The 72,089-nt window shown below is 40.1% G+C and overlaps 1 long non-coding RNA gene across 1 annotated transcript; it reads left to right on the top strand.

The window, feature by feature from the left end:
- The first annotated feature begins 24,138 nt into the window (after positions 1–24,138).
- LOC122457731 lies at positions 24,139–68,844 on the top strand. The gene is made up of 3 exons (XR_006277406.1): positions 24,139–24,293; positions 58,674–58,751; positions 68,734–68,844. It is a non-coding gene; the product is annotated as an uncharacterized LOC122457731 (long non-coding RNA).
- Positions 68,845–72,089: the final 3,245 nt, after the last annotated feature.

The raw sequence follows: 72,089 nt of genomic DNA, 5'->3' as shown, positions 1-72,089 counted from the left end.
GTTATAAAGGTTTTCCTGAGATTTGATCTAAAACTGCTATAATGTGAACCCATTGCTTCTTGTCTGTGAGAACAACTTTTCTCCATCTTTTTTGTGGCAGCCTTGCAAGTAGCTGAAGTCTGCTATCATAGCCCCCTTTAATCTCCTCTTTTCCAAACTGAACATCCCAGTTCCTTCAGCCTTTGCTTGTATGGCTTGCATTCCATCCCTTTGATCATCTTTGTTGCTCGATTCTGGATCCTTTCCAATTTTTCTGCATCCTTTCTATACATTGGTGACCAAAATTGGACACAATATTCCAGTTGAATCCTAACCAGCGCCAAGTAGAATGGTACTATCACCTCCTGTGATTTGCATGCTATGCCTCTATTAATGCAACCTAAAATTGTATTAGCTTTTTTCGCAACAGCATTGCATTGCTGATTCATGTTGCGGCTGTGGTCCACCACAACTCCCAGGTTCTTCTCAGCAGTGCTACTGCCAAGCAAATTTTCCCCCATTCTATATTCATGCATTTGTTTTTTGTTCCCTAAGTGTAGCACCTTACATCTGTCTCTGTTGTCTATAGCCCAGTTCTCCACTTTATCAAAATCCCTTTGAATTTTAGCTTTATCCTCCAAAATATTGGCAACTCTCACAGCTTTGTCTCATCTGCAGAGTTGATCAGTATGCTCTTTCATATTCCCATACTTATCCCCATCTTTTCTTTTTTTTCTTTCCCGCCAAAATCCACCCACAAGATTTTAAACAAAAAACCCACCATGGAACTAACATGATATTTGCAAACCATTACTCTGCTTTTACATTAATTTCCTGTCTCCTGCCCTTTGGCTGTCCTGTCTAGTTAGACTAAGATCTTCAGGGCAGGGACTGTCCATTATTCTGTGTTTCATGGGGTGACTGTTCCCTTAAGGGTAGTTGGTAAACACCTGTTTTGTAGTATGTCCTTTTAACTTCTGGGAATTTTTAGAATGGATGACCACTAGGGAAGTCAGAGATAGGTGGTGAGAGAGTAAAATGGCCAGGACAATAGTTAAGACTTGAGGAAACCCCAGCCTACTGTTTCTTTAAGGACCTGGGATCTGGGAGACTTGTAGAGTGGCTGAGGCAGCACTCTTCAAGCCAACTGGGACAATTGCTGGGAAGAAGATAATATTCTATCTCTATTCTCAGAACATGAGTCACCAGAGGGTTAGGGTCTGCCTTCTGAACTTTCTTAGCCTGAAGGTGAAAGGATTGATTGGGGAAAAGGGCCAGCTGGAAAACAAGCTGGCTGATGCTCTACAGTTGGCCTACATTACAACACTAGCTCCAAGGAGGAGGGAACTGGGAGCTGGAGCAGAGCGCAAACTCCAGGGCGGTAGAAGACAACTCCAGCCATGAAAGGCTGGAATGATGAAATTTGAACTCGGGGGGTCTTGATTTTGATTGGAACAATCAAATATTATGGGAAAATAAAAACCTCTGTGGAGCCTTAAAAGAAAAACTGAGACAGGGCATGGCCAAAACTTGTTTACCCCCAGAATTGGGCATGAGAAGGCAGGTATACCCTGTGAGAGATGGTAAAGTCAGCAAGATCTGAAATCTTCTCCCCTCCCCATGAATGAGGGAGGAAAAAAGAACCAAAAGTCACATATGTCATCCTTGGCAGTGAGATGGCCACCCTCTCAAGTTGGAGTATAGAGCAAATCAATGACCATGGGTGTTCCAGGTTCAGTTCTTGGGCATGCCAGGCTTCCATGGCAACTAGATGAAAAAAATCAACAGCAGGAAGAAGGCCACTCCAGATGCTGAAATGGAGAGTGACATTGGGCCCACCTAACTGTATGTACAGATGGTGGGCCATGGGGGTACATAATGAGGATTTGCCCCATGTGAAACCATTGTTGTAAGGTCTGCCCCGTTGCACAGGATGCTGTGAAAATGAAAGAAGGCCAGATGCTTAAAGATACCATGTTATGGTGTGATGGGCCCCAACTATTATGGGTTTGAAACAAAGAACTGTGGGGATCCAGTTTGGGTGAAGGAATAGGGCGGTTCTAGTGTAGCATGTTTTGATTACAGGAAAATGGGACCCAAAAGGCATTGCCTCCCAAAAATCTCAAACTTTGGGAAGTGGTACTGTTAGTGTGGGGAAGCCAGGCTTCATGGTAATGTGAGAACTTGGACTAGCCAAGGAAACAGGTCTGGAGATCTCAATTTAAAAGTGAGAGGTTGTTCAGGGCTTTCAAATTTCCCTTTTGCTGAGGGACAGACCCAGATTCTAGTCTCAGCTGCAGGTAGAGAGAACTTGGGAATGTCCATATATGTATATATTTACATGAAGCAAACAGGATCTGGGGGACTGAAATGATTCCTTGGAAGAAGAACCCAAAGAGATACTCTGAGCAACAGCAGGATTCCCTGACTGGGGGCGTCAGACAGTGTGGAATTTGTTTCATAATATTTGGAAGCTCAGGGAACTGCTGATAATCAAAACCCTGATATGAGCAACCAACACCTCTGCCAACTATGAATCAGATGAAGGCTTTCTAGTACAAACTTGATGACAGGACAAATATCTCATGAAGCTCAGGTCCAGTAAATAAGGGAGAAGTGTTCCCAGGCTATTCACACATGGCAGCAACAGTGGACCAAGCAACTAGAGCTCATCCTTGGAAAGGAGAGGATATTTCTCTAAGCCAAAGATTTAAGACTCGTACTGCAGGAAGAAACACACCAGAAGCCAGTCCTAATGCTGCCAGTGGGCATAATTGGGTTGGGGTACTTTGTGCCACAAATACAGAGGAAAGTGCCATGCAGCAGCTGCACTTGGAGAAAGTGATCAGACCATGGGCGGGCTGAGTCTTGCTAAACGCAAGAACAAACACACAGCCTTGATCAAATGAGGAAGAAGACCAGTTAGAGTTGGGGATAACCTGCAGGAAGTTTGAGGAAGACTCCACCCATCTGAACCACTAGATTGTGAGCTGCAGGATCATGTTGCAGAATTATAAAGGCAGCTGGCAAAGAAGGGGGAGGAACAACAAACAGCCTTGGCTAAGGTGAAAGAAAAATCAAGCCAGGCCAAAAAGGCAATCAGTGAATTGGAATCTCAGAACACTGAACTTCAGGGACCCCTGTAGTCTGAGTGAGCCACCAGGAACAAAGTGGAAACCCAGAAGCAGTAGTTGAGTGAGGACCTAGAAGTCTCAAACAGATAACAGAGAGACTCTGGATTTCACTGCTGCACAGCAGAAACTCAGGTCAAAACAGGAACAAATATTCAGACTTCTCAAGAAAATGTGGTGATGAGGCAAAAACCCATGAGGCTCAAATCCGGGAGATGAGGCTGAAGCATTTTCAATCTGTTAAGGGGCTAAGAAAATAGCTGGAACAAACCAAGTGGGTGACAGAAAACCTTGAGAATGAAAGGGTTGCTCAGCGGTGCCCGATCTCTTGGACTCCTTAAAAACTCCATACAGGCTTTTCTCTTCTCATAAGACTCGGGTTATTTTAGTTAGAACAGTTTATAATAATGTCTCTGAATCTAAATTTCATCTTTCCCAGGAGAGTTGTCTTCTACGCCCCTGGAGTCTGCTCTTTGCTGCAGCCCACAGCTGTCCTCCTTTGAGCTGGAGGTGTAATTTAGGCCAGCTATTGAGCCTCAAACAGTTTCTCCTCCAGCTGGCCTTTTTCCTAAGCAGTCTTTTCCCCTTCAGGCAAGGAATATTCAGCAGGCATATTTTCTCTTGTTCTGATGGTAGAGACAGAATATATATAGTCTTTTTCCCATTGCTTGCCCTGATTGGCTGGGGGGAGAGGGGAGCCCTGCCTCAACACTCTACAAGGTTCCTGGTCCCAGGCCCTTTAAGGAAGCAGTAGCTTAGATTTTTCCCAAGTCTTAACTATTGCCTGGAGATCATCTTACTTTATTCCAACTTTATTAACTCCTTCCATAGGTCTTAATCCTCTCTAAAAAGTCCCAGGAGTTAAAAAGGTGTTGACTGACCACTAGACTTTATTACCCTTGAGGAGAATGTCACCCTGTTACAGGCCCTATTCTACCATAATACAAAATATAACAATAATGAACAAAGTGGAAAGGTTAACATTTGCTTCTGAATGTCTGTGAACTGTTACCTTGCATGTCCACTGATGCATCTCTTCGTGCTTGGATTGGATTTGTGAGAATGCAAGCCTCTAAGTGACCCAAAAGCTTTCCTGTCAACAATCTTCCTTTGTTTCATTGAAGATATCCCAGTTGGCCTGACTGTAATTACAATTAATTTACTTAGAGAAATCATTAAGAAGGTCAGACCCAAACCTTGCCAACATTTAAATTGTGCCAATTGAGTATTAAAGTATCCTGAAAATGCTATGTCTGTAAGTAAATATACACAAACACTTTATCAATGAGAGATTAAGAGAGAAATCTAAAAACTACTGTCTTTGTGAGATCAGATAATATTTTATTTCCTGTTACAAATTGTTTCTGATCAGTTCACAAAGAAATATACAAATGAAGTTTCCTGGTGGACTAGAACTGAGCAAATAATTTGGACAGAATGAGTTGTCTGAGAAGCATACAAATTTCTTGATTCTAATCATTATGAAAAATTGCTTTCAAAATTTTGCTGATTAACTCTTGGCTTGCAGATTGTTTACTAGGAGTATTCAATAGCCAAAATTTGAAATGTTAAATGTGTTCATTTTCATTGGACATACAATTCGCGCTTATATTATGTTTTTTGTTCCCTACGAGGAGGAGTGTAACTTAAATCTGCTTTCAACTGCAAATACTTGAGATTTACAAGTTCAGAATTCACTTTTTGTGTCTATTTTCCTATATTGAAAAATGTGGGTTTGTTTGGTCTGGATAAAAGAAAGCTGATAGGGGACATAACAGGTTATTACAAAGAGGAGCAAGGGAAATTGTTCTCAATAACCTCTGAGGATAGGGGAAGGAGCAATGGGCTTAAATTGCAGAACGGGAGTTTTATGTTAGACATTATGAAAAACTTCCTAACTGTCAGGGTCGTTAAGCACTGGAACAAATTGCCTAGGAAGGCTATGGAATTTCTGTCATTGGAGATTTTGAAGAACAGGTTAGACTATCACCTGTCAGGAATGGTCTAGTTATTATGTAGTCCTGCCTTGTGTACAGGGGACTGGACTTAGATGACCTCTTGAGGTCCCTTCCAGTCCTACCCTTTTATGATTCTATTAAATCCGGTTTTCATTTGAGCAAAGAAATAGTCTCTGGGGTAAATTTAAGGTATTCACCCAGCTCCACAATGGGCATATTTTCATCATCTTTGGTTTCTGGCAGTTTCTCAAGACATGATGGTCTTGAGGATGTTGAACTAGTACAATAGGAATAAAATTGCTGATGCAATAAACTTTTTAGTAAGTAGAACCACAGAGTACCTGATCTCCTCCGAACCCAGACTCCTTATGAAATTTTCAAGATCTTCCCTTCTTCCCACCCTCTTCTCCTGGAGTAGAAGCTAGAGTCTTCAAGGGAACTTTTATAGGAGAATAGACATCTTTGCTGTGGCACATTATTTTGGTGCTCTGGACTATCCCCCAAAAGAGAAGAGTTTTGGGAGGAGGCTTGGCTCAGAATATTGGGAGGAAGCAGTCCTGTAGCAACACTTTTGTCAATGCTGAACCACCTGATGGAGAGGTGGTATTCACAGAAGCAATTTGGTTAAGAGAAACTGCATAGATGAGCCATTCCTGCTATTGTCAGTGCTCTGAATTACCTTGTATTTCTGCTGTAACACCTTCTTTAGTGTTCTGCAGCCAATCTGAAGAACCGTGAAATATGTTGTTTCTAAATTAGTGCTTTTAAAGACATTTAAATAAGTTTAACAAATTCACGAAAGCTTATTCTCAAATAAATTTGTTAGTCTCTAAGGTAACACAAGTCCTCCTTTTCTTTTTGTGGATATAGACTGACATGACTGCTACTCTGAAACCTTAAATAAGTTTGTCATCACCCCCTTTTTCTTGCAAATAAAAGCTCATGGACTGTTCACTGGAAGCAATGCTATTAACTATCCAGCCCTTGCAAATATGGGCTGAGCAAGGTCAGCAACCAGTTTTTTGAAGTTCATCTCCACTTCACTGGCCATATAGTGCATGGGAAGAAAGATATATTTTTGTAATTAATTGTAATGCAGAATGTATAAGAATGCACAAAGGCTTTATTCCCAGAGGCAGTATACCTTCGCACCCCCTGTGTAATGAGAACATTACTAATATATATGTATGTGTGTGTTAGTAAGCTGCTCAACTGAATTATTTTGTCTTTGTCCGTGTTTCATGTGGCTGACTCCTGGGACACTTTGCAATGTTATCTGGCTATTATTAAGGCTAGATTTTAGTCAGGGGTATTTTTAGTAAAAGTCATGGACAGGTCAGGGGTAGTAAACAAAAATGCATGGCCCATGACCAATACATGACTTGTACTATATATCCCTGACTAAATCTTGGGATGGGGAGCAGCCCAGGGAGTGCTGTGGGTGCTCCGGAGGGAGCAGGCCATCATCCCTGCTAGTGCTTGGGGGGCAGGCAGCAGCGCAAAACCCGGGACCCCTGCTAGTGCTGGTGGGGCTGGCAGGCTCCCTACCTGGCTCCTCGTGGCTCCCCTCTAGGCTCCACATGCTGCCTCCACCCCAAGTACAGGCTCCGCAGCTCTCATTTGGCTGGGAACCACAACCAATGGGAGCTGTGGGAGTGGTGCCTGCGGGAGGAGACAGCATGCAAAGCCATCTGCTAGAAGCTGAGGGAGGGGGATGTAACCACTTTCAGGAAGCCCCCCAAGGTAAGACCCACCCATAGCCCTCATCCCCTCCTGCACCCCAACCCTCTGCCCTGAGCCCCTTCAAAACACCCAAACTCCTGATGCTGATGGGGGGAGCGCGGTGGTCCAAAACTGTCCCAGCAGTGGCCGGCGCAGCTGGCCCAGGGACTGCCCGACTTGCTCAGGCAGCCCCCCAGCCAGCCGCACCAGCCACTGCAGAAGTCATGGAGGTCCCAGAAAGTCACGGAATCCGTGACTTCCATGAGCTCCATGACAAACTCGCAGCCTTAGCTATTATTAATAATAAACATTTCTCTCATCTTATGCCTTTCTCTCTGTCCATGCTAACAATGCATTTTCTTTTTCCTGGATGATTGTAGGGGTACCATCATTTGCTCAGTCTATTCACTGTTCCTTATTAAAATTTAACTGTGGTGCAAGGATTTTTGGAGGATGTGTAATTGTGTTTTAAGTGTGCTCCATGAATAGAAGAAAACGATCTTATACTGTACTCCTTGTACATGATCTATTATGATGTTCAGGTGGGTGAACAGATTTACTTCAAATAGGTTAACACTGGGTGTATATTCTTAAACAGAAATGTTAAGATTATTACACTTCAATGTATGTTTCATAGAATATCAGAGTTGGAAGGGACCTCGGGAGGTCATCTAGTCCAACCCCCTGCTCAAAGCAGGGCCAATCCCCCATTTTTGCCCCAGATCCTTAAATGGCCCCTGTTGAGGTTCCTTCCCCACTCTGAACTGTAGGGTACAGATGTGGGGACCTGCATGAAAGACCCCCTAAGCTTATTCTTACCAGCTTAGGTTAAAAACTTCCTCAAGGTACAAACTTTGCCTTGTCCTTGAATCGTATGCTGCCACCACCAAGGGTGTTAAACAAAGAACAGGGAAAGATCCCACTTGGAGACGTCTTCTCCCAAAATATCCCCCCCAAGCCCTACACCCCCTTTCCTGGGGAAGGCTTGATAAAAATCCTCACCAATTGGTACAGGTGAACACAGACCCAAACCCTTGGATCTTAAGAACAATGAAAAAGCAATCAGGTTCTTAAAATAAGAATTTTAATTAAAGAAAAAGTAAAAGAATCACCTCTGTAAAATCAGGATGGTATATACCTTACAGGGTAATCAGATTCAAAACATAGAGAATCCCTCTAGGCAAAACCTTAAGTTACAAAAAGACACAGAAACAGGAATATACATTCCATTCAGCGCAGCTTATTTACCAGTCATTTAAACAAAAGGAGATATAATGCCTTTCTAGCTAGATTACTTACTAACAAGTTCTAATACTCCATTCCTGTTCTGTTCCTGACAAAAGCATCACATAGACAGACCCTTTGTTCCCCCCCTCCAGCTTGTCTCCTCATTGGTCATGTGCCATTGAGGTTATCTGAGCTTCTTAACCCTTTACAGGTGAAAGGGTTTTGCCCCTGGCCAGGGGGATTTTACAGTTCTGTATACAGAAAGGTGGTTACCCTTCCTTTTATATTTATGACAGCACTCTGAAGGATTGAACTCACAACCCTAGATTTAACAGGCCAATGCTCAAACCACTGAGCTATCCCTCCCATCAATGGATTTCAGCTAGCTACCTGTACCCTCACTCAATGGATTTCAGCTAGCTACCTGTACCCTCTGCCACCACTCAAATTTGATTTTACAAAATTATCTTTCTCACACTCGCACTCACTCACACAAATCCTAAAAGTTAGAAAGTCTGGAAATTAAGCTTCAAGGGGTCCATCCAGTTCCCCACTCACATATGATCCTTGATCATTCACCATCCACCCAATTGATTTACATTTCCTGCTTCTCCGCCCACTTCTGATGATAGTCAAAAAGAATGGCTTACTTTTCAAAATTTAGAAATTCTAACTGCACCAAAAGACCATGTGATCTTGGACTGACCAATAGATTTTTCTGCATGGTTCCAAATGATTGCTTATATTTTATGGTCATAACATTCCATGTACATGGCTGAGAAATGTTTTTTCAAAATATTTTAGGAATATCTACTTCCACCAAGTGATGTTGTTTTTTGAATGTTATTTATTTGTTTTTTTCCTCCCAAAGAAAGCCCTGCTCTCAAAAAGAACAAATAAGGTTTAAAAAAGTAATTTTCATCATGTCTTTAAAGCTTTCTTTGTACAGATCTGGTTTATTACTTACACAAAGGGAAAGGATGTGAGTCAGTTATAGAAAACCAAAAGAATTCTAGGGATGTCACATTTTTATCTACCCAGAAAATTTACTTTCCATAAGATTAGACAAGTAGCCGTGTTAGTCTATATCCACAAAAACAACTAGGAGTCTGGTGGCACCTTAAAGGCTAACAGATGTATTTGGGCATAAGCTTCCATGGACAAAAAAACCACTTCTTCAGATGCAACTGAAGTGGGTTTTTTACTCATGATAGCTTATGCCCCAAAAAATCTTAGTCTTTAAGGTGTCATCGGACTCCTCATTGTTTTTCCATAATATTGTTAACTTAGCAACAACTTATCTGGAAAAGTCTAGAAGAGAGTCTAATATTTACCTGAAGTCACCACCCTCAATGGCTCCCCCTTTATTTGCTGCAAGGGAAAAATGGATCATAATACAACAGGTTAGCTATATAGATACATAGATGCCACCCTTCTGTGAATCCAAGCAAACTCCATAAATGCCCAGGCCTTGCTTGGGCAAAATCATGGCAGATTTGCAGCCAATATAGGCTCCAAATTTTTTTTAAAAAACTAGAAAATGTTGCCTATGCACACCCATATACCTGGGTGCTTCTCACTATACTTAGGGATACATGGGTGGCTTTAAAATTTCTGGCCTCTGGTTCCAATATTGCAATGACTTCCATTTGAGAGTACCCCCATCCTATCTCTGGTACATATATGGGCCCCCAGTCCCATAGTATCTGAATGTCTCACACTCTTTAATGTGTTTTTGTCATAACATCTTGGTGAGATAGTGGATCACTATTATTCACATTTTATAGATGGAGAACTGTAAAACCGAGATAATCTACATGTCTTGTCCAAGATCACACAGGAAGTCTAAGGCTACATTTACCCATGAGCTAGAGGTGTGATTCCCCTGCTCATGTATACAAGCGTATGCCAGCTGTTATTGAGCTAGTGCAAGTATAAATAGTAGTGTAGTGATGATATCATGGATAACAGCAGAGCGGCTGAGCCATGCCAGGTATGTACCCACTGGTTTCAAGCAAGTTTGTACTTAGCATGGCTCAGCTGTGCCACTACCCATGCTATTGTGACTACGCTGATATTTATACTTGTACTATCTTAATGAGAGCTAGCACAAGAATGTGTATGTGAACAAAGGAATCACACCCTTATCTCATAGTGGACATACTAAGGTGGAGCAGTGGATTGAATCCATGTCTCCTACATCCAGGACTGGTGTCCTAACCATTGACTGACTCTTCCTCTCCATTGGCTCCTCATTGGGGAACAGGGATTTTATTGAGCATAATTTAAATACAGACTAATTATTAGTGCCTACTGTATATTCACACTTGGTTTTGTGTATAGTATCTTCAAAATGTGAGGAGTAGCCACTTGAACATTATGAAAAGGCACCTGTAGCAGTAACGTTCTTCTGGATGAACAGTTCTTAAAGTTTGTGAGTATTTCTGTTTTTTTTTTAATTTTGGAGGAAAAAAAAGAAGGAAGAAGTTAGGAGTATATTGAAAATGCCATCCTATCTGTAAAATTCCTTTCTTCATTTACACCAAACTTCCATGGCGGAAAAAATCTAGCCATGGATGAGAATGAGGTTTTGTGGTAATTTTGAGGATTGGAAGTCAGGTTTTGATCAGGAAGCTAGCTGAAGCCTTAACTTCAGTTCAGAGGAATTAGCCCCCCTCTATGATTGGTGATTCTCATGCTGTTCTAGATATGCCTGTAGGTCTTTGGACAGCACATGTGGTTCCTACAGAAAGTATTTCTAATGCGTAAGCCAGGATTTGGTAGAACAAACAGTGTGCTCCCATTTCTGTTTTGAATACATGTGGTATTGCTGAGTAAACAAATCAGCAAAGATGAGATCCCAACCAGCAGGACAGACAGCATATGAGAGAGGGAGAGGAAACATCTCCTAGCAGCCAGGATGTAGGAGGAGCAGATAAAGGAAACTGTGTGTCTAATGGTGACACACAAAGTCACAAAACGATATTTTTACATTCCCTGGATTAGTATTTATAATGTTAGATTTGTAGCACAGTGTTAGAGCGGGACAATTTTTTTTCTTTTTGGTTAATAGTAAAGTTGTCAAAAATATATTTTGGGGAGAACAAAAACTATTTGTAAATTCAGGTCCAATTCTGAGATTTTTTTTGGGGGGGGGAGATAATAAATTTTAAAAAGTCAAAACTTTTTTTTATAATACAGTTAATATTTTTTAAATGGTAGACACCCCAAAATGACCCAAAATTAAATGAAAAAATGGGGGAAAAATCAGTTTTGGTTGAACAAAACAGATTTTTTTTTGTTTTTTTTGTTCAACTCCTACATTTAACAAATGATTTTTCACTATGCTTTGTGCTGCATCAGTACATGATGATGTATCACAGTGATGCAAGGAACCAAAGCAAATATCATAACAGAATTTTAAGATATTGATTTAGCAACTTTGACCCTCTGAATCCATTCACTGAGGGCTAGATTCTACGTTAGCCCTTAGAAAGGTACACAGGGAGGGAGTAAGGACCTCTCATGCACCTGAGGCCTGTGTAAGTCCTGGGAAGAATTGATGTCCTTACACTCTGGGGAACACAAGCTTCTTAGATACTCCCCTATAGCGGGTAGAGAGTGGATGGGCCATGGCTTTATCACCTTCCATTCCCCCACAAACTGACTGGCTACCTTGTGGGAAGTGTAGCAGTTTGGGTATTGCCCCACACCCCCTTTAGTCCCTCTACCATTGAGATGTAATTTATCCAGCCTATTATTTTATACAGAAGAGAATTGGGTGTGGTTCAGCAGCCAGGGGATGGCATGTTCAGAAGCATAGCTGACCTCTAACTGATCAGAGAGGCAAAGTGCCTCCCAGGCCACGCATACCAGTGTCACATTGAGCCTCATGACTTATCCTCATGGATCTTCTTCTATTTGCTTTAACATGTTGATTTTGATACTTGGAAATCAAGCTTATGTTTTGTCTCATTCTTCCAGAAATGTAAGTGTTTCATTTTAAACCCGCAAGCACTGAGCAAGCACTTCCAGTCTCTCAAGGGCTTCTTCCCTTTATATAAGGAGATAATTTAAACTACCAATATACTAATTAACTAATCTCATTTTTACAGCTGCTGTCCTGTGTCTAAAAGATGGAGGAATTTGCCTGCATTCAGATTAATACATCCCTAAACAGAAACCTGCTTTCTCCTCCCCATTATCTGGATTTCAGCCAATGTGTTGAACAAAATCCATTCTTTTAAGAATAGTTAATGACACAAATTAAGTGATGTCTAAAGATGAAATGATTGGTGCAATTTTCATTGATTTAAGCAAAGCATTCAATCTGAAATCTCATTCACTTTTTGTGAGAAAATGATCTCACTCTGAAATTTCAGATCAGGCTGAAGAATGGATAAATGCCCATCTAATGAGACAAAAGAAGGGGGAGGAAGAAACTGATGGATATAGTGCCTTCTACCAATAGGATCAGGCATTGTTTCATGTGCCACATATTGAGCAATAATATGAGAGGATTCCATGTTTCTAAAACAAAACTGGTTCTTTATTAAGAGAATTATTTGCAGAGGTGCTGCAACTGCAGATAGCATTCCAGACACATGTATACAGACTGCATTCCTTGTGCTCCTCCAAACTCTTTCCTCCTACAAATTTTGCTCCTCCCTCCAACTTACATAGAAGTTACTATATCGTTCTTTTTAAAAAATGTTGTTGTTCATGTCTCTTCTGTAAGTGTTTGCTGAGTTTTTGGGGCCAAAGGTTACTAATCCATGTGTAATGGTACAAGTGAAACCCATGCAATGCCAGGCAAGCAAGGATTTGAAAGCCAGAAGTCCTGGAGCTGCTGCTACAGTTCACTAATTGTTGATGGCCCAGCTACACTCCTTGCAAGGCCATGAGAAAGTAATTTAGAGAAATATTATTCTTTGTTAAGATTTTGAGCTGCTGAAAGCTACTTACCGGAGCTAAATGGATAGTGGTAAGGGGAGGAATTACTCAGAAAGTAATAAGAAAAAATAGAATAAGAATAATGGTAACATTTTAACAAATTTTTGACAAGATTATTAGAATATATTTAGAAAATATTCAGTTTAGCTTCATGGAGCAGACAAATAAAGGGAAGAATATTTGTTGATGAATTTATTTATTTTTTTAAATTGCAAAAAATTTTGAAAGGGTAATTAGTCAAATAGCTCTTTTCCTTACTGCTTTTCTGGCTTTGAATAGGGGAAGCCATACAGCTCTCTGTCTGAATGTGAAATAATGTTTCTATTCCTGGTGTAACTGGCCACTCCATGATCTAGTCCAGTCACTCTCAACTTTTCCAGACTACTGTACCCCTTTTAGGAATCTTATTTGTCTTGCGTACCTCCAAATTACAGCTCACTAAAAACCTACTTTCTTACAAAATCAGACATAAAAATACAAAAGTGTCACAGCATACTATTATTGAAAAATTGTTTACTTTCTCATTTTTGTCATATAATTATAAAATAAATCAATTGGAATATAAATATTGTACTTACATTTCAGTGTGTAGTATAAAGGGCAGTATAAACAAGTCATTGTCTGTATGAAATTTTAGTTCATACTGACTTCGCTAGTACTTTTTATGTAGCCTGTAGATGAGTTAATGTACCCCCTGGAAGACCTCTGTGTACCCCCAGGGGTACACGTACCCCTGCTTTGAGAACCACTGAACCTGTCTCACCAGTTGTTGTTTATTGGTTACATAGAATTGTAAGCAAGACAGCTTTATAATTGTTGTTATAAACATATCAGCCAAGATTTTCAGACGTGATTAGTGAGTTTTATTGCCTTAATTTTTCTGGTGCCCAACATGACCCCTTAAAAGATAGACACTTTGGGGAAGGCGCTCAGCACTGTCTGAAAAACAGGCACCTTGGAGACATCTCAAGTTGAGAACTCTAAACAGAAACACCCAAAATCACAAATTATGTATGAAAATCTTAGTTGATGTCTTTATTAGGAAGATAATGACTCATTGCTATGGACTTCTGTGAACTGTATTAAATGTGTTAGATTCTTAAATTGTGTGTAAGAGAAGAAATGACTTGCAGTAAACTACATTGTATATGATTTTTAGACCAGTGATACTCAGACCCCAGTGGTTCAGGAGCCAAATTAGTGATCAGCATTACCCAAAAGAGCCACAGTAGTATGAATTCATTCTTTCATTTATATATAGTACATGAAACAATGAATTCACACTACTGTGTACACACACACATCTCACAGCAAAATGACTGACCAAGTATTATTTTATCAATTACAATTGGTTAATAACATAGTAAAAGCATCCTGATTGCTTAATAACTTAGATTGGTTAATAATTACATCACTCAGTGTTTTAATATCATGTGCTGCAGAGAGCCACAGGAGACCCATTAAAGAGGCATGGGTGGCTCACTGAGCCTCAGTCTAAGTATCACTGTTTTAGACAATAAGCCAGATAGCTGATACTAAAAAGGGGAGACAGGAATGTCAAAGCCTTCTACAGACACATGCACGCACAGTTACATGCCAGTTAACAACAATTTCTATTCTTTCCCACACTGAGCACTAGGACTTGGAGGCTGAAATCCAGGCCTCCTTGAAGTCAGTGGGAATTTTGACATTGACTTCTGTAAAGACAGTATTTCTCCCAGAGATTCTATAACTGTCCGTTATGTTTGACCTCCCCAAAAGAGTGGTGAAGGGAATGGGACTATGGTCCCCTTCTGCATCAGTGAACTGTAAGAGAACCACCATACAGGAAAGCACACTCAGTGAAGGGTGGTACAGCTCTCGATCTATCTTGGAATCCTCTAGCCTTTCTATTGAGGTATCCTGGCTGAATCAGGTTTATATTCTAAGTTAAAGAATCTTCATCCCTGCCTTCCTTCCCACATTTTGATAATGTGTATTTAATTTTCTATATATATGTAGTGAAAAGACTGAAATAGGTTCTACGCAAATTTTATGCAGTCAAGCAGAGAGAGAAAGAGAGGCAGAGGAGCTTTTGCAATTACAGTTTTCTATTACTTTCCATCCTGCACATGGAATTTTAACTGTTTCTGTAATTCTTTAACTATTGTGACTTATGTAACATAGCAAACACGCAGAGAAGCCGGATAAAAAATATTCTTGCTGGAAGGTTGACCACTGTCAGAGGACAGGAAACTGGGCTTGATGGACCTTTGGTCTGCCCCAGTATGGCCATTCTTATGTTCTTAAGGTTGCAATGTAACATTACTTTATTTCTGAGAATTCAGAATAACACACAAGAGCACCAAAAGAGAGAGAGAGAGAGATTTAAACCAGCCTGCTCCCTGAAACAGATACGCACAACTCACCACACCTTTCTGTAGGCTAGCTGACTGCAGATTTGACTTTGAGCACATGCTGTCCTACAGAACCCCTTGCCTGCAAATAGGTCCAGGAACCCCTTGAGAATTTAAAGCAATAGAACACAATTTAACATAGTTTTCAATACTCGATAGACCCAAGACACTCTATAGTCTCCAGTAGCTGTCTTTGATAGCAACTAATTTCTGTGCCAGACAACGTTCTCCGACACTTGATATATATGCTTAATTGTGGGGTTCCAGCCTTAACTCAATATTTATTTACTTCTTTATTAGACCCTTAATATCATGCCAGCATAGTTTTTGTGGTTCAGTGCTTTCCAGCTTAAGCAGTATATTTATTTCCTTAGAGATTCCTAAGGGTTCAGTACTAGACCTGATGCTGCTTTTTTATTTGATAGTCGATGTGAATATGACTTGTCAAATGTACATTATGTATAGAAGACATCGTCCTGTGTCAAAGCAGCATAACATTTAAGATACAGTTAATAATCTAACATTTGATACTGTATAAGGCTGTTTGTTCTTGTGTACTTAAGGTGGTGTCAGGTTTTCCATTATAAATAGCTCTCTCCAGAGGCTTTAAAAGTTAGCTGCAAATATTTGTTGGAGGGTGTGTGTAAAATGTTAATATATCATCTCCAGACATGACTTAAAATATTCAATTTTCATAGTCATTTTAACAATGTACCTGTATATATAGCATATAATTGAGTTGAGACCATTTAAAGGTACTTATTTAATATCAAAAGGCTTTGATTTCAGAGATACAATTTGGAAAGTGATTAATTCATGATAAGGTGTAATCCCTTTTGTTAGTTTGAGAAAATCAATCACCATAGATACTATATTTATCTTTAGAAGGTTTGTTGTACTGTAACTCTTTCCAATATGGAACTTTCATTTGCAGTTTTCACATAAACCTGGTATATTTTAAAAGTTGAGCATATGATGAAATTTTGTCAAATCATGAATTGTGTGGAGAAAGTGAATAAGGGAGTATTTACTCATTCACATAACACAAGAACAAGGGGTCATCCAATTAAATTAATTGGCAGTTAGTTTAAAGCAAACATAAGGAAGTCTTGTGGAACTCATTGTCGGGGATGTTTTGAAGGCCAAAACTATAACTAGGTTAAAAAAAGAATTAGATAAGTTAATGGAGGATAGGTCTATCATTGGCTATTAGCCAAGATTATCAGAGATGCAACCCCATGCTCTGGGTATCCCTAGCCTCTGTCTGTCAGAAGCTGAGAGGGGACAAAAGGTGAAGAATTACTTGATTATTGTCTGTTCTGTTCACTTCGTCTGAAGCACCTGTCATTGACAACTGTTGGAAGACAGGATACTGGTCTAGATAGACTAGTGGTCTGACCCAGGATGGCCATGCTTAAAAGTGTTCTACAAATACCTGTTTGAATTTTTAAATTAATACATGTTGATAGTGTTTGCATCCCATTCTTCCACAAATATTCTAGCAAACATATTTACTGGCAGGACTGCTCACAGAAAAAGCAAATAGTGGATAATATTTGTAGAAACTGTATTTTGAAGTTGCTCTCCAAGATAATTCGTACCAGAAATCTGATTCATAGATCTTTGCTCCCCCAATCAGGAAAAAAAAAATGTCATGTGACTTTGGTAAACCAATTATATGGATCTGAGTTCATGTATCAGTTACTTTTAATTTCCATAGTGGCCTGGAGAGCAGAACTCACCACTATACTTCACATTACAAAGCAATCCCCTGTTTCTGCTGTCCCACCACGTGGAAAAGGGTTTGAAATTATGGGAGGTCTTATGGGAGGCTTCAGAGAATTAGTGGAACACCCTGGCCAGCAGGGCTCAAGCAGGTGGACCAGGCTTATTGGCCTGGGTGCTTGGGCAATTGGTCTAAAAAAGTCACTCTAAAAACAAACCTGCTGCCAGAAAGTTCTTCAGTTGTTTTGGTTTATCTTGTCACTGCAAATGGTCTTGTTGGCCAAGACAGTGTGCAAGTTGGAGTACAACTGCTATTCCTCTTTAAATAAATTTATTGCGCAGCCTTTGACAATTCAACAAATGAGGGAATGGCAAAAGTGACATCTGATGGACATTCCTGGGAGTTATAGTTATGAACCTGCATGTGAGTAAGTCAGGACTTTGGTCTCTTTGCACTGACCTAGGGTGACACTGGAGTCCGGCAGCATCTTGATCAACTTGGCTCCTCTATTCAGGGACAGCACAGCCTACCTCAAACTGAAGAGAGGGATAGAAAAGATGTCCTAAAAATTGTTCATCCCAAACATCCCTGATCAGTTTACCATGACTAGAGGGTGTCCCATCATGTGGTCAAAATATAAAAAGGGCTCAAAAAGTTTCATTTTGTCTTAGTGTTGCAATGTGTAATGTTCCCAGATCTTCCAAACCAAATCAATTGTCCTGTCAGGTGGACTACATTTTTTTGCTCAAGAACGTGAAAGATATTGTATCAATATTGCAGCTCTGAGTGAGATGTGACTTGCTGAAAAGGACCAACTGACTGAAGAGAGTGCTAGGTACACTTTCTTCTGGAAAGGATGCCCACAAAACAAGCCAGGCAACAAAGGAGTTGTCTTTGAAATCAGAAATAACCTTGTGTCTTGTTTGGAGAGCCTACCCAACAGTATAAGTGACAGACTGATGAAGCTCTGACTGCCTGTGAGAAGTGGATGTTACACTTCACTGGTCAGTGTTTAGGCAGCAACAATGAGTAACTCTGATGAGGGTAAGTAGTAATTTTATTCTGAACTAAATTACCCTTTCTGATTCCCCATGAAGACAAGCTGATTATTTTAAGTAACTTTAAAGCTCATGTTGGCCATGATTATTGTACATGGCAAGGCATACTTTGCAAACATGGCATTGGCAACATGAACAGCAATGGACTACTTCTGCTGCTAACATATGTTGAGCACCATCTCGTTGTTAAAAACACTGTATTTGAAGTCCACAAAAAATACAAAATGACCTGGATGCACCCTCGCTCATGTCATTGGCATGTGATCGACTAGATGTTGGTCCAACAGTGGGACCTATGAGACATGCACATTACTCGGCTATTATGCAAATCTGATTGTTGGACTGACTGTCTTCTTGTTTGAGCACAGCTTTCCCTCTCTATTAAGCCAAAAAGGCATAAAAAACTACAGTTAAGCATGTAAATACTACCCATCTGAAAGATCTATCAATCACCAAACAATGTTCTACACAGGTAATTATTATTTTAGAAACTTTTCCAGTGATCACTGACGTATTTTCTGAATGGTGTATCCCTATATGACACAATTTATAACACTGTTGTGGATTGTGTTTGGGTGTACAAAAGGCCATCATGCAGTCAGGTTCAGCAATAAAGATCCTGAAATATCAAATCTTCTTAGGCCAGATTTAGGGCAACTGGCAGTGTGTCCCAATGAAAATTCTGCGCAATCCAAAATTTGTGATCTGAACATAAAGCATATGAACTACAGGCCCTTGCTGTCTCCAAAGGTATCTATGACCATTCAATAATTACAGGAAAAATGTCTCAAGCAGCATCAATATTGTGTTTCTCAATCTAACTAAGGCATTTGCCATGGTCAACTGCACTGTGTTCAGTACATCACCACAAGGCTCAAACATAGGGGATGCTGCTCCTCTGGCTGATTGATGTTTGGACCTGAAATTCTATCTTCTCCATCTGTAGATTTGTTTCCAAACGGAATGTTTTTCTGAGTATTCCCTACTGTCACCAGCAGTTTGAGCACTATCCATGCTCCCATATCAACACAAGGTAAAATAATATTTACATCAAACTTTCTCCTTTTAAACTAAATGACATCAAAAATATTACATTTTCAAAAATACAAGAAAAAAGAGAGCCATGCACTGTTGTGTATATTGAGAAGCATTTGTGTTGACTGCTTCAATGTTACAATACAAAGATAGACATTTATCACAAGCCATAAAATTGAAATCAAACCCCAGCCCAATGCATTGTGAAGGCAAAACAAAACATAGTAACAATATGAAATGGAATTAAATAGCTATGTTGTGAAATGCAACCAACACAATAAAAAGGGTGATATATATTGGTATTTTGGAGACATAAAGTCTACTCTTTTCATGTCAGTTTTTAATGTTTACTGTATACGGTTACAGCACTCTGTGGAATATATATTGGGGAAGAAATGGAAGGGTTTCAAGTGGACATGTGTTTTTTTTTATTTTGAACTGAGCCATTGTTGTTTTCTATCATACTAGTTTCTTTTTGAAATATAGCTCTTACATAAAGAAAGAAGCAATGTCCATTTTTCAGAAGCTAAGACATGGCCATTGGGTGACTGACTAGTAGTTTACATAAATTTTAAAATAATTGGACTTGTCCTGATTTAAAAATAAATAACACTCAGTAAAGAAGTACTCAGAATAAAGAGAGCTTTTATATTTGGGCCAGGAGGAAAAAAATAAAATAAAACTATGAGAAGTGAAAGATGTTTATTCAATGGGTCCTTTTCATCTTCCTTCAAACATTATTAAGGACTAGAGTATTTATCAAAAGTGTTGTTTGTTCAATTATTTATTATTATTATTATTTATTTATTGGTTTGGATTGTGCCTATTCAAAGTGTTTTCAAATTCAAATAAGAAAAAAAACATGTTACCATCGAGCCCTAACTAATGGCGAAAGTCAGAGTCCTAAGCTGGATGGAGTTCCACATTGTATCATTATAAAAGATCAACATAGTTAAAAAGAAAGTTAGAAGCTAAAATAAGAGTAAATAATAAGCTCTCAGAGCAAGTTGTAAGAGACCTTTGTATAGGACACTGGCGAAGTTTTAAATTCTAGAGTGAAGGTTTTACTTTTATTATATTCTGTAGGATACTCAGAAGAATATGGGATGCTGAAACAAAATAACTTAATACACTAGTTCAAATGTATGAGGCCCAGAGAAACCAACTGCTTAAATGACAATAACCAAAGAAAAGAGAAAAATGCAATATAATTACTCAATGTGATGTCAGAGTCTTTCATATTTTTGCTGTTAAGTGGGACAGTATTGAGATTTAAGTCTTCTCCAGCTAGATTGTATAGCTGTTTCATTATCCTCCTCCCCCACCCCTCCCCGGAAGCTTTTGTGCCATCACAACTATGTTTTTTGCCAGCTGCTTAACTGCACTTTAAGGAGTGCATTCTGGGACATCTCAGAGTTCCTCAGCAGCAGCTACCTCTGCTAAAGATGAGGGCTGGGTGTGTTTTGTTTTGGAGTTTGGGGCTTTTTTTTGCAATTTTTCCTTTCCAGCTAGGATTATGAGATTTCTTACTCAAAACCCATAATCTGCTTCCTCAGGAGGTGTGAAGACCTTCCTATCATTAAGGCTGCTGTATCCTCAAGCTTCTGGAGTGTGATGTTTAGAATCCTGGAAGTATCATCTCCCAGAGTACTCTAACTGCTTAAAGAAACCAAATCATTCTCCATATTAGGGTATAACCAGGAATTGGGCACATTTAACACTCACCAGTTATTAACCAATGATTAACGTGAACTCTATATTTGTCCAACTGGGCTTTTAACCAGCTTATTGCTTAGTAAGAAAAATTTCTCTGTGGATGAGCTCAAAGGGTCTTTGAAAGAGAAAAAGTTCCCTTGGGGAAGAAGGTGAGACTGTCCCAGAAAGAATCCTGAAATATTAATGGACATATTCCTCTGTAGCATGGGGCATGGTTGACTGGAGGGAGGCTTCTCTGCTCCTTGAAGTTTTGAACCATGATTTGAGGACTTCAATAGCTCAGACATGGGTGAGGTTTTTCATAGGAGTGGTGGGTGACATTCTGTGGCCTGCGCTGTGCAGGAGGTCAGACTAGATGATCAGAGTGGTCCCTTCTGACCTTAGTATCTATGAATCTATGAATCTATATTTCATTCTTGCTATCAGGCTGCAAAGAAAGCTCACTATAATCTCCGACAGGAAAAAACGGTTAGGAAACAGTGAGTCCTGGACAAGGGCAACTGAATAAGATCAGCCATCTGAGTAAATTAGAAATCCACTTGGACTAGGCAGTAGGACTCTATTCTGGGATTTAACTGTGGCAGTTAGGGAAAAAAGTGTTGGCTAATGAAGCCCGCACTAGTGTCAGATGAGTCAACCTTAGGAATACCTCATTAATGAATGAGCTTTACCTGTGATTCCAAGATTGGACTATTTTCTCCTGCCTAACAAGTTGCTTCCCTGAGGCTAAGACATTTGCTAGTGTAGTAAAGCCAAAGGTTGCAGTGTAATGGATGGGAATTGGGCTTTTAATGAAATGAACTCATTGTTGACATCAGTGGAGATGTTGACTGAGTAAGGATGAAGGATGAGAACTACAACATGTGTATGAGTGAGTATATACATCTGTAAATTTGAATTCCTATATACCTGTTTATTCACATAGCATGCGTGGCTAAACAAAACACACCCCTTTCTTGTGTCACATCTCTCATCTTGCCCCACTGAACCTGATGAAGACTACTTGGAGGCTGCACCTACAGTTTTCATTCATCAAATGTGTTGTAATTCTCACTATGTGGGCAGTCATTGAGCCAAATCTTGAAATCATTCATCCTTACTCAGGCAAAGTCTCCACTGACATCGGGAAGAGTTTTGCATGAATAAGGATTTAAAGATTTGACCCTAGAGGACTATTCATGTGAAAAAGTATTGCAGGATCTGAGCTTTGGTTTGGAAATGCTTCTGGGCAGGGACAGAATCTTATTTTATATTCTCTATCCATATGTATGGTCCTATGGGAAAATCAATAGCCTTTTATAATAGTGCTTTTATAATATTCAAACCACTTTCTGATCTGACTGCACTAAATCCTGAATTGTGCCAAACAGGAAACATATTACCAGTTTAAACCAGGAACTGCAGTATGTATGTTTTAATTTTTGCCAGTAATTGTGTAGTGTGATCATCACACATGCAGGGGAGCATTTGTTTTAACTGTATTTGATAAGCCCAGTGTGCTCCTTTTCCTTCATTAGTTGTGTGTTGGGATCCTAGTCTACTACAGTGATAAGTAATTTTAGAAAACTGTCAGACAGATAGGTCAACCAGCTAAATTACAGTGTTCTCTGCACATTTAGAGGTAGTGGTGTGTTTGCAGGCTGAGGGAATTTATTATGGTCCACAAGTTACTAGTATTTCATTTATCTTCAAGTCTAGCTCTTAACAATCCCAGCTCCTTGCTCTACTGCAAAATGAAACCCTCACTATAGCAGTGTTCCCCATCCTAGATTAAACTGATTACACCTAATCTGCAAAAATTGGTTCTTTTTGTTTCTGAAAGCTCTTACTAAATCTTTCCACCATTTCCTCAAAATGTTTTATTTGATTCTCACATTGCCACGCTCTCACCAATTTAGCATTTTCACTATCTTTAAAATGTCCTTCACCTTATTAATTGACTTATTTGCCTCTGCTGCTAAATTTGAACTATCAGGTAAAGCATTTTTAAAGCACTGTATTCAAATCCCTGAATGATAGCTAATGTTTTCATTATGGATGTATTCATGCTACTAATGAGGTGTGTTTTACAGCTGTAACAAATTAAACCATTGACATACAGCATGTAGATATTTGTTTGCTCTCTGACTAGTTACACAGAAACAGCATAAACTGGAAAAACAAAATATGCACTTTCAGTAACTGCAATAATATTAAGATAGAGATGTTACAATGTACTGTATTTTGTTCCCAGTAGTGAATGCTGTAGTTAAAGTTGTAACTCAGTTTATATTATAGCTCCTAATTTTCACTTATGTGTAAGTTTCTGAAAATGTTTCCCTTTGGACCCTTCAGTATTTGGTTTCAGTCCGTGTGAGTGTTCTGCTTTTACAGGGAAATTTTAATAACAATTCACTTGGGTGTACTTGAATTAGTGGATGTTTAAGTCCATTACATAATTTAAAGATTTTTTTTTGCTTTCAGAGAACCCAAAAATTGTTAAGCAAAACCTCTGAAAACTTGAGTATGGTTAATCCTCAATGAGGAGGAGTCACTTGACAAGAAATTTCCTCCTATATTCCTACTACATTATGCTTTCCTTCTTCTGGTTTCCTTTGTATCTCTCTCCCACACTAATATTCCCAGTTTTTTTGCTTTGCTGCCCCTTAAACTTGGAATTCCTTCCTGATCACTTATGGATGGTTATAGAAGTGAGCAAAGATGAAGAGGACAGGCCTCTCCTCCTCCTCCTCAGATGAAGTAGACGTTTGATATGGTAAAATTTCCAGCCTTTCGTTGCAAAGATGCAAAGGTGAATTTCCTAACAAGAAAGTAGGTATTATCCATGCTTTGTTGAGTCTTCTGTGGATGGAGCAAAGTGAGCTGGGGCAAGAAAGAAGCAGGATTGCCATTTCCAAATCACATTCTCCTTGGACCTATAATCTCATCGCCCTCCTTTTCACCCAGAAAAGATGACAGGTTGTGTCATCAAACAAACTTCTCTTTACAGGGATTTGTTCTGCCTCCCAAAGTATATTTGTTTATTGTTTGGTGGTGGTTGTTTTTTTGTTTGCACATCAGGGTTTTTTTATGTGCAGTTTCTAAAATGAAAAATGTTGTAGTTTTCCAAATATTTCCTTAATTTCAAAAGGGATATTTCTTGGAAACCTTGTCTTCCCACACATTTCTGTTGTTTTTTTTTCTATTTGTATAATCATGTAGGATCATAGAGGCTTTGCCAGGGTTTGTTTTTAAAAGGGAAACCACAGTTTTATAGAGTCTTCTATTTTAAAAAGAGCAGTATTTGCCAATGTGCTTTTTAAAAAGAAATTGAAAGTATTGTTTGTTTTAAGTGATTGTTGAATTAATGTTTTCCAGAGCCCCTGAGGTCTTCCTCCTAACAAGTGATTAAGGTAGGTAACACTGAATGTCACAAATAGGTTTTGTCTGCATTCACACAGCACACAAGCGCACACATGCTATGGAATTGCCATCCAAATGACCAGGCAAACATTTTCCCTATTGACAGCTGTTTCTGTTTCTGTTTCAGTGCATGTACCTCTTGAATTATCACTTTGCAGCTGCTTCATACCTCCCATCCACTCCTGCTCCAGAACCAGCGCTTTAACTGCTGTTGAACTTTCTGCAGTGTCCCTTATCTAAGCAATGTCTTCAAGGGACATTGGGCTGCTCTAGAACATCTGAATGAATGATATACTGTGTGGCACACATGAATTCTGGCTCATATCTATGTCATGCATCCTTTGTTTAAGAATGTTATACACTACAGAGAAATGGTATCTGGATCATGAATGTCTTCAAAACAATGATTGGAGCTTATTTCATTGGCTGGAAAGAGGTACTCTACGAGAACTGTGTGCTTTTTCAGCAACAAGAATGTGGTCAAGATTAACAAAAGTTGGGGATAATAGTGGAAAGGCCTGTAACAATTTTCAGTAAAGTGCAGGATATATTCTCAGATCACAACAAAATGGAATGTCCCAAATCCTTGAACTGGTGACTTTTCTGGTCTTTGCGTAGGAATCAACTTCCCTCTCACTGTCAAATCTATTTGTAAATTTCACTATTTCATAATGTTTCTCAAATGATAATACCCAAAACAGGTAATTATAAAAACTAACTGCACAGCTAGTACTTTAGAACATCAATCTGTGTTGTATGTATCTAAACTTTGTTGTCAAAGTCTGCTTTAGGCCCTGATCATCACACAGTCCTTTCACAGAGACAACTGTACTTGGACTCAATGGGTATTTTAATATTCCTTACTCATCATTCTTCACTGAAAGGTTCTATAGACATTACTTCCCTAGGAAAAGAAAGATTTTTGGCCAAAATACAAATTTGATGTCAATTTTTTAAAGTTTGCTTTAATAAGTCCTCATTGTGATTTGGCATTACTTTATGTAGTTGACTCAATTTCGACTTTAGTGTGTCCGTTTGAGTGCCCAGTTTTGCATTTAGGTGCTCAGACCAACATTAGATGGCCAATACATAATCACAGTGCCTAGATATAGAAAATTATTTCAGTACTCACATGTAGGTTTGGGTGCCAAACTTACATACCTGATTTGATAAAGTTGGTGCAAAGATACATAGAGATACAGAATAGGTTGGATAACTCAGTATGTTTTCTTAACAGAAAATTCACTAGTAATTTCTTTTGCTGGACTAAGCAGTGGTTTCTTATAATCAGGCATGATTGATGATAGAGTTGGATGATACTTTTTTGGGGAGAAATAATCAATGAAAAAAATGAAATGAAAATTTCAGTATTGTAGAAATCTTATTTTTCACAAAAAAACTTATCAAAATCTTTTTATCAAAAACATGTTTGTGAAAGTATTATCAAAATGGTGACAGAATTTTTTTTGTTTACCAAAAATGAAGGGTTTGGTAAATGAAAAGCTTTTCTTTATTGAAAACCCAAGTTTCAATATAACACAATGCAATAGCCATTTCAATAATATTTTCAATAAGGTTTATGATTAAAGATCCAATTAAAATGAAATGTTGGAGAAAAAATGAAAGGTCTATTTTGAACTCTTCCCAAATAAAACTTCAAAATTTAATTTTGTTTTTTCTGCAATACTATTTTTTTTCCATTTTCATCCAGCTCTGTTGGTTTTTTTCCTTATGAGCATTCTCAGTAACTAGTTTTCCCATGCTGGAAAAAGTTAACAGTTACTCTGCCAGTCTCAAAGGAGATATTTTTTGTTTTAATGAACAACACAATGGACCATGTAAAACTAAGGAGATTTTTATTGAAACAATACATGTTTCTAAGTCATTGGCCAGATCCTCAAATAGTGTAAATTAGTTAATGAAGCTATGCTGATTTACATCTGCTGAAGATCTGGCACAATAAATTTAAGTGTTTAAATCACAGCACAACATCCATGTTGCCACTCCTGGTTCCTAAGAGTCCTTATCAAAACAGTGGTCTTTGGTTCATACTGAACAAAGGAACATTGTTCTGCATATAAAACCAGTGATGCTGCCGGGAGTGAGAAGAAAATGAATGTTAGTCCCCCCACCTAGTACATGAAAACAAAACAAATGTACCTTGCTGCATGTAATAAAGAAAAAAGACAAACTGGGTCTTCGAAATTCTGGTGAGAAAGTTTCCTGTTGTTGCTGATTGATTATCTTAGGGTAGGTCTACACTGGCAGAGTTACAGTGCCAGCAGTTACAGCGCTGCTCAGAGGGTGCTGAAGGGAAACCACTGTTGTGCGTTCACACTGTCAGCTGCCTCACAATAGCGTGTTCACACTTGCAGCACTTGCAGCAGTATTCGGAGCGGTGCACTCTGAGCAGCTATCCTACAGAGCACCTCTTCCTCTTCTGCCGCTAAGAGTTGTGGGAACGTGGAGGAGTCGCAGGGCGTCCTGGGACCTGACCCAATGCCCGGTGATGCATTGCTTTGCATCCCAGCAATCCCTTTGCTTCCATCTGCATTTGGTGCCATCTTTCAACAGTTTGTGTACTGTGTGCTCTGCCTCTTCAGTGTGCAGGAATGGATCCCAAACTGTTGACCAGTATGCCACTCACTCTGACCAACAAGTCACAAGTGGCAGTGGACTTATTCCTTAAACTACAAAGGAAAGAGCAGTTTGACATTTATCTCACCACACGTAATGGCTATGACACAAGATTGCTTGTGGCATTCACGGAGGTGCTGATCACAATGTAATGCTGCTCTTGGACCCGGGAAACAAGCACTGAGTGGTGGGATCACATTGTAATGCATGTCTGGGATGAGGAGCAGCAGCTGCAGAACTTTTACATGAGGAAAGCCACTTTCCTGGGACAGGGTGAGCTCGCCCCAGCCCTGTGGCACAAGGACACGAGAATGAGAGCTGCTCTGCTATTGGAGAAGCGTATGGCAATTGCACTGTAGAAGCTGGTTACTCCAGACTGCTACCACACGGTCGCTAACCAGTTTGGAATGGGAAAGTCGACCGTTGGACTTGGGTTGACGGAAGTGTGCAGGGCCATTAATCGCATCCTGCTCCAAAAGACCGTGACTCTGGGCAACGTGTGTGACATTGTGGATGGCTTTGCACAAATGGGCTTCCCTAACTGCGGAGGGGCAAGACATGGCACGCATATTCCAATTCTGGCACCAGACCACCTAGCCACCGAGTACATTAATCGCAAGGGATATTTCTCTCTGGTTCTCCAAGGGCTTGTGGCTCGCCATGGGTGTTTCACGGACATGAACGCAGGCTGATCCGGAAAGGTACATGACGCATGCATCTTTTGGAACACTGGCCTGTTCCGGAAGCTGCAAGCAGGGACTTTCTTCGCAGACCAGAAGATCGCCATAGGCGAAGTTGAAATGCCCTTTGTGATCCTGGGAGATGCTGCCTGTACCTTAATGCCATACATGGGGCACCTTGACAGTAGCAAGGAGTGGTTCAACAGCAGGTTGAGCAAGAGAAGAATGACTGCTGAGTGTGCTTTTGATCATTTAAAGGCCCGCTGGCACTGCCTATATGGGAGACTGGACATGGCTGATGATAATATTCCTATGTTTATAGCCACGTGCTGTACGCTCCACAGTATTTGTGAAGGGAATGGTGAAAGCTTCCTTCAGGGCTAGACTGCTGAGGCTCAATGCCTGGAGGTTGAATTTGAACAGCCAGAGACCAGGGCTGTTAAAGGGATGCAGCCTGGGGCCATAATGATCAGGAATGCCTTGAGGAAGCAATTTGAAGCTGAAAGCCACAAATATGTTTGATGTGCTTGGGAGTGCAGTGTTTGTAATGCTAGAATGTGATTGTGATGAGTGTAGATGATGCACTATGAAGGTTTAAGAAAATTGCTTGTTGCTTTGCAGGGCTTTGTTGGCTTTTGATTAATAGAATAAAGATTGCTTTCAAACCAACACAATTCTTTTATTAAAAAAACGACTGGAGGAGATTGACAAACAAAACACATCAGCACTGAGAGGAATGGGGGAAGGGAGGTCCCGGGACAGTAAAAGATTTGTGTATGTCCAGCCTTCTCCTTTCAAGTACAGTGCAGCGGGCACTGTACTTCATCGGGGTAAACTGCAGGGGAGAGGTGTTGAGTGCAGTATGCAGTGGGAGTCCACACTGCTGGATGGTGGAATGCCACAGGTGCAAACTGGAGCCAGGAGGTTGATAAGAGTGTGTTGAGAGTGTCTGGGGGGCACATGGGAACGAGTTTTGTGGCAGTGGCTGCTGGGGAGGGCGGGCACAGAGCTGCTCTGTTTGCAGTGCTAGTAGCACCTAGAGTGTCCACTTGGTGCTCCATAAAGTTTAAGAGCCACTCCATGGCTTAGTTTTCGCATGCTGCATTCTCCTTTAGGTCCCTCTTCTCACTGTCCCATCACTCCTTCAATTCTTGGCTTTTTGGCCATGGAGTGCATCATGACCTCATGTAGAAAGTCCTCTTTAGTTCTTTGTGGCCACTTTCTAATTCTGCGCAGCCATTCAGCAAGCGATAACAAGAGGGAGACTGGGCTCCCAAGGCCATATCTGTGAAGCCAAAATACAACATTTTACAGAAGCAGTATTGTTGGCAATACACAGACCACTGATTAAGTGATTTAAAACACAGCCACTATTCACATACCTGTCACTAAATGACTAACCATAGGCAAGCACACATGAGCCACAAGACCCCCCGCAAATGGTGAGTAATCGCAGGGGCACGGAAAATCAGTGTTCCAGGACTATACTGGACACCTGCATCTTGGGGAGAGCCAGTACTGTTTGGAGGGGGGGGGGCTTATAATCATTCTTGTCCCCACATCTTCCACAGGATGTGTTCATTATGGAAGATATCTCGCTGGTGAGGGTGAGCGGGTAATCAAGGGAGCGTCTTCTCTAAGACTACAGTTTCTACCCTGGCCCTTATGCAGCTCGCCTGAGTGCAGCAATGGTTCCCCCAACCTCCTGTGATGGCAAGTGGTGCGGGAAAGTTACCCTTAATGGGGCAAGAAAGAAAGCAGCTCTACCAAAGAACCTGTGGCAGCGGATTGCCCAGTATCTCCATGAGAGTTTCCTGGAGATCTGAGGCAGATTCCCATGAAGTGAGAGAGTCAATCAACAGCCTATTCCACCACTCAGACTAGGCATGTGGTGGTATGTGCATCATATAGACACAACCCTGCTTTCTGAAACCCTCCTGCCTCTAATAACTCGATTCAGCATTTCCCAAAATCAAAGCCACTTACCAGGGCCCTCCTCTCCTGTTTGCTCTTCGCCAAGATCCAAGAGCTGTGACTGGCTAGCCTCCTCAAGGTAGAGAAGAGCTCCTGGCTGCATGGATCTCTGGCCTCCGAGTCATCCTCTGCCTCTGGGTGCCCCTCCACATCCTCGTCCAAGATTTCCTCCTGGTTCGGTGCACTCTCGACTGGCACACAAGCCACCAAATTATCTACAGTGGACTTTGCGGTGGAGGTGGGGTCACTGCCGAGTATTGTGTCCAGCTCTTTGTAGAACCAGCAGCTCATGGGCACAGCAACGGAGCAGTGGTTTGCCTCCTGAGCCTTGTGGTAGGCATTCTGCAGATCCTTCACTTTGACCCTGCACTGCAGTGTGTCCCAGTCCTGGCTCCTTTCTGTCATGCATTGTGAAATCTGTCCATAGGTATCATAATTCCTACATCTGGAGCACACCTGGGACTGGACAGCCTCCTCTCCCCAAATATCGATGAGGTCCAGAAGCTCCACGTGGGGGATCGCCTGGTGTGTGGAGCAGGCATGGTCACCTGGAAAGATGCGCTGGAAAGAGGGCAGGGCAATAGAGTTCAAACTGATGACCAGAGAGGCAAGAACAGGCATTGTGAGACACCTCCTGGGAGGCCAATCACAGCACTGTAATTGACCAGAGTGTCTACACTGGCACTGAGGTGCTGTACCCCCAGCACAGAAAGCTGTACACCTCTTGTGGTGGGTTTTTACAGCACTGCAACTGCACAGTTTCTGCGCACTAAGTGGCTTGGCAGTGTGTATACCTTGGGAGTTACAACGCAGAAAGCTGCTTTACTGCGCAGAAACTTGCCAGTGTACAAAAGGCCTTCGAAACAATTGGGGTCAGGAAAAAATATTCCCGATGTAAACTCTAGAAACAGTTGTCAAGATGTTGATTTAATATGAAACATCATTACACTTTGTAGGGTAAATGTGCTCCATGTGGAGCATGGTGAGTAATATGCACAAGTGTTGTTAGCACTACAATCAATTTATAGACCCAAGACAGTGTGTATTCAAGTAAATGAGAAAAGAACTTGTTCTATAGTTGCCATTTCTGCTTATCAATTATATAAAAAATATTGGTTGATCCCAGATAGCACCTAATTCCAGATAGACTATCCTCTTGGTTTAAACCTTGTATTGGATATGGTGAGATATTTAACTTCCTGGAATCACAAGGTGAAAGCCTCACAATAAAAATTTTGCCTTTCATTCTTTCAAAACAGACAAATTAGCTGCCATGCAGTTTGATTATGTGTGGATCTTTCAAATGAGACCTTAAGAATTAAGGTCCTGTCTGCTCAGCGTGAACACTAAAGCTCATTTGGCACTCCCCAAAAAAGGTCTTTTCCAGCATCTTTCTTTATTATTTCCCTTCCACTCATGGCTGTCCAGAGTACCCACTGGCTGATCCCTCCACCCCAACTGGTGACTGTGTTTCAGTGGTGTTATATAGTTTTCAGTGATCTGTGACCCTTGCAGAGCTATGTGTTTAAATGATTAACAATAGAAGTACCATAACTAAGTGGTATGGACACTTTCTGTTTACTACAGTTAAATTCCTCATTTAGAGAGAAAAGGTTACACTGATGTAACATCATTGTGTAGATATGCTCTAAAACAACCAGTTTTACTTTGGTATGAAGAGCTTTATATAAAAAAATATTTTTTTATTTTTTTTTATATACTGCTATATTTATGGCAGCCAACACTGTAACCTCTAACTGAAATCTGTCGGTGGATACCAAGATGAAAAGTCATTTTCAATAGGACCTTTTCCTTGTTAAATATATACATAATTCAAGTACAGAGATTGTAAGCGTAACAGAGGGTAATACAAGTAAGGCTACAGTTAATATATAGTCAGAGGTTACATTGGATCTGAAAGTACAGTATATACAAGCTTTTATGGAAAACATGCCTGCCTGGAATAATATTAACCAGTATAAAATCAATGCAGAATGTTGGGATGCTGAGAGAGAGATTATTTGTTCACTTAATTAAAATCTGTAACTGTAATATATGAACTTTCATTAACACTCATTTTGATTTTGAAATTGTCCTATATTGATTTCATTGTATTTAGATTTAAAATGAAATATATATTTCTTGGACAGTCTGTTTTATTGGGTGCTGGAATGGTAATGTATGATCGTTACAACTGCCATCTGCATAGAACTCCCTTGTAAATGATATGTTACATTACTCTGTGAGGAAAATATTAAATCTGTCAACACGCTTATCTATTGTCAGAGCAACATTTTAGCTAATGGTTTGGAGGTAGGAAGTGTCTTGGAAAAGATTTATGAACATGGGAAAGAGTTAACTGACAGATCCCCAGATATGTTCTAAATATTGTAGATTAATTCAGGGAGACTTGCACACATTATAATATAGGAATCTGGGATGTGTAGCTATAAATGCTCTTAACTTGAAGCCTGTTGCTTTATTTCACTGGGACTTGAGTTTTGTGAGATTACACAATATTGTGCAATGTTACTTGCTCAGTGCAAGGTGATGTAATCAGAAGCATCTTTAGGCAACACAGTGTAATGTTTTAAATGTAAACAATGTGTATTTGAAGTGTTTTTCTTTATTCTTGGTCAAAAGACTTTGAAACCAAGTTTCTTTTGAACAAGCATTATTGCCCCAAAACACTCTGGTCTGAAACAGTCTCCTTCCAAGTCTGCCCGCAATCTTCCCCCCAAAACTCCAAGCATCTGAATATCTAGTGCCCTCTTCTTGCAGATACTTAAGCACATGAATAACTTTATGCACATTAGTAATCATATTCTCTTTCTGTATTCATGTACTTAAAGTTACTCATGTACATATAATGTGTTTGTATTATATGGGGCCTAAATGTTGTTCATGTTCATTATCTAATTTGCTAATTTTCAACAGAATTTATGTTCCTATCAGATACATTTGAAAAACTTGCACTTCTGTTGTTTCACTACAAGAAATACATTATTGCAATATTAAGGTTAAGAAGTTGAATACAGAACAGTAAGAAAATTTCTATTCACAAAAGTGCTAGAATTCAAAGGTGTGATTCTCCTCGTGCATATACCATATTTTGTAATTTATTTTGTGTACTAGTACTGAGTGAATAATCTGAAACCACTAATATATGTGGTAAATGTTGTGTTTTCCTGTTCAGGGAATATCAATGAGAAGATAGTAACTGACTCAAATTTGCCATTCAAGATTATACAAAAATGGCTATGCCAGTAACATTTAAATGCATTAGTGTTCATAGCAGGTCAAATCCTGCTCCCATTGGAGTCAGTGACAAAACTCCCATTGACTTTACCTGACTCAGGATTTGGCTTAGGAAGCAAACAGAGAAGGGACACTCACAAAAGACTGTAGCAAACTTGTTTAAAAATTTGAGACAATATTCATGGGAAAATGTTTGCACTGTTCACTCAGCTCTAAAATAAATGTCCATTTATATGTGAAAGTCAGTTGCTTTGGGAACCATAATTTGTCATTTTCTGATTCTTGTTCATTTAAATTCACAATTAACTTGATGATGTCACATTAACTTAACTTTCTGCTGTGCTGCTGTGTTTCTTGGGAAAATAAACAGGCAGAAGCACGTCATAACATCCTGTGAACCATCCCACTATGCTTTCATTGCCTTCTTATACATTGACTACAATTATTTGCTTCTGTAACTTGTGCAATACTGGGTCCTATGGAGTCCAAATTTAAAATGTAAACTCCTTAATAGGATGCCAAGAGCCTAAATGTCCCAATTAACACTTGAGTACCCAAATACACAATTTATATGCCTATATACAAATGTGGACCCAAGTTCATGAATTATCATGAAGAGAGTTTATGAGATGAGTGAGTCTTACAAAAGAATTTGAAACAAAGAGTCAAAAGAAAAAACATAGCAGACTCCCCAGTAGCAGGAAAGGGTAGTAACCTATTTAAGCATCAAATCTCAGGTCTAAACTACTTCAGAGAATTTGCCTTTCCTCTCTCCTTCCTGACTCCTCCTACTTGCTTAGCACCAGCCTTTTTTTCAGACTCTTCCTATTGTTCCACCAGAGTTAGAGAGACCAGGTGAGTGAGTTAATATCTTTTTATTGGATCAAGTTCTATTGGTGAGAGAGACAAGCTGTCAAGCTACATAAAGCTCTTCCTCAGGACTGGGAAAGGTATTCAGAGTGTCAAAGCCAAATACAAGGTCAAACAGATAGTTTGGCATAAGTAGTTAGCAAATAGTCTAAGCGACTGTTCAAGGCACAGGACAAAAAGTGGAATAAGTGGGTTACAGATTGTTGTAAAACCCATACATCCAGTGTCTTTATGAAGATCATGATTTTTAGTTTTTAGCAAAGTTATGAATTTAAGCTCCCAGGCTCGTCTTTTGAAAGTGTTTGTGCAGGTTTCCTTTGAGGATAAGGACTGATAGGTCAGATATCGAGTGATTGCTTTTTGAAAAGTGTTCACCCACCAGTGATAGTTTTGTCTTTTATCCTTTTCCTGTGTGAGTCCATCTGAAAGAGTAGTGATTGTCTGGTTTTATCCACATAGTTGTTACTGGGGCATTTAGTGCCCTGGATGAGATACACTACATGTTGTTATAGGTATGTGTAGGAGCCATAGATGTTGAAAGGGTGTGTTGTGGGGGGTGTTAATCATTGTGGAGATATGTCTGCAGGTTTTGCATCTGTTGTTCAGGCAGGGTTTGGTGCCATTTTGAGTTGGTTTGTCCTGGTCTGTGGGTAGCTTGCTTCTGATGATGAGCTTGGGAGAGGTTGGGGGGGTTGTTTGAATGGCAGAAGAGAGGCTTCAGGAAAGATTTGTTTCAGGATGGGGTCGCCATTGAGAATGGGCTGTAGTTGTTTGATACCCCATATGGATTCCAGTATGGGTTAATAGGTGACAAGTAGTGTGTGGTTGGAGAGGTCACACTGACTGGATGTATTGTCCTGTTTAAATGCTGGTGGGTATCCAGGAATGCCCCTTTTTGACAACAGGCAGCAGTGAGTCACATACCTATTATAGAAACCATACCTCCCCAGACTTCCTCAGAGACTCCTATGCAGCTTCTGGACTAGTCTTCCTTCTTTGGAGAGCTGTCTGTCCAGTCCCATCTGTATAAGAATCACTGGAATGTGGGAGGCCCCCCCACCTTAATTTGCTCTCCCAGAGTGTGTCCCAGTGATAACTAAAAGTGAAGAAGCTTCAGATGAGTTACCCAAAGACAAGGAACCATAATAGGTCTTCTTGCTATGCTCACACTATCTGCACATCTTATGGCTAACTGTACTGCACTTATAAAAAGCAATGCCACACTGAACCCAAAGTTGCTGTGGTGCATAGTACAGCAAAGAACATGATAAACACCCAATAAATAAATCAGCAACTGCTCCCTGGAATCCTATGAATGCCATGGCATCCAACCAGGAGGAGAATTATCAGTGAGAAGAACATCTATATGACTTTGCAGATGTGAACAATACCTAAGAACTCCATTTAGAGAGCCATTTGACACAACTGTGGAAGAGAGCACCACCACAACTCTGCCCAAAGGTCATACAGAATGTCTGTGGTTCATCAGGGAACTGAAGCCAGGTGGTCTCCCAAATCCTAGGTTAGTGTCCTAATCATGTGGTGCTCTCTCTCTCTCTCTCTCTCTCTCTCTCTCTCTTAAAAAAAAAGTTAGGCACCTATAAAATCCCCCTCCTACCTATCTCTGTCCCCACCAAAAAAGAAAGAAATAATAATTACTGGGGGCCTAAAAATGTGAAAAACAAAGTTGGAAAACATCTTACTATCTTGAAGAGCAACACAAAATAGGAAAAGAAGATGGGAATGACAGTCCAAAATTGTGGGAAATAAATATTTTATCATTCTTGTCAAGGATTAGGGTTAGGGAAGAATGGGACAATAAGTAATTGTGGGGTTTTTTGTGATATCTTTAGCACCTATAGCTGCACAAAGAAAGGTGTTGTCACACACTGAAAGGTTCTCCGAACTAAGAAGTAAATCTAGGAACAATCTGTTTCATGAAATATGCAATTCATTACAATAGAGGGCCATGGAGTTATGGATGGAAGGTTTTTCTGGAATATTCTCCAGTGATCAAAATGGAATATATAGCCCTGGAGAGACACAATGAAGGCAAGGCATAGGCAAACAGCTATGATTTTGGACATTTTGATACAAAGGTACAACGTTGCAACCCAACAGACCACTATACAATAAAAAGGACCATCATTTTAATCAATCTGATTACAGGCTCTACCCATTACATTCAACCCCACAGGAGATGGAAAAGAACTCCTTTGAGCTGATCACATGAAGGAGTTTAAGCCCTCTTTAGTGCACCATGCACTGATACTGATACTTTCTTACATTTGCACTGTGTTCCTTGTTTGTTTGTTTTTTTAATTTTTATTGAAGAAGCGGAGTGAAAAGAGTAATCTTAACTTCATTAATGACAGGTTTCAGAGTAGCAGCCGTGTTAGTCTGTATTCCTAAAAAGAAAAGGAGTACTTGTGGCACCTTAGAGACTAACATCCAATGAAATGAGCTGTAGCTCACAAAAGCTCAAATAAATTTGTTAACTTAATTAATGTCCACGGTGTTCTGAGGAGCAAAAGTTTCCTTTTTCATTTCAGCAAAGTGTCTAAATATCCTTGCATCATGGACATTTCCCGACTACCCCACATTAGTAATGGTGAATCTGCCATGGTGATCAACCAGGAATACCACTTTCTGTTGATAAAGTCTTTGGCCTGATCTGGGGCACATAGAATAGGGATGTGGATCCCATCAATAGTCACAATATAGTTTGGCGGCCCTATTGGTGTGAAGCCATCCATAATCTCTTGTGCATTGCTAAACTGGGTGATCCTCCACAGCATCCTACTCTCTACAGCACTTCCAGTCTCTGACTACAACCCCAGCAGTTGCTCTTCCAACAACAAAGTGGTTGGTAGCAATCAGGGAGTGGTGAGCTTCCAGATGATGATGGCCACATTCAGTGACCAGGGCATGGGTGGTCAGGGCTAGTGGACGGAGACAGAGTCAGCTTCAGGTATCAACCCAAAGGTCAGAGCTGGAGACAGCAGCAGGGATAAGGTGTTGGAACAGGGGACCTAAATTAAGGCAGAAAAGCAGGAACTGGGAATAGATGGGGGTCTGGGATAAGGAGGACAGGAACCAGAAGCAGGCAGGAATATAGGGCTCAGGAGTCAAGTAAGCAGAAAGGGTCCATAGTAGCAGTCGACCAGAGATTATTCTTCTCAGGCAACTTCCTGATTTATATAGAACTCTTCACCTAACTGGGGGTGCTGGATATTTCCTCCAAATAGGAGCTTCAGGTGTGGAGTCCTCAGCGAGTTAGGACTTTGCTGGTTCCCTTCTCTAGTGGCTTAGGTGGTGTTCATGGCCTGGGGACCCATAGGCCTGCATTCAAGGCTTGTGATCCCTCACATAATACTGTTTTCTATGCTGAGGGAATCTCTCATGTGTTCTGCTTCTGCAGCTCTGAGATGAGCTCTGCACAGATTTCAAGGAAAGCCTTCCACACACTGAAGTTCTGCCACCACTGCTGGTCATCTCATCCAGTTCTTCATCACTAGCATGTCCCACCACTTCCTGATAGTTGGCCAACCCCAGAAGCAGCCCTCTATCAAGTAAAGGTGCTCCAAGTACATTTTCTGCAGAAGTAACTAATTTCATCCTCTTGCTCTTTCTCCTTTGTTAGCTATATAGCTGCCACATCAACAGGCCTGTGGAAATGCAGAAACAAATCCTTCTACCTGTGTGACTCAAAATACATATGCATTGTTCTGTTTGTATTAATGACTGTTGTAATCAAAAAGAAAAGGAGTACTTGTGGCACCTTAGAGACGAACAAATTTATAATTTTTTTTAACTTCAGTTCTTTCGGTATGATGTCCATCTGTTTGCATTTGGAGAGGAAGATGATGTCTGTCTGTATCTGTACAAGTTTTTTCATGAAGTTGACAGATTTCCACTCTATACGGCTAAATTCAGTGCCTTGCATAATGACAGGTTTCAGAGTAGCAGCCATGTTAGTCTGTATTCGCAAAAAGAAAAGGAGTACTTGTGGCACCTTAGAGACTAAGGGTGCCACAAGTACTCCTTTTCTTTTTGCGAATACAGACTAACACGGCTGCTACTCTGAAACCTGTTGTAATCAAGTGCTGCCTGACACCTGTTTGAAAATGGTGCTGGCAAAATGAATGGATGCAGTAGAGCAATTATGGGAATTTGTTCGTTTGACCCCAAGTCCCAGAATTCCTGTGGTTTTAAATATGCATCCCAAGGTGTATGTACAGCATGAAAAAACAAAGCATAGAGGAGGAACAGTGCACTATGGAATACTTGCTCAGAATGCTAATTGATTGATTCAAACTAATGCAGAGCTACGTGTATAAATGATTAACAATGGAAGTACCATAACTAAGTGGTGTGGACACATTCTGTTTACTACAGTTAAATTTCTCATTTAGAGAGAAAAGGCTACACTGATGTAACATCACTGTGTAAATATGCTCTAAAACAATCAGTTTCACCGTGTAATTCCAACAAATGCAATGAGTTGCATAGGTGTCACTGGGGCGTCTAAATTGGCCCGTTGAACCATTATTACTAGGAGTGATGTGTGAGAAAGAGAGAATCCAATTTTATTTTCAGATCCCTGATAGAGTTCACACGAATGGAAATTAGAAGCAATTGGGGAGCAGAGATTTATTGTAAAAAGAGCACATTTTCTCTGAAGATTTTTGAGAGACCAACAGTGAATATCACAATGGTATTTTTACAGAGTGTATTTTCAGAACAGAAATGTGCTTTAAGGCCAAACTTTCAGGCTCCTTATGAACACAGTGAATCTCTACCCTGTCCTCAATAAATGACACACACCTCCTTGAATTGGAGTCGAAACTTGCGTCTTTCCCAGGGTTTAAATTTAATGGTAACTCACAAATCAATAACACAATTTATATCTCAGACTGAGCTTGGTTGTCTCTTGGGTTTCCCTTTAGGACCTCATCTGTTCAAGTCCCATCTTCTCTGATAGACAAACCCACCCTCTGATAGCCTGGATAGAGTTAAGGAGCCACATCTGCTACAATAAGCCATCAGAATTTTAGCAGCTGTACTGAAGGTTCTGACTCTTGCTGATGGGTGGGTCAACAGAAAAGCCCTGCCACCTGGATACAGTTCTGCTTGGCAGACTTTGTATCTCTGTTTACACTTCACTCAGCTATAATTGGCAGTTCTGTCATCACTACTTCACCATCTTTGGCTGTACTGTTATAGCTGAATACATACTATACATGGGGAAGAAGTCTTAATCATCACAACTGTCACTTTCCTCTTCTCAGTCTTTAGTTCTACTTGTTACTTTTCCTATTCTTTTAGTATCTTAACTCATGCCCCTTATTGCATATGCATTGACAGATTTTTGACTGACATGCAAATTAAATCAGAGGACAAAAATCATTTTTGTCCTGACAGTTCTTTATTTTTATCTTTCTGTGCCATCTTTGACAGGCTTTAAAATCTTATTCATATTTAAAAAGTATATTTAAATAACGATCAATTTGCTGTATCAGCAGTGAGTTATGCTGCATTTTGCTTTCTAATTTGTTCATGGCTCCATTAAAAAGAAGCATCTCAGACAGACTGATAGGAATACAACATTTAGTAAATCCCTATTGTTTTAGTAAATATTCCTCATTCATCATGCTCAAGGGAAATACTCAGCCTTTGTTTATTGCCAAGGTAAGGAGTTGTCATCCAATGTCCTTTTTCCACACTTCTTCACGATTATGTGGTTACGGCCAGGCTGAAGTCTGGCCAATACTTACACTAAATTACATCACAAGGAATCCATAGGGATAGCCCATTTTATCCATAGTGATAAAATACAAAATTCAGATTCTCAATAAGGAATGATCACTGGCAAGGACAGCCAAACAGCAATTATAGTTTCAATGTCAGTGACAAATCCCTAATTGAAATGCCAGGTTTTTGTATGCATCTGAAGAAGTGGTTTTTTACCCACGAAAGCTTATGCCCAAATAAATCTGTTAGTCTTTAAGGTGCCACCGGACTCCTTGTTGTTTTTGTGGATACAGACTAACACGGCTACCCCCTGATACGTAAGGTTTTTGTGTTTATACATCTGTGGCTGGAGCTCTTCCTTTGCTGTACAGTTTAATTTGATGTAGATAATACCATCTTTCTACTACTGTACTGGGGATTTGCTTACTTTTAAGAAGTATACTCAGCCAGTCTTTTCCTATTAACATTTTCCATATCTACTTGCACCTAGGAATTAAAATCATTTGAACTTTTTCCTATGCTGGCATTTTTGACCTTAGAAAAATTTCATGAATTCCTGTGGAGTCAAAAAGACAAAAAATATAGAAAAAATTGCCTTCCCACTTACATTAGGTGACTTATAATTTTGTTTTTTTGAAAAAAGGATCATAATTTTCAAAAAAGTAATGAAACCAAATTGCATCTTCTGGTTTCATACATCAGTGGAAGGTTAGTATGTTCTCATATTTCCTTCTCTTCCAGTTGGCTAGCAATACAGTGCTAGCACTGTCCAAAGGTCTTTATCTGGAAGATCCAGTGAAGCAGTATGGCCTAGCGTTAGCTTAGTTTTGTTGGCAGTAGCTGCATTTAAGACAAATAATATAATCACATAAAATGCTTAGAGATGGTGTGTAGGTCTGGCTTGACACGAGTAATTGGATATGACTGAGGCCTCATTTTTTGGGAGACAGAATTAGGGAGGTAAATAGATCAGCAGGGTGGAAACAGAATGTCTGTATCAGCTAAAATAAGGGGGAACACCCATTTGCAATGGACAAGATAACAATGGATAAGATAAGCCTAGAATGTAAGATGAGGTAAAGAGTAAATCATGCATGGCCAGTGTGTGCTTTACAGGGATTGGTGCCTACAAAGTCACCAGGCCAGTCCCAAAACATGTAATACAATGTACAGTAAATGCCATGTAATGTGAAAATGTATATAAAGGAAGAAGTTTGCCGTGTAACTTGATGTGTGGTATGCCTTGTGCCCACAATCAACACTTGAGCCGAATCAACTCACATGAAGTTTCACTATATGCAACTAAAGAAACCTCAGTAATGAGTTCATAGTCAAGCTGAGTTCTTGGGAACTGAGTGGATAAGGTCTTGGAGGGTACTAGCTCCCAGTATGTTCAACAGGACCAAGATTTTTCCCCAAGTTTCTACAGCCAGGAGGAGTTTAAAAGGGCCAGGAACCACACTCAAAGATGTGAAATCCCTGACATCACATAGCATAGTGGTTATCAAAAATGGTAATTTACAGTCATACAACCATCCAATTGTGCTACATTTTATATTTCCTTGCATCATAGAAGCTAAGAGTATTATTTGGCATCCATTGTATTGGTCACTCTTTGCTCTCCTTTTTAATGGTGCTTTTAGAATAGTTTTGCAGTAGATTTCTCTCATGTCAGTAATGAGTATGGGCAGAGATAAATAGCTAACTGTATGTGTCTAGTCTTTCATGTTTACTCTCAACAGTTTACCTCATTTGATTTTGGAATAAAATAGTCAGTATTCCCTACTGAGTTTACTTTTATACTTGTATTGTCTTTTTAAGTAAAACCCAGGGTATCATAGCAGTTCTGTGAAATAACAAATCCACTTAGTTTTGCAAAAGAAGAAGCTAAAGGTATTTTAACATAATAGGGCTCATGGAGAGCAGGTAATAATTTTAATATAAAAAGGTTAATATGAAATGTATGGGTTAAATGTAGAGAGACTTAATCCAAACTCTAACATGCTGTAACTGAGTTTATGAATGTGGAATGGATCATCCACCTTGTTCTAAAAGATTTTTTTCACTTGATAAAGAGTTATTCAATTCATTACTATCTTATCTGTACAACAAAATGCTCAATTACGCACCAATTCCCCATTTTTTTATTATGGAGATTTCACACAACTCACATTTGCATATAGAAAAAGCTCCCCCCAGTGCATCATTGTTAACTTTATATGTCAAAATCCATAGAGGGGAATCCCTTAAGCTCTTCATTAAAAATGTGCCCTTTCTGCTCTTCTGTACTGAGTACTGTTGTCCTACTGTTATAATATGCATATTCCTTGAAAGCCTTCTCACTTGGAAACTGATTCTGTGCCTATTGAAGTCAATGACGATGCATCCACAGACATAGATCTTCTATTAAAAATAGAAAGTCACTACAGAGGGGAGAGAAGGGAATTAGACACTTGAAAGCTCCAGAATTGATCCCATCAGGCTTTCCATGCTCAAACTGCCATTTGCCTGTGATAATTTATCATTTCCTGCCACAACTATCTTAATTCAAACATTTTGGCTGATTTCTTGAAAAATAAGTATAGATTTGGAATGTGCATTATGTAAAGTATGTTGTTCTCTGAAAGGTGAAAGAGAGATGATAATGAGAAAAGATGCACAGCAAAGTGGTATGGTGGAAGTCTCCATTGTTTTTTTCAGGCTATGAAAGAGTGAAACAAATTAGCATTTCTATTTTTCATTGAAATATTTCTCTGATGCTTTGTTGACATTGCCATCAGCTATCCCCTGTCCTAAATCATTGTTTGACCTTTTCAGATCATACTTATCTCAATGATCATACTTCTGGTACACTGAAAGCTACTCAGTAGATGTGTCCATTGCATGAGCAGATTCCCATGACAGCTTTCTGAATGATCTAAGTAGGATACCAGTTTCACACACACAATACTGGGAGGGTCCAAGTTTTTCTCTTACAAAAAAAAGTCAAAGATTGCACAGTTCAAACCAAGATGACTGACAAATCATAATTTTTCTGAAACGCTGACCAAGAAAAAAAATAATTCCACCTTGGAATACCTATGCAATTCCTGCTTGACATTTACAGCTCCTTAAATGGCTTTCAAACTCATATTTCCTGTGTAAATCAGTCTTGTTTTGAGCCTTCCTGTACATCTGCACCAGAAAAATATCTAAATTACATTTTGCTAACCATAGTTCAGTATTATTCTGAACTCAACAGTGTCTTAGTATTAGTCACTGTTACAAATTAGTACAAATGTCCTTTCCTATTATACTTGTTTCTTGCAAGGTTACTGTTGACCATAGAGATACCTAAGCATTTTATTTTACTTAGTGTTACACAAGGAACCTACAGGCCCGTTCCTGTAAGAAACTGGCTTACACAGGTTAGCATAAGTGAAGCATAGGCCATTTTATCTATGCTAAGGGTCATAGGCCTATCTTATGAGGGGAGTCAGTATATAATACCAGGCAACCACAGGAATATTGAACTGATACTAGGCTTGAATATTTTAGGATAAAATTGTTGGCAGATGTTTAACCATGAACTTGCTTTAGCAATATTTGATGTATATTGTAATAAGTTAAAGGTTTTAATATATCAAACTATAGGATACATGCACCCCAATATTATTAGGGTGAGGAAGTTAGATATGGACATTGGAGGCTGGGCATCTGAATAAATATTCATGACCGTCTCCAGGCCCTATAATAGGCCAGACCACCGTATAGGGTAAGCGAGCTTTCCACCATTGCCCCTTCAGCTCTTCATTGTCATCATCTATCACCGACCTTCAGGCACTGCAGTTTGGACCATCAGACTCATTTGACTTGCCAAGGAGAGAGCTGGTCTTTTGTCTCTGATCACCAGATCTCCTGGAAAGGGTATGAGTATGTAAGTGTATTAGCATATGCAAGGAATAATATCAAAGATATCCCTAATACCATATTACTGCTATTTGTTTCTGTGGTTTGGAGCTTCTTTGTCATTATTGATTGTGTTAATAAAAGTGGCTGAGACTTTGCTTTGCCCTCAATCTGAATTTCTTTGCCATAGAAACCGAAGTTCCCCACAAGATACTGAACTTGTTAGTTTCAATTCTGTTGTGTCTGATTCTGTATTCTATCACCACCCAGCTCATTAAATTAGTATTGATTGGCAAGCAATACAACTAGTGTTGATTGGCAACCAAAACAGCAAGTCCCTGCTCTAAAGAGCAATTCCAGTGAAGTTTTATAGCTGTAAGTTTAGACAGCAGAGGGCAAAATCAGACCATACTCCAATATAATACATGAACAGATGTTACTCAGAAAAAAACACATTTATTTAGTGGCACATCCTTGAAGAGGAAAACAACTGGCAATTGAGCCTCTGAACCTTTTTTCCCTGTTCCCACTGTGACAAAGTTCCTCCTCTACCTTGGTGGGTCTTGCACTTATTGGTGGATTTGCTCGCCTTGGAGCTTCACAGCAGCCCTCAGTTTGGCCGTTTTCATGAACCCACAGTCCAGGTCAACTCCTCCTGTGTCTTACAAGGAGTTGGGAAGCGTGGGGGGAACCCGGGCCCGCCCTCTACTCTGGGTTCCAGCCCAGGGCCCTGTGGAATGCAGCTGTCTAGAGTGCCTCCTGGAACAGCTGTGTGACAGCTACAACTCCCTGGGCTATTTCCCCATGGCTTTCTCCCAACACCTTCTTTATCCTCACCATAGGACCTTCCTCCTGATGTCTGATAATGCTTGTACCCCTAAGGCCTCCAACAGTATGCATTCTCACTCTCAGCTCCTAGCCACTCTTGCTCCCAGCTCCTTACACGTGCACCACAAATTGAAGTGAGCTCCTTTTTAAACCCAGGTGCCCTGATTAGCCTGCCTTAATTGATTCTAGCAGCTTCTTGATTGGCTCCAGGTGTTCTAATCAGCCTGTCTGTCTTAATTGTCTCCAGAAGGTTCCTGATTGTTCTGGAACTTTCCCTGTTATCTACCCAGGGAAAAGGGACCCACTTAACCTGGGGCTAATATATCTTCTTCTATTACTCTCCTGTAGCCATCCAGCCCAACCCTGTCACACCACCCTTTCCCAGAAAATAAATAAATAAATAATGTATTAATCTTGACAGTCCAAGATTATTAAAAGGAGTAGAACCTGTAAAATACCTTTCAGGTGGCATTCTGTAATAAGTGTGTTATCTGCAGATCCAGGCATAGGACTTCCAGGTTGTCACTTAGCCCCATGTTAACTGAATAACCTCAGGAGGGATTTTGAAAAGTGCCTAAGGAAACTGGGAACCTTCAAGTAAGCACAATTTACAGGACACTGAAAATGTTTAGAAATACTTCCAGGAGTTGAAAGGTATCATTGCACTGCAATGCTGTGTTAAGATTAGAGCTGTGTGAATAATTAATTTTTCAGTTCTCTGGCAGTCCGAAAAAAAGTCAAACTGAAAACAAAATGTTATTTGGCTATTATTGCCCATTGTAATATAAATGTATTCTAATGCTCTATGATGTATGTACGTTAGAAATAGATAATATGAAAGAATCACAAGAACTGAGTATCTTGTTGCAAATAAGTCAACTTGGATATTATTTACTTTATAGATTTTCATCATATAATAATGATATTTTTACTGCATATTTTACCTTTTGGATTGTTCCAGAGAGGGGTTAAAGAGGTTGTGCAAATATCAGTTGTAGTTCTTGAATTTCAAATAACATACCTCAGGTGATCTAGGATTTTTAATGATCAGAGTACTTTTTCAACTAGGTCTTGAGGGACACAGTAACTCTTTCAAAATGAAACCATCTTTATGTGCAAGATTAAACAGAAGGCAATCCCATGTTTGTAGTAAACTCGGGTCTCATAAAGGTTCTTTTAGGAGAGATATGGTAATTTCTTAATCCATAAGTATTTTGTCCATGGTTTTAAACAGAAACAAATCCTGCCCAGTTGTAGTTTCCAGCCCTTTGTCACATAAAAAAATAACCCTGAAAACAGTGCGAAGCAATGTATACCAGTGAATAGTGAGCAAATAAGTGTTGAAAGGAACAAATAGCTGGGACCCATTTCTGCAGCAGGATCATGGGGGAAACTAGACCCTGTGACATGCACCATTTACTCAATCCACTCATCTCAATTGCTTCAGAATCATATAAGACTGGGGAAAGGAGGCAGAGACAAAGATGCTGATATGCACAGCCACAGCCCACCTTTCTCTTCACCAATGCTGACCACCTAAACTGAGTTGCAAGAGCCAGTAGTGGGAAGGAAAGTAGAGTCCCACTCCTTCCCTATCCATAACCTTCCACAACCACGCAGAAGAAACCAACTACCTCCAACCTCTATATCCAGTGGGGGAGACCTATTCTCCCAGCTGACCCCCTCCAATAGCTAGACATCAAGCACTAAGAGACCCATTCCCAACCATCCCATCACTGGAGGGGATCTACTTCCCACTCACTGAACTGACCAACCACCCATCCCACATTCAGAGGTGATAGGCCAATCCACCTGCAACCAATGCTACTCCATAAGATGAATATAGGGTAATAAACACTTGATGAGATAGAGGGGTGGGGAGATGAAGTGGGGATGGGTGAATTTGGGGGAAGAGAAGAGCACGGAAATCATGAATTCTTTGGGAGGGGATGACAGTCTGAAATTATTGAACTGTATGTGGGGATACAGAATTCTAATAATGGATTATGTTGGAGGAAATCTTATTTTATTCAGGGACTGTCACTGTCTGAAGTAGGACAGTTGTGAGATACTCCCTTGTGTAACCATATTTTTAAATCTCGGAAGTGGAGGAAGTAGCCAGTCTTTGAGAAATGTTCAGAAAAATGGATTTGCAATGGGCAATTAATAATGTATTCCACCAGGCTTCCTAGAATTGTTTATCAACACTGGAAATTGGGGAATTAAATGTATCGGGCTTTTTGCTAATTGGATAAAATCCTTTGCTTGTGCCATTTTTAATATTCTGCTTTTAATTGGAATGTCTTCTATTGATATGTGAAAAAGAGGTAGATGGAAACCTTTCCTTTTACTTCTTCCCAGTGCAAAAACAGCTAATTTGGCATTGCATGTGCTAGAATAAAATTTTTAAGTGTTGAGTGAACCTGATGAATGTAAAATCAAATCCAAAACTTTTAAAGATAGTAATTGATTAGAGACACTTGATCCTATTTGGAGGCTTTCTCTGAATGTACAAAGATGTTATTTGATGGAAATGAGGATGTCTATGGAGAATCAGTCAAATATTTGACAGTTTGCATGATCAATTTGTTTTCTTTTTTCTGTAACTTCATGAAACTGTTTTATAACACTGAAATAAAGGTCAGGAATGAGATTGTATTGTATTTTGGTGGAACAGAAGTATTTACATAGCATTCATCAAAGTATATACACACCCAAAGTGGCTTGGTATCTAACTAAAGGTATCTCTATAAGAAATCAACACAAAGTAAATATAAACATTTTAAGAAAAAATGGACCATTTCCTGGAGTGTAGGTGGTCTGCACTGGGTGTTAGTCAAGTGACTTGAAGCTCACCTTTGACTTCTTGATCTAGGTGCAGTCTTTGTGTATAGTCTGTCCCACAATACTAAGTTAGAGCAGCTTGAAGATTCATAGAATCATAGAATCATAGAATATCAGGGTTGGAAGGGACCCCAGAAGGTCATCTAGTCCAACCCCCTGCTCAAAGCAGGACCAAGTCCCAGTTAAATCATCCCAGCCAGGGCTTTGTCAAGCCTGACCTTAAAAACCTCTAAGGAAGGAGATTCTACCACCTCCCTAGGTAACGCATTCCAGTGTTTCACCACCCTCTTAGTGAAAAAGTTTTTCCTAATATCCAATCTAAACCTCCCCCATTGCAACTTGAGACCATTACTCCTCGTTCTGTCATCTGCTACCATTGAGAACAGTCTAGAGCCATCCTCTTTGAAACCCCCTTTCAGGTAGTTGAAAGCAGCTATCAAATCCCCCCTCATTCTTCTCTTCTGCAGACTAAACAATCCCAGCTCCCTCAGCCTCTCCTCATAAGTCATGTGCTCTAGACCCCTAATCATTTTTGTTGCCCTTCGTTGTACTCTTTCCAATTTATCCACATCCTTCCTGTAGTGTGGGGCCCAAAACTGGACACAGTACTCCAGATGAGGCCTCACCAGTGTCGAATAGAGGGGAACGATCACGTCCCTCGATCTGCTCGCTATGCCCCTACTTATACATCCCAAAATGCCATTGGCCTTCTTGGCAACAAGGGCACACTGCTGACTCATATCCAGCTTCTCGTCCACTGTCACCCCTAGGTCCTTTTCCGCAGAACTGCTGCCGAGCCATTCGGTCCCTAGTCTGTAGCGGTGCATTGGATTCTTCCATCCTAAGTGCAGGACCCTGCACTTATCCTTATTGAACCTCATTAGATTTCTTTTGGCCCAATCCTCCAATTTGTCTAGGTCCTTCTGTATCCTATCCCTCCCCTCCAGCGTATCTACCACTCCTCCCAGTTTAGTATCATCCGCAAATTTGCTGAGAGTGCAATCCACACCATCCTCCAGATCATTTATGAAGATATTGAACAAAACGGGCCCCAGGACCGACCCCTGGGGCACTCCACTTGACACCGGCTGCCAACTAGACATGGAGCCATTGATCACTACCCGTTGAGCCCGACAATCTAGCCAGCTTTCTACCCACCTTATAGTGCATTCATCCAGCCCATACTTCCTTAACTTGCTGACAAGAATGCTGTGGGAGACCGTGTCAAAAGCTTTGCTAAAGTCAAGAAACAATACATCCACTGCTTTCCCTTCATCCACAGAACCAGTAATCTCATCATAAAAGGCGATTAGATTAGTCAGGCATGACCTTCCCTTGGTGAATCCATGCTGACTGTTCCTGATCACTTTCCTCTCCTCTAAGTGCTTCAGGATTGATTCTTTGAGGACCTGCTCCATGATTTTTCCAGGGACTGAGGTGAGGCTGACCGGCCTGTAGTTCCCAGGATCCTCCTTCTTCCCTTTTTTAAAGATGGGCACTACATTAGCCTTTTTCCAGTCATCCGGGACTTCCCCCGTTCGCCACGAGTTTTCAAAGATAATGGCCAAGGGCTCTGCAATCACAGCCGCCAATTCCTTCAGCACTCTCGGATGCAATTCGTCCGGCCCCATGGACTTGTGCACGTCCAGCTTTTCTAAATAGTCCCTAACCACCTCTATCTCTACAGAGGGCTGGCCATCTCTTCCCCATTTTGTGTTGCCCAGCACAGCAGTCTGGGAGCTGACCTTGTTAGTGAAAACAGAGGCAAAAAAAGCATTGAGTACATTAGCTTTTTCCACATCCTCTGTCACTAGCTTGCCTCCCTCATTCAGTAAGGGGCCCACACTTTCCTTGGCTTTCTTCTTGTTGCCAACATACCTGAAGAAACCCTTCTTGTTACTCTTGACATCTCTTGCTAGCTGCAGCTCCAGGTGCGATTTGGCCCTCCTGATATCTTTCCTACATGCCCGAGCAATATTTTTATACTCTTCCCTGGTCATATGTCCAACCTTCCACTTCTTGTAAGCTTCTTTTTTATGTTTAAGATCCGCTAGGATTTCACCATTAAGCCAAGCTGGTCGCCTGCCATATTTACTATTCTTTCGACTCATCGGGATGGTTTGTCCCTGTAACCTCAACAGGGATTCCTTGAAATACAGCCAGCTCTCCTGGACTCCCTTCCCTTTCATGTTAGTCCCCCAGGGGATCCTGGCCATCTGTTCCCTGAGGGAGTCAAATTCCTCTACTAGGTCTAAGAAGCTGAAAAAGCGGCTGAGGACCAGTGTGGTTGCAATGGCATCCCACTTTTGCTGCCTTTCCTCCTGTCAAATCACCATCTCTCGGATAAGTCAGAAGCAGGGAAAAAAAGAGGTGTAAGAGTCCAGTACTGGCCCTACACCTCAGAGGATCATATTTCCAGTGAGGTGGTCTTTCCTGGGCCAGATAAACTGGCTTAAGAGCAATATTGTGCCAGAATTGAATAACAAAGCAGCAACAGCAAAATCAGGTAGACTGATGAAGTACTAGTAGTCCAATTTCCTTCTCCTTTTCTCATCTTAATGGCCAGTGCATTTTCATTGTCCTGGGCAGGCGGGAAGAACCACAAAATGCAAAGGATATGGTTTAACTAGGCTACTGATCTGGGAACTATCTGGCAATAATTCATCCTTCCCTAATTTGTTCCACCTAGTAGAGGTCTGCCATTAGCTCTTTATACAAGGTCCCAGTCTGTTGCTGGGACCCCATTGCCTTCCCCTTGTACGAGGGCTAAGGAATACTGAAAAGAGAGTTGTTTCCTCTTTGTACCAGATGTTAGGAGCCCAAACACCATTCCCCATCTCCTTTAGAGGATGCCTATTCCTAAATCATCTTCCAATTTCAGTTTATCGGGGAACCAGAACCTCTTTCAAAACAGTACATTCGCTGGATGCTTTACAAGTTGTGACAACTAAAACTTTATTTCTTAACCTAAGCACTGGCTCCCTGGGCTGCAGTGGGGGAAGCACAAAAAAACTACCCATTTTGCCAATCTGGTAAAAAGAAGTAAAAAGTTCTTACCAGTCCCAGAAAATGATTAGTATAAAACACAGAGCAGATTACAACAACAACAAAAAAAACACCACACCACCACAATCGAATCTGATCCTATGCTAATCCCAAAGGTGGGAGTTACTGTTCCAGGCGCATAATGGTACTCTGATCAGGGTAAAAAGGGCTTACATGCCATCCCCTATAGAGGCATGAGAGCCAATGGGCTTCTGCTGTGCCCCTTCTGGCTAGCCAATCAGCTAGGATGATGACTCCCCCGCCAACCCAGAAGGAGCTGAAATCCCATCGGGAAGGGAAGAAGACAAGAAGTGGGAGAGAGAAGAGACCCGAAAGGAGCCACAATCCTCTTCCCCCTATCATCCAGGTAATGCTCATTTACCGTTGAGGCTCTAGGGATGCAATTTAACTTCTTCACATTCTCAGAATTGGCTTTCTTTTGCATTTGGTCCCTATTTACTCTAGTTCTCATTTCCTCATTTTGTTTTCCTGTCTCTTCATATGTTACTACATATAAATCTTCCTCTTTATTCCTGTCCAGATTATCCCTTCTGCTACATCTTGGTATGTATCCATGCTTCTGCTCCATTTGTCATGGCTGACAAAACGTGTACATCAAAAATTTATTGTTTTACACAGAGGAGCTGGATCATCATAATACTGATCAGCAGCCTTCTTCATCCAGGTTTGAGTCTTCTCTTCCCCATGACTTCATTTTCCTTATTAGAAAGAGCACACTTTACTGACACCATATCAGCTTCTTATTTATTTTTCATTTATTGCCATCTTTTTTCTGCATTAATGTCCAACATATTCTGATTATTCCAATTAACATAATTCAAGATAACTGTAGGTATAGGCCTGAGACAAGTTATATTCCCTTTCCACATGAAAAAAAAAATTAAACTGTACTGCAGTACACAACCTTAACTCCTACCCTTGTGTTATTTAAAAATGGATTACAACAATAATCTTTAAAATTTGTGGCATGATTCTCTCCTGATTTACACTTCTGTAAGTCATTTGAAAGCAATAGAGTTACAATGGTATATAATTGGTGCCAGTGAACACAGAAATAGTTCAAAATCTTAATATCTTCACATACTATGCACTGGACAGAAATAATACAAAATAAATTATGTATGAAAAATCTCTGGTTTTATGAGAAACACAAACTTCTATATTACATTTAAAAATCTCCCCAAAACTACTTCTAAAATAACATTACCAAGGTTGCAAAGCCAAGCAGTGAATTTAGAAATACCAGCCTTATGATTTCCTGAAAAACCTGTATGTGGCCATTTTATGGGTGTGAGTCATGGTATAGTCTTCAATTGCATGATCACATACTATTTTTTCCACAAGATTATACTGGCTGGTATTGCATTGGGTGTGAATCTGTCCTTAAATTATATTTTTTGTTGTTAATGTTGACATTCTAATTAGGAAGACATGAGCAACTTTGAGTCGAAGGTTATTACATTTTATGTACAGGAATTTCATAGGTTTTTTTGGGAGGGAAGGGGATGTTATATCTAATGTATGGATATCTTCCTCAGAGTTAGAAACATTTTTTTTTTACTTAACCAAAAGCTTAGTTTCTGGAAAATCTATTCAATGCAAATATATTTGATGACTTCAATATTTGTTGATCATCATTGCAATTGATAAACAGCTGTGACTAATCATGACAATAAATTTAAAAATAACACATTAATAGGCATAAAAATTGCCTATGCCTTAGAGTTTGTTATAATCTAGATTTGCTAGATTGATGTGAAAAATAAAGGGGAGGGGGAGAGGAGGATGGAAGATACTCACTTTAAGAGTTTTATAGATTACTTCAAAACAATTAACTAATGTATTTAGAAATTAAAAGAAAATTCATTCTGTACTCTAAGAGTAAGTACTCAAAGTGTGGGAGTATAAATAATTTTTATACATTATATAACAAAGAAGTTTGAACTTTGATTTAAGTGGAAATTGCAACTCATCCTTAACTATGGAGCAGCTCTGAGATTGCCATAATTTTTTGTACTTCATACATAAGACATCACAAGATATCAAGAAATAATGAAGCATATCTCTATTAACTTAGTAGAGTTAACGAGCAAACTCATGGTACCGTCTGCGTAAGGCCAGCATTTCAGAAGATAGCGTGTGTCACCCTTATAGAAACAGTTGTCTGATATGTTTTAAAGCAGGAGTGTCTTAGTCCATGAGTTCATATTGCAAACATTCACAAAGTGCTAACATGACACTTCAATAGTACTGAAACCTGCTCAAGTTAACTTGGCAACTGTGCCCCATTTGCAAGTAAAATGTGCCTTCCTGCCTAATCATCTGCTGTTGTAACTGATCATTTCCCATTCATTTAATAATATATGCCAAGTGCCTTCCAGATGTTTTTGTCCTTAGATTCTCTAATTATTTTAGCCCATAGAGTGGCAGCACCAATTCTTAAAGAAATGAACAACCTGAGGGACCCAAAAGTTTGGATGGCAGGGCACCTTTCAGGAACATAGACAAATGAAGAAAATGGAAAGCAGATGAAGAAGCATTTGGGGAGTTTTGATCCACCAAAGGATTTTAAACAATATCTATTATTTATTAATTGAAGAATCCGAGTGTGTTGCCATAGTGATGACACTTAAAGAGGATCAGTTACTGAAATACTAATTGAAAGTAATGGTTTCAATTTCATACAGACACTTTTTGTTTTGTTACTGAAAAGAACGGAATATCTAGTTTTGATCAGAGTGCTAAAATGTATAGAAAAGCTATTCAGAAAAAGAGAGAGACGTATAAAACCTTTACAATGTGAGCCAACTACGTTATTATGGATGTAAAATATTCTCAGTTTAATTCAAATGCTGCTTAGATATTCTGGTAAAAGAAAACACGTTAACAGAGCTGGTAGAAAATATTTGGCTCACTAACAGCCTTCATTTCAAGCACCATAGGAAATGAAATAGAAATGCTCCCATATTGAACATAGTAATATGTATTGACTTTAATCTGCAATTAAATGTATATGGTATAAGCGAATTAAAATGTGATTAGTACAGTTTATCTTGTACCAAAAGCAGTAGGAATTGAGATTCAGTCTATACTTGGGCTTAGGCTATGCTTGGGAGAAGAGAAAATGATAGTATCCTATGGAATGTTCTAGTATGCTGAAGTCATATTACTCTAAAGGTTTCAGAGTAGCAGCCGTGTTAGTATGTATTCACAAAAAGAAAAGGAGTACTTGTGGCACCTTAGAGACTAAACAGATTTATTTGAGCATAAGCTTTCATGAGCTACAGCTCACTTCATTGGATGCATCCGATGAAGTGAGCTGTAGCTCACGAAAGCTTATGCTCAAATAAATCTGTTAGTCTCTAAGGTGCCACAAGTACTCCTTTTCTTTTTACTCTAAAGGTGTAATGTTTGGGACATTTCGGTAGAAGGCTACTATATTTTGTTACAAGGCAGAATAAAAGTTAACATGAAAATCAGCCCGTTAAAAAGTACTGTATTAAATCATCAGCAACTTCTAAGAGAAGCATTTGAATAACTTTGCAAGTGTCACTTCTATGCATTCTAAGACTGATTTTTTCATTAGTGTGTAAAATAAGATAATGCAAGTGTTTAAACCAGAATGCTTTGTTAAGTTTGCATATCTACAAACTTGCTCTGTCTTGAGTTTTGTCAATGTTCTATTGTGTGAAAGTCATGGCAGAGAAAACAGTGCTCAAACACCAATGAAAACACACACTGCTGCTATAATAGTTGCTGAGCCCAGGAAACATGATGAGCAGTGTCCACAATCAAGTCCAAAATGGATATCCCTTATGTATATCTTTAAAACTGCTCATGGTAGTGTGTGTGTGTGTGTGTGTGTGTGTGTAGCACACACATAAATAAAACTAACACCGTACGTAAGCATCAAGGTAGATCTTGACTTGGCATCCAAATATGCAAAAAGAAAAGGAGTATTTGTGGCACCTTAGAGACTAACAAATTTATTAGAGCATAAGCTTTCGTGAGCTACAGCTCACTTCATCGGATGGTGGTAGACACCCTAAAATATCTGAGACAGAATAAATGTTTAACATTTTATATAGTAATTTATATGTTCAGTAATTCTCACAACACCACTGTACAGTAGGCATGTATTTATAGGCTATTCCAAACAACTTTATTACTCAGATAGTATCAAGATTCATGAATGTGATGAATGCTGAGTCTAGATAAAACATTATTCATTCCAAGGTTATATGCAATATTTGAAAGATGGGGAGATACCATTTAAAAGAATTGCATGGGGGACAGTGACATTGGTATCAGTAAACCAAACAGTAACAACTTAGCATGTTCTGGGTTGTGTTTTAGTTGTGTTGATGTGTGACTCATATCAAACTGTTTATGACTGAATATCAGTAGGACAATTCTACAAAGCAACAATCTCTTTCATGGAGTCTGAAGAGACTTTGTATACTCTACCACCCTAAAAATGATGAGCTCAGATGTCATTGAACAAAATCTCTCAGACGTTCCTCATTTTAACACCGACATTACCATGTTCCACACGAATTTGCTGTGTTCTCACTTTTACTGCTGAAAAGTATTTACATCAGAGGTACACATGTAACTGAGTGATAATGTAATAGAAAGTGTTATTTACATGAAAAGAATGATTCCCTTGGCATTTTAACTACTTTGCCTGAATATTTGTATTTTTGTTTTGTTTTGGCCCCTCATTTTGGTTCTTTGTCACCCATTGCATCCTTGGATCTTGGCTTATTGAGGGACACGCACTGAACAGAAACATGTAACTCTAAAACATAATGGGTTTGAGTTTGTCCTGCATATAAGTTCTGTGCAGAACAGAAGCATGTGAGACTGTTATGACTCTCTGATTCTGTGAGCCATTCTGTGATTGTCCAGGCACTGGACCCAAATAAATTCCAAACAGCACCAAAGAGACCAAAAGGAATTTTAGATAAAACAGGGGAACACTGAGCACTGCAACAGCAGCTGAATGGAAACCTGCAACCACACAGAAGATGTTTCAGGAGCACTGAGAGCATACTCAGTACTCTGACCTACAAAGTATTCCTTATTAAAAGAATTTGTATTTTAAGAAATAGACTTAATTGTAGCCAACTTCAAACAAATTGAAAAATAACCAGAAGGTAAGTGAAAGATTTGTTGTGATACAGAGCTCTGAGCCACTGAAGGCCTTTAACAAGAGCTAATAATTGTACCTGAAAAAATAGCTGGTGCTGTTTATCATTATTAATTTTGGTGGAAGAGGGAGGAAATGAAATGAAGCTCATTTTGAGGAGAGTGTAAATCTAGAACTGGAAAAAATTATTCACATTTTTAAAATAACACCAGCAGCCCAAATTTCATCCATATTTTGGTTAAAGGTGACCCCACTGTCTTCCCTCTCCAATTCCCCAAGTGAGGTAGGTGGCTTTATCTATAGAACCTCCTCTCAAACTGTTGAAGTGCTCATTGTGGAGTCCCATATCTCTGACAGGCTATGGACCTTGCTTGCAGCTGAATAAAATTTTAAATGCTCCATAATCCATTCCAGTGTCAAGTTCTGGGTGCCACATTTCAGGAAAGACAAATTGGAGAAAGTCCAGAAAAGAACAACAAAAATGATTAAAGGTCTAGAAAACATGACCTAGGAGAGAAGATTGAAAAAACTGGGTTTGTTTAGTCTGGAAAAGAGAAGACAGAGGGGACATAATGGTTTTCAAGTACATAAAAGGTTGTTACAAGAAGGAGGGAGAAAATATGTTTTTCTTAACCTCTGAGGATAGGACAAGAAGCAATGGGTTTAAATTGCAGCAAGGGAGGTTCAGGTTGGACATTAGGAAAAACTTCCTAACTCTCAGGGTGGTCAAGCACTGGAATAAATTGCCTGGGGAAGTTGTGGAATCTCCATTATTGTAGATTTTTAAAAGCAGGTTAGACCAACACCTGTCAGGGATGGTCTAGATAATATTTAGTCCTGCCATGAGTGCAGGGGACTGGACTAGATGACCTCTCAAGGTTCCTTCCAGTCCTATGATTCTATGAATATTATAATTTAAAGACAACAGAAATCCAGTAGAGAGGCTGTCAGATCTGCCCGCTCCACCAAAATAGCTGGGTCCTGCTTCTATCATTTCTGGATGGAGATAAGGAGCCAAATACTGATAGTCTTTTCATTATAGATCCAGCAATCCTGGGAGGAGAGGGCAGGTAAGGGAGAGGGTCACTCTTCCAGTCCCTTAATAAGTAGAGTTGCTTTTAATCTAAAGTAAAGCCCATAGGTTATTATTTTCTGCCCAATTTGCTATACACTATCACCCTGAGGTGTGTTTTAGCATTCCACTGCATCAAAGCTTTTTCCAACAATAATGCATATCTGTTTTTGAGATTGTTTTCCTCAAACATATTAGTTTATATTATTGCAACTTGAACCTCATTTTGTAATTTTCTGCCTATTTCTCTCATCCTACTCTGTCCCATTTATATTATTCCTTTGTCCTCACCAGTGTTCACCTCACCTAATTTAGTATCATCTGCAAATTTCATTAACATGTTTTAACTTCCCACTTCCAGATTATTAATAAAGATGTTTAATAAAATGAATCTCTTCAGTATCCTGCTAAATATTCCCCCACTCCCAATTCAATACATTATGACCCTTTGTTCTACAGCCAGCTCTCAATCCACATGACATTGTTTTTATTCAAGTCAACTGGAAATACTTTTGAGTAAGATTTTGAGTCACCGTTTCAAATGCTTTACTAGACTTCAAATCTATTATATCTACTGTGTTCCCTTCATCCACTAATTATATCATTTTGTCACTAAAGTAAATAACAAAATTTATCACTAAGGAAAACCTGACATACTTTATTGCTTGTGGGAAGAAAAAAAATCTGGATTTTTGAGCTTTCCCTGATGCCAGAAGTATTGGATTAGAGTACCATTATATTCAGGAGGAGAGCGAGATGGGAAAGCAATTTGGTATGCAAGTAAAATAACTTTATTGAGTAAATTAGGGATTTATTTCTAGGTATAGGAGAACCAGTTGTGATATGAGGACCCTGCCCAAATGCTTGAGCCAAACCAATTGAATACTAATCTTTTCACAGCTTCAGCTCTGTTCTGATAAGGTTCTTTCTTCCACCAAGCTCCTACAACCTCCCTTTTTCCTATTCAGGTCCACAAACACCACCATTATTAATATAATTAATAAACTATTTGTAAATATGGAAGAGTTCCTATCGTGTGAGTGTTGCAGCTGTGCACATCGGGTTTCCCAACTATATAGTAATTTGAATAATACAGGGCCTAATCTTGGGACAAAAACTTGTTAACACTCCAAATGATAACTGGAAATTCTTAGATAATCAATATAATTAATAAATAATCTATAAATCAGGCTACAGACAGGTCTTCAAAAAGTGTATGATGTGAGTAATCTTCACACTATTTGCAAAAAAGTACTTCTTGTAGAATGGACCCCAGTAGTGGTTGTTTTTCAAGCAGAGTGCATTGGGCAGTATTTCTTGCTCCCTCTGATATCAGCAAGGTGACAGACCTGGTTCTCCCGTCTTGCCTCTTGTGCAGACACTTAGGTTCAGATCCTCAAAGGTATTTAGGTATCTAATTCCCATTGATTTCAATGGAAGTTAAGTGCCTAATACCTTACTCCTTTGCAAAGTTCATGCAAAACAAATATAAAATACCACCATTCTGATTTGATTACAAAGGGTGTAGGGCAGTGGAGAATTAACTTTGAGAAGGATTAGAGACCAGCCTTTGCGGCCTTCTCTCCTGGTCCACAAAGGTTTTGTCTCAGTTGAGGCATGAGTGCCTGAACTATTGATTTTTGCTTTGCCGTTTTCTTGTTTATGCCACATGACAAAGGGCACCCATTTTTCCTACACCTATACTATAAGTGACATCTGAGACAATGTTTCCACTGTTACAATTTTAATTACTGGCCTTCTGAAGAACAGGGAATTTTCACAAGACATCTATCACTGTGACCACCCTGTTTAATCAGCTCAACAATGCATTAACAGGGGGATGAGCACTAACAACTTGATAAGCTTCCTGTTTTGAATTAGAAGGCTCTGTTAGTAACATTTCCCAAGATCATTTTAATACCCATTCCAAATCTGTTTCTGTTCCTTGTTTCAGCCATGGCCCCTGCTCTCAGGGTAGCATAGCTGGGCAAAAATCATACTCCAAAACTGATCTCTCTGTTGAACTATGGCTAAACTCACAGCACATTTGGTTGTGCAATGCTATGATCAAGTACACTATTATATATCTCCCACAAAGTCACCTTTGTGCTGTTTGGAAAGCTTCCATCACATTTTCTTTTGGGAGAACAGCACCAACTCAACCTCTGAACCAGCTTCTAGAAAAGCTGCATATCCCCCTGCTATCCTGCTGTTTTGATTTGCAGTTTTCTGATGCTGATTCTTTTTAATGTTAAAGCATTCCCCTCCCTAGTAATTTTCTTTGAGCTTACTTGTTTTTTCTTCTAATCACAACAAGCAATTAACACAGCTCCACTTTCTTCTACAGGTTTTGGAGCTTGATAGGAGAATCCAGTCATGTCCAGACTCAACTATAGCTATGCCTTGTATGCCTGCTCTTAGTAAGGTAAGTGGGAGAACTGACCTATTAGCCTCTGGCAATTAAAGGAGAGACTATTTCATTAGGAAATGATGCAGCCATTGAGGGAGAAAGTTAACTTCTTTCATGCTTTACATATTTTAGACTTGTGTTAAAGCTGCATTTAAAATATTAATATATATATTTAGCCACAAGTTCTAGTTTATAACTGCCCCTTCAGAGGCACAGGCTGAGAAAAATCAATTTGGCTTACAGCGACTGTTGAAATAGCTGTATTTTAAGACCTACTAAACTATTTAGTTCCAAGGTGTATACTGTGACACCTAAACTATGTGTCCTGTTTCAAACCAAATACTAAATAAATTATTAAACTTGTAGAAACTGCTGGTTTCCATTTAAAATAAAAAAAAATCCTGTCAAATATGAGATTTAATGCCTACAAAGAGAGGTAGGATGTACTCAGACTTCCAAAAGGAGCTTTTTTTTAGCACTCACGGGACTGACCTATCAAGAGTGAAAGTCATTAAAAATACAAATCTTTTACATGATGATTCAGGAGAACATTTGTGGTTTAAATTTTTGAAAGGTTAATACTGATGATAAAGTTAATCGCTGAACGAAAAGCTTAATGGGTCAGTGCAGACATTTTGTGCCAAACCCCTAGAATAATCAGGTTAAAAAATTGTTTAACAGTTCCCCTGGTCACCCCCGGTGTAAGGGTCATCATCTGTTGGCGTATTGTCAGCATAGTGGCTTTTATGACATTCCCCTTCCCTGCTGCCAGAATAGCAGGGGAAATGATATGTGGCCAGAATGCTCTTTTGCTTCATCAGGCATTGGCTGTGGTTTTGGCCCTCTGTAGCTACTGCAGTTTGGCATAAGTTAAAGCAGCTCTAAGACTGCTCTAAGATGGGGCATAGAGTAGTACCAGAATAGGGGGCAGGCAAAGGGAAACTTTGAAGCCTCCTTTACACACCAGCCTCTGATTTTTACTCAGGCACATACATCTTTGGCATAGCTGTGGATATAGCTTGGAATGTTCAGGTCTCCAGAAGAAGACTTTCCTTTATAGTTTTTTCATTAAGAATTTTACAGGATGAGGAGTCTGACTACAGATGAGCTGATGTTGCTTTTTGAGGGTTTTTTATATAAAATATAAATATGAGCTATTAAATTGTTTATACACTATATATTTGAAACCAGGCAAAACATGGCAAGTATCTTTAACACAGATGATTTAGTTGAGGACTGGTCCTGCTTTGAGCAGGGGGTTGGACTAGATGACCTCCTGAGGTCCATTCCAACCCTGATATTCTATGATTCTATGAGATATGGCACATTTCTTTTTATATCAGAAAAGGCTATCAAATATAAGATTTACAGTGATTACTTTTTAGATGGGCCAAACTATGTGCTCTGTTCCTGTCATGATGTCTGGAGTGGCTCACCACTGTGAGTGACTATCTAAGGGCAAACTGTCAGAAAACAAGGGCAAACAACCCAAACTGGTGGTATGTTCTATAATTACATTTCACCAAGCTAGTAAGAAATGTGAACTCCTGGATCACGGAACCAGTCTCAGCATGGAGTCACAGACAGTCCCCTTAGCATCTCCAGCCTATCTTGTCACCCAGAAAAAACTTAAGTTTGTGATAAAAGGTTATTTAAAACCAAATATCACACCACATTAGGTTTCTCCCAGTCCCAAAAGACCAGTCACTTACACCAAATCTATTAGTACTCTAGATCTTACACCAAAGACAACACTGGCAATCAATTCTATAGTAAACTAACTATTGTTTTTTAGCTAAGAAAAAAGTATGAGAGTTATTGGGAGGCTAAGACAGGTAAAATATAATAGATAAATCTCAGTTTAACTCCAAATAATGGCATTGATATAATAGACTGCCAATTTCCCAAAAGTCTTTTAGGGCTACCCAGAATAACTCTGGGGAACTCAGTCTTCTCTTTCAGTTATTCTGTACTGTTAGAATCCAAACAGTCCAGAGATACAGGATCTTTCTTTGAATCCATATTTATATCTTCTTCTCATAGAAAACAAACTCTTTCTAATCACTTGGGCTTTTCCTTTTATTATTGAGAGTGAAGATTGCACTCAGTCCTTGACCTTCAATATCACACACAATGATCACTTGCTTTGAAAGTTGCATTTCCTATTAAAGTACTTAAGCCCTTCATTAGCATTTCACAATATTTCTTTGATGGATAATTTAGTTGCAAGGGTATTTACAATGTGACTAGGAGTACTTGTGGCACCTTAGAGACTAACAAATTTATTTGAGCATAAGCTTTCGTGAGCTACAGCTCAAATAAAGCTTATGCTCAAATCAATTTGTTAGTCTCTAAGGTGCCACAAGTACACTTTTTCTTTTTGCGAATACAGACTAACACAGCTGCTACTCTGAAACCTACAATGTGACTGTTTGCTATCACATTATGACAGGAATAGATAACTGAAAACAATACAAGTAAACTTTCATTAGTTTTATGAATTTTAAACACTCAATACAATTATACACTTACAATTGCTTTGATCTAATACAGAAGTAAATTGACCTGAATACACTTTACCATAATCTGGTAAGCCAGAATCACAGTTACATACAAATGAGGCCAATGGGAAATATGCACATGTAATAAAGGCAGAATATCACTTAATGAGTTATTTAGTTTTCAATGTTACCATATTCAATAGGTAACATCCCTACCTCCAGTTTTGCATTAGATTTTCTGAAATAAGTAAAAAATACTTGTTCTGTTCAAACACTTGTACACATACTACAGTCAAACCACTACTCCAGTCCCACCTGGGCACTTTAACACACCAATCCAGGGGAGCATATGACTGAAACAGGATGGCATAGAAAACATTCATGGATGAAATCCTGGCCCCATTGAAGTCAATGGTAAAACTCGTATTGATGTCAGCGCAGACAGGATTCCACTCTATTTTTGTTCCAGGTTTGTCATGTTCCTTTCATATCTTTCTTTTTAAATGCACTCCATATCCCATCTAGATTAATGTAATACAAACACCACTTAAAAAAAACTCTCCCACAACCAAACCTTTAAAAAAAAATAACCTGGAACCTTTCTCACTTAACTTCCACCCACTCAGGAAAATGCAGAGAGAATAGAAGCTCTTGGATCAATTTGCCCAATGGAAGAAAAGAAAGAGCTCTCTACTGTGAAAGTCCTTTCCCAAGATACGCTAGACCAGGGTCCTACAACTAGCACAAAGACTCCAGCTAAGTCACCAGCCTCAGACTATCAAGTTTTGAGTAAAAGCATGAGGAGAGAGAGAGTTGGTCTCTATGGGCAGGGCTCTATGTACATTAAAGAATTTTATAGGTGAAACCAACACTTTGCATCTCTGAAGGAATTATAATTCTTTGCAGACCATGGAACAGATATGTAATATGTTCCCTACATAAAACACTGAGTATGAAGTCATCTGTAAGCAGTCACTCAACATAACGTTTCTAAAAGGGTTTCAGAAATAGCCCTCTGTAGTTCACTTTGTAGCAATCCAATTTGGAGGTGGCTAAGATGTATGGTGAAGTCAACATCCAAAATTAAAGATCATAGTCACCTAGCTAAATGAAGCTGGAAAAAGCATTCACTGCTGTAGGCATTGTTACAATCTAAACATACAGAAGCAGTTGAAGATGCAACAGAATCCTTCTGTTATTAACCTGAGAAGTAGGACTGGTCAAAAATGGTTAGGCAGTAGTTAAACGGTGCAGAAACCTGAAGCAGAGTTCTTCTATCTTGTTCACTTCTGGCACTCATGAAGGTTCATCTTCATCTCTTTTCCCTCAGTTCCAAGTCTAGAGAATGTCATCTTCAGACCTTTAGCCTTCCTTTTAAACTTGAACAGACATTGGTATTTTCTTTCCTTCCTTCTAGTCTGTGCCTCAATGACTGGGATTGACAATTTTGACTCCTTTGTCTTCTCTCCATGGCTTTTTTTTCAGTATGTTCATTTTGATATTCCTCAGACATATGTTTCAAAATTAACCAGAATTCCTTTAATAATATTGCTTTTTGTGCTAGGCTCAGATTTGTATCCGCATTAGCATTGTTGGGTTACAACTGAGAATATCCTGAGTTTGATTTTTAGTGATATTCCTTCATTCAAATGTTTAGAAGCTGTTTGCATAAAGCAAATATAGTAGGTAGGGCAAAGGGCATTCACTGGGGATTAGATGCTATCTTTCTGTTGACTTCTTCTTAATGTATACCAGGCATTCAGGTAATACTCTCTATTTGCTCTGTATCATCTTTTCTCATCCACACGGCTTCGTTTTCAGCTACCTTTCAACATCATTCAGGTTCATCTTCCTCCTTAGGTTTTTTTTTTCGTCATTGGTGTTCTAGGTTGCTGATCTAATGACTGTACTTTCTACACTCTCTATTTATTCTCACAACCATTTTTAGTATCATCTTAACACTCCTGTCACCATTCTGTCATTTCCACACCCATTTTCATTGTCTTCGCAACACTGTGCCAGGCCTTGTACTTATTCAGGATTTCAGATCCTTGATCTAGATGCTTCACTTAATTAAACTTAGCAACGATGATATTTTCTCTCTCCAGCTCCTCAATTATGGCTCACATCTTATCAGCCATACTTGTGTTGTGTCTCATTACAGTGTGCTGTGCTGGTGTCCTCCTTTTTTTTGTTCATTACAGATCTTCTAGTGTCACAATTGAAAAGCATCAAATCAATTGCACAACAAGGTCTTGATCCAAAGACACCTCCCCACCCCCCCATTGATTTCAATGGGTTTTGAATCAGACTCTAAGTAGGGTTTCTTTAAAGCATACCTCTTGTAATAGAAATGGACCCCGTGAAACTTTTTTATTTTCCTGAATCCCTCCTGCTTTGTTAATTCAGTCAACAGCTAAACTGACATGATATTCCCTTCTCTCAATTTCTATGGCATGATGCCATCCACTGTCCAGTCAGATTCCTGGTCCATGTCCAGTCATTTCTGAGTTCCCAGAATCAAGCCATACTCAGAGTATTATTTATCTCCCCATTTCTGAAGGGCATAACAGATTCAAAGTTAAAACTTTTCTTGAAGCATACGGCTTGTGAATTTAATGTGGGATTATGTCGCAGCTCTAATAAGTAAACATCTGAATTTAGAGAAGAAAAAGCAAAGAAAAGGTTTTTATAATTGTTTACTGCAGATTGGAAAGTCTTCAGGCATCCAACAGAGAATGATAGATTTAGAAGATATTTAGAGCATATCCTTCTTACACCTGCTAAGAGTTCTAATTGTTTCATTATTGGGATAAACAATATGTCATCTCTATGTGAGCACAGGCAGAGCTTATGAAATATTTCTCATTAAAACCATGCTGTACTAATAGCTATAAAATAACCATGGAGCTGCATGTTTGGGAATGAGGCTGGCTTGGATCACCACAGGAGACACATTGATATTAGCCAGTCTGCCAATGCTCGCAACATTGCACAATTTATTGATTCTGAGTTGAAAAGAAAAAGGCCTATTTATCTGTTTTTCAACATAAAAATCAAAGAACTGCATGAAAAAGCTCTCTTTCTCTGTTACTACATCTATGACACGCTTTGCTTCTCTAGCACCTTTAATGACAATCTCGAGTATGGTTTGATGGCTACAAACCAAGCTAATTACACAATCTAAGATCTAAGGTTTCTGTAAGTCAATATTCAGAACATTTTTGAATATATTTGAACAATGTAGACATAAAGATCAAGTTACAGCATTCATTCTCTTTAGGCCCCAAAAACTAACATATATTTCCTTTCCTGTTTAAAAAGTGGAAGTATTGCATAATTCAAACCCTCTCAGGATGTTTTTGTCAATTATCCATCTACACCAATGACAAAAAAGGAGCTTTGTGCTTTCAGTACTTCCTTGTATTTTAATGATGTGAATTGCTTTCCATGAGGCATAAGGAATTCAGAGAAATGACCTCTCAACAGCTTCTTTAAGTAGTTCTGAGTAATACATAATTTATCCAGAAGAATAAGGATTTGCAGACACTCAGCATAGAAGTTTAATAAATAATATGGCTGAATACTTTTATATTATATTGTCATATCTGGTCTAAATGCACAGGCTCATGTTTTTTATAAAATTCTAAATTTGGGCAAGCATTATTCTTCCTTTGCTCCATAAAACTTTGGATACTTATCTGTTTATTGAACAGGAGGTAAAAGTTCCTCTTCCTGGAACTTAATACAGGTACATAGCATCTGTAACATAATTCATAGGTTTCTCATACCAAATAATTCTTTCCCCCAGCTCTAAAGAATAATACCTGTGTAATTCCATGTGTCATTGTTCTGATTTGACAGCATAGACAAGCTTAATGTTTGTGTTTGTCAGTTTTAGTACCAAAGTAAATGTTGCTTAGATGCTCCAAATTGATTATGTTCACCCTCAGGCAATTTCACAATAACCTGTTGCAGATTTAATTCACAAAATGGTATGTCATCTCCAGTCCTTATTAAGATAATTGACCCTACTACTGAATTAATAATCTATAATCTGGTTGTTTAAATGTGCTTCCTACTAAATAGATCTCCTAATGTCTAAATGGCAACATATTTTGATGAGATAATTCAGCATGTTGCTCTTCTTACTCACTTAAACTATCCTGAATTAATGAGATGGTATTGTTTACATTTATCCAAAGAGCAAAGAGTAGACGCCCCAAAATGTCACAGATAATTTTAATAATTTCTAACCTATTTTATTTATTTTCCCTGTGCCATTCAAACATGAAACTATAGGTGAAAAAGCCAATTTATTCAAACTCAAAACACTCAGTATATCTAATCTGACATTATAGGTTTGTTGCCTCTGAAACAAAATTGAACAGTAAAGCTTTTCCATGGTAGTAATGTCCCTTTCCCTTATATTTTCCAATGAATTGTACAGGTTTCCTCCAAATTTTAAACAGAAAATATACATTTAAATAAGATTTAAAATATAATTATTTTTTTAGGTATGTTTGTAGCTCCTCATAGAGATAAGTCTGCCTACTGCAGACTACTTTGGGTACCTCTGAATGCTGAGGTTCCCACATACATATAGCCAGATATGTGGGAGTATATATTTTACTACTAATCACTACCTACCCTATACTGTTGGGTGTAACATAATACATTCCAAAAGAAGCATTGATGGAACTAACAGAGAAAGAAACCTAGGTGAAGGCTTTCTTTCCCCATTAATGTGGTAATTTTGAATCTGTCTGCTGCGTCTTTCTCCAAATGTGACGCCTGATATTCCTTCTCTACTCTTACCCCATTAGCATTTCTTTTCTTATTTCTATGCTTCCCCCCAGTCCGAGCACCTCAAGGAACTATATACTTCCTCAAGATACCACAAACTATTACACCAGGGCAGTAAGCTAATTTGAAAACTTGGTGCAGTTTTAACTATTCAGATAAAATAGGAGTTCTTCTATTTCAGGGGTCGGCAACCTTTCATAGAATCATAGAATCATAGAATATCAGGGTTGGAAGGGACCCCAGAAGGTCATCTAGTCCAACCCCCTGCTCAAAGCAGGACCAAGTCCCAGTTAAATCATCCCAGCCAGGGCTTTGTCAAGCCTGACCTTAAAAACCTCTAAGGAAGGAGATTCTACCACCTCCCTAGGTAACGCATTCCAGTGTTTCACCACCCTCTTAGTGAAAAAGTTTTTCCTAATATCCAATCTAAACCTCCCCCATTGCAACTTGAGACCATTACTCCTCGTTCTGTCATCTGCTACCATTGAGAACAGTCTAGAGCCATCCTCTTTGAAACCCCCTTTCAGGTAGTTGAAAGCAGCTATCAAATCCCCCCTCATTCTTCTCTTCTGCAGACTAAACAATCCCAGCTCCCTCAGCCTCTCCTCATAAGTCATGTGCTCTAGACCCCTAATCATTTTTGTTGCCCTTCGTTGTACTCTTTCCAATTTATCCACATCCTTCCTGTAGTGTGGGGCCCAAAACTGGACACAGTACTCCAGATGAGGCCTCACCAGTGTCGAATAGAGGGGAACGATCACGTCCCTCGATCTGCTCGCTATGCCCCTACTTATACAACCCAAAATGCCATTGGCCTTCTTGGCAACAAGGGCACACTGCTGACTCATATCCAGCTTCTCGTCCACTGTCACCCCTAGGTCCTTTTCCGCAGAACTGCTGCCGAGCCATTCGGTCCCTAGTCTGTAGCGGTGCATTGGATTCTTCCATCCTAAGTGCAGGACCCTGCATTTATCCTTATTGAACCTCATTAGATTTCTTTTGGCCCAATCCTCCAATTTGTCTAGGTCCTTCTGTATCCTATCCCTCCCCTCCAGCGTATCTACCACTCCTCCCAGTTTAGTATCATCCGCAAATTTGCTGAGAGTGCAATCCACACCATCCTCCAGATCATTTATGAAGATATTGAACAAAACGGGCCCCAGGACCGACCCCTGGGGCACTCCACTTGACACCGGCTGCCAACTAGACATGGAGCCATTGATCACTACCCGTTGAGCCCGACAATCTAGCCAGCTTTCTACCCACCTTATAGTGCATTCATCCAGCCCATACTTCCTTAACTTGCTGACAAGAATGCTGTGGGAGACCGTGTCAAAAGCTTTGCTAAAGTCAAGAAACAATACATCCACTGCTTTCCCTTCATCCACAGAACCAGTAATCTCATCATAAAAGGCGATTAGATTAGTCAGGCATGACCTTCCCTTGGTGAATCCATGCTGACTGTTCCTGATCACTTTCCTCTCCTCTAAGTGCTTCAGGATTGATTCTTTGAGGACCTGCTCCATGATTTTTCCAGGGACTGAGGTGAGGCTGACCGGCCTGTAGTTCCCAGGATCCTCCTTCTTCCCTTTTTTAAAGATGGGCACTACATTAGCCTTTTTCCAGTCATCCGGGACTTCCCCCGTTCGCCACGAGTTTTCAAAGATAATGGCCAAGGGCTCTGCAATCACAGCCGCCAATTCCTTCAGCACTCTCGGATGCAATTCGTCCGGCCCCATGGACTTGTGCACCTTTCAGAAGTGGTGTGCCAATTCTTCATTTATTCACTGTAATTTAAGATTTTGCATGCCAGTAATACATTGTAACATTTTTAGGCAATGGGCTGAGCGGGGCCGGTACCTGAAACCCCGGCTGGCAGGTGGCTGGCGGCCAGAACTCCAGGCCAATCCCGGTTGGCAGGGGCCAGAAGCTGGTATACCAGGCCGGCAGTGGGCTGAGCAGGGCTGGTGGCCAGGACCCTGGCTAGCAAGGGGCCAGAGGCTGGAACCCCAGACTGGCAGCGGGCTGAGTAGAGCGGGCGGACAGAAACCCAGACCAGCAGTGGCTCTGCCAGTCTGGGGTTCCGTCCACCAGCCCCTGCCAGCCGGGGTCCTGGCTGCCAGCCCCACTCAGCCCACTGCTGGCCTAGGGTTCCACCCAGGCAGACAGCCGGGGCCCCAGCTGGCAAGGGGTAGTGCCGGAACCCCAGACGAGTAGCGGGCTGAGGGGAGCCACCAAACGGTACCCCAGGCGGGCAGCGGAGCCCCCAGGACCAGTGGCCGGGACCCTGGATGGCAGGGGGCCAGCGGACAGAATCCCAGGCTGGCAGCAGAGTGCCACTGAAAATCAGCTCGCGTGCCGCCTTTGGCACCCGTGCCATAGGCTGCTGATCCCTGTTCTATTTCCTTTAGAGCACCAAGAAAACTAACCTACAGTACATTCACATTGTACAGCAAGCAACCAAAAAGGTCCCCAAGATACCAATCTACATAAAATCACCATTAAGGTTGGACATAGTACCCTGTGCTGTGATTTCATTGGCAGCTTTTGTAAACTAAGCAGGTTCTGATCAGGTCCGTATTTCAGAGGGTGATATTAAAGGACACCTGTGAAATTAAACAGTTCCTGTATTTCACTCCAGAGCATTGAAGTAATGAGTAAAGAGATGTCTGTATTTTTTTGCATTCAAGGCCTGATCCTACAACCCTATGCACATCTGCAGTCTGGTTGAAGTCAACTGTGCTACTTGAATGCATAAGGATCTTCAGACCTGAGCCCTCCACTTGTAGGGATTATAAAAGGCACTATATAATAGTGTATATTATTAATAAATAAAAAGTAAACAAGACAAATGCGTTTATAGTCTTTTTAGCATTTCCAGTTATAGTGTACAACTGATGTTATGTTTGTGCATTGCATTGCTGTGACAGCCCTATCATTTGTCTCTGAATTAATTCAGAAGAAGAATATTTGTGTAGGAAAGATTGTAGTGTGCAGGATAGGCACATTGAGCAACTGGTCATACTGGTCACTATCTGCTACTAATTTCATTTCACTGCATCAGAACAAACTATATGCCTCAACTACTCTAGCTCAAGATCTATAACCGCTTTAGCACTACCTCAGCAATCTTGTCAGCATTCAATTTTTCATCCTTTTTTTGGTGTGCGTTCTATATCTTGATAAAGTCTCATCACACCAGTCTGCTACCGTAGGGAAATAGTCTGTGTGACTGATCTGGCAATTTCCTGCAATATCTTGGGGAGATCTTGTTGTATTAAGCTTATGTTTCATTGTGGGCCAAGGATCCTATGTCATTCTATGAGGTAGGGTAACCTCAGCCCCTCCAGCAACTAAAAAGGGGTTTGGGGGTGGAGGGGTGATTAGGAAAATTCACTCAGGTTGTAACACCTCCAGAAAGGTATCACTTCCTGTGGAGGCTCACATATACTAGTTCAAACTGGATTTTCCATAGGCCAACAGACCAAGAAAGATCTTTTGGATAGTTTAAACTGACTCAGGGCCTTCTTTCTGATCTAGCAAATGGACAGGACCTTCTGGCCAAAGGAAGGACCCCAGTGCTTAGGGAAGGAGCAATGGAGATTACAAATCCCTTTCTGAGCATAGACAGAGTGGGAAGAGTCTCTCCTGTTTACAAGTAAGCAGCTTGATCACACCCCCATGCAGCTACCAGAGCTGCCAATCACAGAGGCAGACACCACAGCTGCAACCAATAGAGAACATAAGATCTGTTATAAAGGGGAGAGCACAGAGAAGGAAAAGGAGGTAGAAAGTCCTGAGATAGCAAAGGAGTCACAGCTCTGTGCCATGCTGCTGCTAAGAAAACATCCAGGACAGTGGTTCTCAACTGTGGCCCACCGCTTGTTCAGGGAACGTCCCTGGCGCACCTGGACAGTTTGTTTACCGACCGTGTCCACAGGTTTGGCCGTTCGCGGCTCCCACTGGCTGCAGTTCGCCACTCCAGGCCAATGGGGGCTGCGGGAAGTGGTGCAGGCCGAGGTGTGTGCTAGCTGCCGCTTCCCACAGCTCCCATTGGCCTGGAGCGGTGAACCGCGGCCAGTGGGAGCCGCGATCGGTCGAACCTGTGGACGGAGCAGGTAAACAAAGCAGCCCGGCCTGCCAGGGGCTTTCCATGAACAAGCGGTGGGCCACAGTTGAGAACCACTGATCCAGGAGATTGCACGGCCTAAAATTGAAGGGCTCAGTTGGAGGTGAGGGTCCAAGAACTGAACTGACTGAGAACAAGCTAAGAAGGATCAGTTAGGAGAATCTGAAGAACCTAGAAAGACTACCCTAAAAGTCAGTGACAGAAGGGTTAGGTGGATTGACATTGACCAGAGCCTTTGGGAAGCGGTGTGGGGGGTGACCTCTGGTAAGCTTATTAGCATACAGATAGGTTCTTTTATTGTTGTGCTCAGTGCACTCCCACCCTCAGCTCAGTGCAGAGAGAGAGGAAGAGAATGGGCTAGAACCAGGGAGAAGATAGGTACCCACTCTATGTGGGCAGGGCTGGGATCCCAGACCGGCGGCTGGCTGAACGGGGCTGGCAGCCTGGACCCTGGCTGGCAGAAGCTGGCGGACGGATCTCCAGACCGGCTGCGGGTTGAGTGGCAGTGGGCTGAGCCGCTCAGTCCACTGCCGGTCTGGAGTTCTGGTTGCCGGTTTCTTGCCAGCCAGGGTCTCAGCCGCAGGCCCCACTCAGCCTGTTGCCAGCCTAGGTGAACGGAGCCCCACGCTGGCAGTGGGCTGGCAGCGTAAGATCAGCATTTTAATTTAATTTTAAATGAAGCTTCTTAAACATTTTGAAAACCTTGTTTACTTTACCTACGACAATAGTTTAGTTATATAATATATAGACTTATAGAGAGAGACCATCTAAAAAACATTAAAATATATTACTGGTATGTGAAACCTTAAATTAAAGTGAATAAATGAAGACTCAGCACACCACTTCTGAAAGGTTGCCGACCCCTGGTGTAGACTGTGCTTGTCTTTAAGTACGGGTGAATCATTGCTCTGTCTGGTGTGAACAATGCTGCCTCTGTTAAGTGTTGCATTTTGCCTTTACAGATGCAACCTTGAGATCTCAGCTGTCTGTGTTACCAGCAGCCAAAAGACTCCAAAGAATTAGGAAGAGACCACATAGAAGCAGAGAGAACATGCTGCATGAAGTAATGCAGCAGTCCCTTAATGAAAACCAAAAAGAGCAGGAGTGGCAGGAGAGTGAAAGGAGGGTCCACCAGCAGAATGCAGATCACCGGCACCAAAGCACGGAGTTGCTGCTCAGCATATTCCTTAGCACTTTGGGCTCCATTCTCAGAGGTTGAAAGGGAAGACAGAGTGTGCAGTACAAAAAACATTGAAAGATGGTGCCAAATGTGGACAGAAGCACAGGGATTGCTGGGAGGCAAAGCGATGCATCATGGGGCATTGGGACAGGACCCACAATGCCTCACTCTCCCCACCCCACCTCCTTCCCACGAGCACAGCTCCAAAATGGGAAGAGGTGCTCTGTGGAATACCTGCCCATAATGCACCTCTCCCAATGCCGCTGCAAGTGCTGCATATGTGGCCATGCCACTGTGCTTGAAGCTGACAGTGTGAACACACTACAGTGCTTTCCCTATTGTGCTCTCTGAGGACTGGTTTAACTCACAGCGTTCAGTATAGCTGCTGTTGGTTGGCTCTCCTGATAAAAAACTTCCACCCCAAATGCTCCTGCTGACAACGTGCTGTTCACACTGGCACTTGTTGTTGCCAACACTTTTGTCTTTCAGGGGGTGGGTTTTCAACACCTCTGAAAGACAAAAGTTGGGTTGTTTAATTGCCAGTGTAGATTAATTGACAGCTAATGCTAATGTTACTTAACTGCAATGAAGTCATTACAGACAATTCTCTACCATTCAGTAAGCAGGTATTTCCTAGCTTAATCACCCCTGAAGTTAAAGCTACCTACAACCTGGTGGTATAGCAAGGAATGGCATCACACTGGTAAGTCCTTTGAATATATTGCAATTGCACCGGG

Source organism: Dermochelys coriacea, chromosome 1 (assembly GCF_009764565.3).
Source record: "Dermochelys coriacea isolate rDerCor1 chromosome 1, rDerCor1.pri.v4, whole genome shotgun sequence".
Lineage (NCBI taxonomy): Eukaryota > Metazoa > Chordata > Testudines > Dermochelyidae > Dermochelys > Dermochelys coriacea.
Note: the sequence above shows the minus strand (reverse complement) of the source record. Positions and strands in the feature narration are given on the sequence as shown.